Source organism: Physella acuta, unplaced genomic scaffold (assembly GCF_028476545.2).
Source record: "Physella acuta isolate Inbredline_101_S28 unplaced genomic scaffold, ASM2847654v3 ptg001019l, whole genome shotgun sequence".
Lineage (NCBI taxonomy): Eukaryota > Metazoa > Mollusca > Gastropoda > Physidae > Physella > Physella acuta.
In genome coordinates, this window is record NW_026732536.1 from 8,074 (window position 1) to 80,162 (window position 72,089).

Here is a 72,089-nt window from a genome sequence, read left to right on the forward strand (position 1 = left end):
AATAATATTAATAATAATCATAATAAGCGTAAAAATATTAGGCCTAATAATAATTGGCATAATAATAATAATAATAATAATAATAATAATAATAATAATAATAATAATAATAATAATAATAATAATAATAATAATAATAATAATAATAATAAGAATAAGAATAAGAATAAGAATACTAAAACTAATAATAATAATAATAATAATAATAATAATAATAATAATAATAATAATAATAATAATAATAATAATAATAATAATAATAATAATAATAATAATAATAATAATAATAATAATAATAATAATAATAATAATAATAATAATAATAATAATAATAATAATAATAATAATAATAATAATAATAATAATAATAATAATAATGATAATAATAATAATAATAATAATAATAATAATAATAATAATAATGATTCTACTACTACTACTACTGCTAATACCACAACAACAACAACTACTACTACTACTACTAATAACAATAATAATGATTAGCCTAATAATAATACGCTTAATAACAATAATAGGTTGAATATTAATGATAACAATGTTGATAAAAATAATCAAAATAATTCTAATAGTTATAATGATATTAGATGAATAAATAGCAATAATTGGCTACCTAATAATTAAATTGACATAATCAGCTAAGCATTTAATAAAGGAAACAAAATAACGACAGAATTCTACTTCTATCACTGCTAAAAAACCACATTTTCTATTAATAATAACAACAATTATTTTCATTTAAAATAAATATGCACAATAATAATTCCAGTGATAATAATAATGCTGCGCCCATTCCAAGTAATACAAACTACGTTAACTTTGTAGTAGCTGTAAGCCAGGGGTCTCCAAACTTTTCAGTCCGAGGGCCGCATTAACTATCAAATTTCAGTTCGGGGGCCAGTTTCTTCCAGGCATGTCTTTGATTTTTCTGTGCAAAGTTCCTCAGCCATCACCAACAAACGTTTTTTTCGTGGACAAAAAGATCTCCGCGGGCCGAATAAGAGGACCGCGCGGGCCGCATTCGGCCCGCGGGCCGTAGTTTGGAGACCCCTGCTGTAAGCTAAAGTTCGTCTTTATTTACGGTTTTCATTTATTTTTAATCCTAACATACACCAAAATAAAATTAGATTAACCCTAATCGCTAAAAAAATTGCAATATTTGCGATTTTAAACTGCATTGTCCAGTCGAAATTAAATTGTGCGATTCATTTTTTAGAAAGATTAAAAATTCAATAAAATTATGCTTAAAATAAGACATAACTCTCTTTTTTTATCCTTATCGCTACAAGTAATAGTTATGCAAACGGCGATAGACACAAACCTAACAATAAATAAATAATGTATCCTTTTCTTAGAACAATTTGATATTTCTGTTTTTGAACTTTAAATCGTCACATGTAATAGGGTGGGTGGGGGGGGGGGGAGTTTTTAATATTATTTTATATTGTAATATAAATCGACGGTACTATATATATATATATATATATATATATATAACACTTTTCATTATTTGACATAAGCTCTTATCATTTCAACCAAAATATTTCATCTAGAAATGTGGTTATGTGTAAGATATATTAGGTTTTCTAAATAAGTCATGTTGTAATATGAAATCCTATATCCATACATGACAATATCCATATATTATATCCATAAAATAACATTTTAAAATATTATCGGAAGCAAGCGGCAAATCTTTGTGTACAAAAGGAAATTAGCCATAATGTTCATGTAATGATCCGTATGTGAACCTCGCAAAATTTCGGCGAAAGGATTTTTTTTTTCATCCGTTATCCCTAGTTAAATTCTATCAATACGGACCGAAAACCGGCTCTGATGGCGATAGGGGAGAGGACGGCCGATACAAAGCCGGACTCCGGGTGTGGAAGAAAAATAGTAAATCCTTTCAGATGCTGCCGGACTGGTTCCAACTGTTTCTTTGATTCTCGGCCGGAAGCCGTCTTGTTACTCCAAAGAAGCGCCGACGTGCGCGCGCATACGCGGCCCGCGAGAAAACCAATCAGCGCCTTGCTTCCTCCCGTGGGCTGGGGACAAGGCGTGATTTACTAGAAATGCTGTCTCCATGGCGACGGGACGCTAGGTAAATAATGGCCGGCTTTCAATTGTCTAGCTGGGGGGAAAGGAAGAGGGAGGGGGGGTGTTTCCACGTAGGAAAAGAGGAAAGAGGTATAGAGGGGGTATGGGGAATGTGGATTTGCAAAGCCTTTAGACCGACTATAGCGTTGGAAGAATACAGAGGTCGAATTGTAGGGGGGAGGGGGGAATCGGCGGAAGGGGGAGGGGGTAGGGAATACTACGTGATTGTCGTAAGGTTGTAGTTTGTCACATCCATAGTAGATCTATACCAAGCTTTTGGGCAGTTTTGAAAAAAAAAAAGTTGAGGTTTTTTTTGTAGTTGTTAATCCGTTGACACCCTCTTCTCCACACTAAAGTTTTCACCTTAAGTCGTGTATAGACTGTATAGACAAAAGCAAGTCCTTCGTGAGAAAATACCTTCCCTACCCATCAGCTAAACAATTGCAGCAATCTACAATCTTATGTTTTATTTTTAACCTGAATTTCCTCTTCTGATTCATTTGATTAATATTTAATTTTCCACAAAAGTAACATTTTCTTATACTAGGTTATAGTAGGTTATTGTAGTACTTTATGGGTGTGGCTTATTGTAGTATTTTATGAGAGTAGTTTATTGTAGTATTTTTATCTAATTGGGATATTATAATGAATTTTTTTTTACAAAAAAAAAAAAAGATAAAGTAGGCCTATATTTCATGATAGTGGATTTTTTTTTACTTGCTTTGAGATAAAACTTTAGTCGTGGTACAAGAAGTCTATTTGAATATTGAAGAAAAGGTACTAACAACTGCAAGCCTTTACGGACAATACTTACACGGTCATATAATTTTATCTACCCTCCGAAGAGATGCCTGGAAGAAGCTCTGTCAAGGAGGTCATCAATGTCTACACCTCTGTAAGTTAACTTACAGACAGTGTTTCTTCAAGAAGTTCTTCTCCGTGGTGGTGGGGGGGGGGGGGGGGGGCGCCAAAAATTTGAGAGGGGGGGGGGGGCGGGTTTAAAATTTTGGGGGGAGGGGCGGATAGTGGTAAAAGTATATATTTTCTATATATGTTATATTTTTGTTCGTGGGGGACGGGGGGATTGAGTGGTAGACGTTTTTTCTGGAGATGGAGCATGCCCCCCCCCCCGCCCCCCCCCCCCCCCCCGCCCCCCCCCCCCCCTCCCGAATAGGTACCTGGAAGAAACACTGCTTACGGACGGTCTTCTTTTTTTCTTATTTTCAGCCAAGTCATCTTCCGCCATTATTCACATTTCTCGAAGATGAAACAATACATAATTTTATTTTTTACGCCTCTGACATTGTAATTTACAGCGTCAGTTTGCCTTGCATTTTTCGCTTTAGTATTGCAGTTTTCATCATCGGCTTGTGAGGACTGATACAGATTTAAAATAGTAATACTTCTTTCTTAAGTGTAGCCTTCTTTCATTCGTTTAAGATGGTTTTACTTATACATAGATTAGACCGCATGCAAAACGTATAAAATTAGAAATTTTATTAAACAATAAATCTGTATTAGTTTACTTATTGACGCTGACCTATCAAAAATTAATAGTTTATGATAATAATTAATGGATTTTAAGATATAGAAAAAGAAAGGTTCAAATGTTTGAATATTAATAGTGCAATTTTTAAAATGGGTTGTAAAATAAAAACAAAAATGAATATTTATGTTTGTATATTAATTGTATTATTTTATTACATGGGATTTTAAATAAAAGAAGAGAAAGAACAGTAATGCCTGTTTTGACATTTTGGGTTTATTTCCCTAAAATGAAATAGAGTTATTGGTCTTGAAACTAGTTCAAAAACATAAACAGGAGTTGATGTGCAAAAGATACTAAGGTGAAAGCCTAATATCAGTGGCGTAGCGACCCTTCCCGGCGCCCGGGGATAAACTTTTCGATTTGCACCCCCCCCCTCGAGATTTCGATTTGCACCCCCCCTCTCAAACTTTCAATTTCTTTTTCCAACCCATTTTGGCGCCCCCTAAGGTCGGCGCCCGGGGACATATGTCTCCCCCCCGCCCCACCCCCCCCCCTCGCTACGCTACTGCCTAATATACAGAGTGAATGATACTTTAATTGTTAGGGTATAGACATGTGGTTAAACATTGAACTTTGTTAAGGATATAGATAAATTATGTGAATGGTACGTTGATAAAGTATGTAATTGATACGTTGATAAAGTATGTGAATGATACGTTGATAAAGTATGTGAACGATACGTTGATAAAATATGTAATTGATACGTTGATAAAGTATGTGAACGATACGTTGATAAAATATGTAATTGATACGTTGATAATGTATGTGAATGATACGTTGATAAAGTATGTGAATTATACTTTCAGAGCATACAAATAATACATGTGAATTTAATATTGTTGTAGCTTAAAACAAATTCAAGTCACGGAACTTTTTTTTTTTTAAATTAGTAAAATGTGTTATCAGACGGACATTTTTTTCCATGATACAACTTTTATAACTTACCACAGTGGGGTGGATTTGTGGGGGAGTCAACCCCCCCCCCCCACCTCCAACCCCAACTTCGGTGTCACTCCCATTCGCCTCCCTCCCCCCCCCCCCCCCGCTGGTGATGGATGTATGTGCAAACACGAGCCCGGGGGGCGCGGCCCCGCGGTGCATGTTCGATCAGCCTGGCACACGCAGACGATTAGTATCGATTTCACACAGAGACCGTTGGTCGGCTACGTCATCAGTGCTGACCTCTGGCCTGTCTTTGGGGCTTGGTGGGCGGCAACACCTCGGTAATATCATCAAAGTGACCTCTTGGTAATATCATCAAAGTGACCTCTTGGTAATATCATCAAAGTGACCTCTTGGTAAAAGCATCAAAGTGACCTCTAGGTAGTATCATCAAAGTGACCTCTAGGTAGTATCATCAAAGTGACCTCTTGGTAATATCATCAAAGTGACCTCTTGGTAATATTATCAGTGACCTCATGGTAATATCATCAAAGTGACCTCTTGGTAATATCATCAAAGTGACCTCTTGGTAATATCATGAAAGTGACCTCTTGGTAATATCATCAAAGTGACCTCTTGGTAATATCATCAAAGTGACCTCTTGGTAATATCATCAAAGTGACCTCTTGGTAATATCATCAAAGTGACCTCTTGGTAATATCATCAAAGTGAACTCTTGGTAATAGCATGAAAGTGACCTCTTGGTAATATCATCAAAGTGAACTCTTGGTAATAGCATGAAAGTGACCTCTTGGTAATATCATCGATGTGACCTCTAGGTAGTATCAAAGTGACCTCTTGGTAATAGAATGAAAGTGACCTCTTGGTAATATCATGAAAGTGACCTCTTGATAATAGCATCAATGTGACCACTAGGTAGTATCATCAAAGTGACCTCTTGGTAATATCATCAAAATGACCTCTTGATATTATCATCAAAGTGACCTCGAGGTAATATCATCAAAATGACCTCTTGATATTATCATCAGTGACCTCTTGATAATATCAAAATGACCTCTATTAGGGCTAGTTAGTTGGCAACATCTGTAACAATCTATTACCATAAGAAGTTCATTTAATCATTTGTGATTTCTTAGACCCAAGTCTGCCTGAAGTCTTTGCTAAGCCCCTAAGTCTAAAGTCTTCCTTAAGTCTATCCGAGTTCGTCCCAGTAAGTCTAAAGTCTGTCTAAAGTCTGTCTAAAGTCTGTCTAAAGTCTGTCTAAAGTCTGTCTAAAGTCTGTCTAAAGTCTGTCTAAAGTCTGTCTAAAGTCTGACCAAAGTCTGTCTAAAGATTGTCTAAAGTCTGTCTAAAGTATATTTAAAGTCTGTGTAAAGTCTGTGTAACGTCTGACCAAAGTCTGTCCAAAGTTTGTCTAAATTCTGTCTAAAGGCTGACCAAAGTCTGTCTCAAGTCTGACCAAAGTCTGACCGAAGTCTGTCTAAAGTCTGTCTTAAGTCTTACCAAAGTCTGCCTAAAGTCTGACCAAAGTGTGAGTCAGGACGGCAGTTGTCCGCGAGTCAAAAGCCCCATTTCATGTGTCACCTTTGTGTCACCTTTGTGTCACCTATGTGTCACCATCAGCCCGGCTTCCTATTTCACCTCTTCAAACAGAATTCGATTAACTGAATTTTTTTTTTAAAGCCGTTAAGTATAAAATATTTTTTTTTTAAATTAACCCTCTACACACCGGTGGTTGGGAAGAGGTGGGGGGGGGGGGGGGGGGTGGAGGGGGGTGTCATTGATGGGGGGCACGTCCCAGCGACACCCAACCTTGTTTGCTCACCGCCGTTCTGACCGCCGTGTCGAATCTCTACCATCGGGTCCATATGGGACCTGTGTGTGGGGGTGGGGGGGGGGGGGGTCGGAGTGTATGAAAGCTTGTGACATGTGGGACATGGCGCGTATGGGGTTTACACATACACACTACTAGTATGGGGTACACATACACACTAGTAGTATGGGACATTACATACAACTAGCATGTATGGGGTCGCAAATACAACTAACGTGTACTTTGCGTCTTTGTGTTATGTTTCTCAAATGCCAGTGAACCTCATCATACAACAACTTTAACATATACGTTGATATAATTTATCCTCAAGTGTTCTAATATTATCACACCATTTTTAACAATTTTTTATTTTTGTTTCGTAAGTGTTGAAATCAAAGGGTCGCTTACACGCGCTTACCTTTAATTCAACTTTTTAAATAAGTCAGTAATTTATAATGTACCCTACGTATTACCTACAGTGCAATTTGTCTTAAGCTTTTTTAACTTCGACCTCAAACATGAAGTGTAGAAACATGTCGTGATAGTCGTCATGGAAACATAAAGCTGATTCTGTACTAAATTGTGACACCAGGTTACCCACCCGCCCTAGACTAGTCGTTGATTCAGTGCTATGCTATATGTTTGTCTTACCACCAGTTTCTTTCAGGCATCTGTTTGAAGAAAGTCTACTCGAACGAAATAAGATTTATTGAGAAAATATAAAAAAAATGTCATAATCACTCTGTGATACACACGACTACTCTCTAGTAAGGAAAACAACAACACGGTTTTAACAGCATGTATGTTCCCATTTTTAAAAAATTCTACAACATTCTTTTTTTTTACAGCAAGACTCAAAGCAAGGGGATAATCATAAGTGTGATGAGACGATTTCTCACGTGAACTGCCTCAACCAATCACAGGGACCAACGATAAGAGCATGCCTGTTTTTAACAACTTTGTTTATGTTGAGAGAAGTATTTCTCTGGTAAGTAGAAGTACATTTTGTTTACAAATTCGTTCTTAACTTTATATTTACTTTTTGGGTCTGCTACATTAGGTCCCATGTTAGTTGTCCCCACCCCAAGCTGTCAACACACTTGGTTCCCATAACCATAAAGTGATATTTCAACGCCAGGGGTAGACAAAGGTACAGAATGTAGTCCAAGTAAAGACAGAACAGACAGACCCGACGGGTTCTGAACCTACCATTCCACACGCCTCGCCTTCCATGCATGGAAGGCGAAGCGATTTGGTGCTTTACTTGGACTACATTCTGTACCTTTGTCTACCCCTGGCGTTGAAATATCACTTTATGTTTATATTACTATTTCAGTTACAACGCCTGCTTCCACCCCTCACCAGGTTCCCATAACCGTGCCTTGGTTTTAAATTACTAAATCTGTTAATTCACAGTTTTCCCCTCAATTTGCAACATTATAGTACTCTTTGGTTTACAGAGGAAATTACTTCGATATACTTAGTCCTCTTTACTCCTTGTGGAGCATTGGGCCAACTTTCCTCGATTAGAAAAGTTGAAATACTCCCTGATTCACATAGAGGTCATTCCCTTGATTCACGAAGACGAATTTCACTTTATTTGTATGGCTTAAACCATCACCCCGATACTGGTTAAAAAACTGCTAAACCCTATGGATTCACGGGTTTTGTTGCCCCCCTCCCCCCCCCCCCCCCCACCACCGCCAAGTCCCTTAATTCTCAAGATATGAACTCTTGATGCCCACGGGTTAACTCCGCCTATGGTGCCCTGACGAGGCTCCGCTAAAGACCTCCACGTCCACACCATCATGTCAGACACGAAACGGCAGCTTTCACCTACGTGTCGACCGACGTACGGGGGCTCTGAGGATCCTCTCCTGGGAACCAGGGGGAACTTGTCCAGGGAACATCTCAGGGGAACGAGGGAACCTCAGACGTGCTGTACGATTGGGCCCTCACATTAAACCCACCTTCCGAACACTCCCGTTATCCTCACAGAGATGGTATGATAAAATAAAAAAAAACGGTGTGAAAAAAAATTTCAACCACCAGTGGTCGCTAAAATTGTGGTTGTTTACAGTTCTAGCCCGGGCACCGGTGGTGTCACATGCAACGTGTGGTGGCGCTTTGTTTTTTCAGCGTGTTTGTGCGCGATCCTAAAACAACACACGATGTTGACCAACCGCTGGGGGAGGGGGGTGGAATGGGCTTTTGGCGAAGCTTTTCACATACGGTAAATAAAATATTCCCGTCGACGGGTCGCATTTCACGTTTAGCATAGCGGTCAATGATGGAAGAAGATGGATGCATAGAGCAGTGGATAGAAAACCTAGCTCGACTTTGACTTAGTTCTTTCTTGTCAACCACTTTTCCAGTCCCCGGATGTTGAATTTTGCCGTCTTCCTAGACATCCTTGCTGTCTTCAGTTCTTCAAGACTCCGCCTTCGTGTCTGTTTTTGGCGGCCTTTTTGGCTTTACCTGGGGGTTCTACTCAAGCGCCTGGCGTGTCATATTTAAACCAGAAGTCAACTATAAATATCTGAGACAACGGCCTAGGATATGTCTACGATAGAAGCCTAGAGTAGGTGTCAAAGATGCAAGCCCATGCTAGGAGAGAGATCAAGAGACCCATTATAGCGAGACTATATTTGATTTACTTAATCCTCTTTAATCCTTGTGTCGCATAGGGCCTCTACCATAGCATTCCAACTTGTCCGGTCTCCGGCTGTTAAATATGCAGCCTCCCAAGACATCCCTGCGGTCTTTAAGAAGACTCCGCCTCCAGTTCGGTCTTCATTCGCCTTCCCTGTGCAGGGCGTGTCATATTTGAGTGAGTCTCTCACAGTGTGTGTTCCATCCACAGTGCCGGCGTCAGGTTCTATTCCATTGAGGCCATTGACTCCGATTTCAGCCTGCTTTTCTTTTTGGATTTGCTTCCATAGCCTTTGTTCAACCAAGAACAAACTACAAGGCAGCAGTTGTTTGATTTTGGAGTTGTCTCTCCTAGAAGAATTGCTGTTCCCAGCAAACGAGCCTCATCTGCCAGAGGGTTTGAACTCGAGACTTTTCGGTGTAGCAACCATGAGCTTTACCGACTCGACCACGCCGACCCCTTAGTGACGTAATTAATTTATTACCATTTGCATACACGTTATAAGTATACATCAAAATCTAATTCTACTTGCCTCTCTCGTCACAAAAGTTTGTACTAATTCCTTCAATTCCAGTTTGCAAGCGTATTCACATTTTATTGAAATTGTTGCTAAGTCCACGAGTCTACTTTGTACTTTACCACATAGCCCCTCCCCGGTAGAAAATTGTAAGTGCTCCCCACCCCCCCCCCCCCCCCACCCCTCCCGGGGGAAAAAAGTCTTAAAAAAAAAACACTGGAAAAAAATTCTTGTAGTTTTGGGGTCTCTGCAGCCCTCCCAAGGCGAGTTTCAAAACGGAACTTACCTGTTTTATGTTTGACTGTCTTAAGTTATAATTGTAAAGTGTCTATATTGTGTGATTACGTAACGATTTTTTAAAATTGAAAAATAAAAGTTTATAATTGTTATAGATTACAGCCTACAATTGTTATATATGAAAAATTTGAAAAGACAATTGATTGGATGTTTAAGTTACGACTAAGGCTGTATGTCTACTAACATTAAGTATTGCAATCTACAACGGCTACTGATGTATTTGTTTTACAACTTGATAATGCTAAAAAAACTACCAAACTATTGTGTTTAGAACAAAGCTCTAGATCTATATGATTTTTACAATAGCAAATAATAACTTAAGTTATATTTATATGTAAGCGGTCAACCTAATGTGCAGGAATTTGAAATGAATGTAAAGTTAAGCAATGAATTATCTCCCATTTGAAAACACAAATGCCAAAACTTTATTCAAGGGAAATAACTTTCACAAGAATATCTAAATTAACCAAGTGTAACTGAGATATGCTTGAAAAACACAATAAAACGCTTTAAATTTGATTACGTAATAATTTTAATAACTTTTTTATATTAGCTATGCAACCTTGTAAAAATAATATATTTACCTATTGAATACTTAACTGCAGGTTTTGTTTAAAAGTCTAAACACGGTAGCATTATTATAATATACTTCTATTCAATTTTCATGACATACATTCAGATTCTTTTCCAAATTGGTAAAGTAGTGTAAATTTTGGATTCCCTAAATAAAGGGAAAAAATAATAAATAAATAAATAAATAAAGGGGCGCCTTTCAAAAGTTCAAACACGGGTCAAATTGCTAGGATTATTGATTAAATGTAAAAAATATATAATTTGAGAAAAAAACAAAGTTAACTATTAGTTATAAATTCCATCCTATTTAATATTATATAATTATACTTCAAGAGTGGTAGTATAGATTCCTACAAAATTAAAGATTTTTCAACTAGAGCACGCCCACCTTTCTTGGCAGTGTGTTCCATACAGAATTGAAATTATCTAACTTATGACAAACTCGACTTCTTTTTTTTTCGACTGTCGGTTCAATAGCAAAATATGTTGGTAATTTGTGTACATACTGTTCGTCTCTGTGTTGACATTTGTTGTCGGTAACTGGTCATGATGTATACATGTCAAATGTCAATTTGAAATAAGGGAATTTTTGTGTAAATGTCATTTAAATCATGGTAATACGCGTAAATGTTATATTTTTAAAAAGCAAATAAATATAATTGTCACTTTGTAATTATAGGGAATATCATTTATTTTTTAAAAATCTCGTGTAAATGTTATTTGATGCAGATATTGAGGTGTAAAGGCTATTTCATTTATTAGAATCGTTACATCTTCATGTGGGCTTGTACTTTTAATATTACCTTTAGTTATCGGCATCTTTAGTAGACTTGATTGCATTGCTAGGTACGTTCCATACATATTGCTGGATAAGTTACATACGTATTGCTGGATAAGTTACATATATATAGCTGGATAAGTTCCATACATATTGCTGGATAAGTTACATACATATTGCTGGGTAAGTTCCATACATATTGCTGGCTAAGTTACATACATATTGCTGGATAAGTTACATACATATTGCTGGATAAGTTACTTACATATTGCTGGATTAGTTACTTACATATTGCTGGATAAGTTACATACATATTGCTGGATAAGTTACTTACATATTTCTGAATACGTTCCATACATATTGCTGGATAAGTTACTTACATATTTCTGAATACGTTCCATACATATTTCTGGATAAATTACACACATATTTCTGGATAAATTACATACATATTGCTGGATAAGTTACTTACATATTTCTGGATAAATTACATACATATTGCTGGATAAGTTACTTACATATTGCTGAATAAGTTCCACAGACATCATCGATCAAGTTTCATCCACATTGTTCCGTAGTCATTGAGGGTAGCCCTAAATAAAAATTATAGCATAAATTCCTAAACCATGAGCGGATAAGTTCCGTTTGCACTGAAGGATTTATTCTATATATTGAAGGATATATTCTGTATATTGAAGGATATATTCTATTTATTGAAGGATATATTCTATATATTGAAGGATATATTCTATTTATTGAAGGATATATTCTATATATTGAAGGATATATGCTATTTATTGAAGGATATATTCTATATATTGAAGGATATATTCTATATATTGAAGGATATATGCTATTTATTGAAGGATATATTCTATACAATCCTCGAAGTAGTTGCGAACACATTGTTGAATAAGGTTCAAATATATTTTAAAATATGTTTAATTTAAATTTCATCTGTAATTTCATAAGAGATTTCTTCATAAATTAATGATGTATTGAAATGTATCCCATCCCCTTCTATGTTTTCTAACTTACTAGTGATGCGAAATATTCAGCCTGCCGTGTGTTATAATATAGCGATAAAATGTGTATAATAAAAATTTTGCAATATAAACTTAGTGAATTATGATACAAAAATAGGAATATTTAAATTTTAACTCAATACCAAGCTACGGAATTCACAATTATATATATATATATATATATATATATATATATATATATATATATATATATATATATATATATATATATATATATATATATAACTAGGATTAAAGTAAAGTCAGTATGTGCACCAACAGACCAGTGTGAGAAAACAAGCCTGTCCATCTGACACCTATACATATCCCAGAAACGTGATGTCTCTCAGATATTTCCTGCAGCCTGTGTACACAGCCCGTAGCTTCGGATTTCTCTCAATCAGGTTCTGTCCTTCGGGCGCTACTCAAGAATTTTGTTTTTTAAATTTTATTAAAAGCAAGGTCTTGGTCAAAATATGTTTTTTAGAGAGGTTGATTAAAATGTCAGTTTTTTAGAGGGGTTGAATTTCCTTGCTTGTAGACGTAATCTGAAAGTTAAAAAAATATTTATGATCTGTCGTGGTGGTTAGTCATAAAATAACAAAACTGTTTTTGAATAACTTTTATTTTGAAAGTATGGGTAGGATAGACACTGTAGTGACTAAGCGATGAATAGCTTTATGCAGTAGCGTAGCGGGGGGGGGGGGGACGACATATGTCGCCGACCTTAGTGGGGGCGCCAAATTGAAAGTTTGAGGGGAGGGTGCAAATGAAAAGTTCGAGGGGGGGTGCAAATCGAAAGTTTGAGGGGGGGGGGGGGGGGGGTGCAAATGAAAAGTTTGAGGGGGGGGGGGGTGCAAATCGAAAATTTGCTCTCGAGGGGGCGCCAAATTGGAAGTATGTCCCCGGGCGCCGGGAAGGGTCGCTACGCCTCTGGCTTTATGACTAAGCCATTTATATCGCAGTGACTAACTGATTAGTACATGAGTACAGATCAGTACAAATGAATAAATCATAGCTTGTTTAAAGTATAATGGCACTACCAGTTTAAGACTACATGTAAACAGCGCTGAGCTTAAATATTGCAACATCTTAGAGGCTACTCATTAAACATTTAACAAGCCGCAACGATTATAGGATGGCTTGGATACAAGGGACGTGTAACTAAACAGGTAAGCTTTGAGCTGTATTGTTCAAAGGAAACGCAAACAAGTCTGTAGCACAACAACATGGCAACTTGAGGCAGATTCTCTCAAGATAGGTCAAACGTGGAATCAGATGGAGAGAGATCTTTGGAGAGTTGTGGTTGGCGGCCCATACTCCAGCAGGACAGAGAACTCTGGAGAGCTGTAGTTGGTGGCCCATACTCCAGCAGGACAGAGAACTCTAGAGAGCTGTAGTTGGTGGCCCATACTCCAGCAGGACAGAGAACTTTAAAGCTGTAGTTGGTGGCCCATACTCCAGCAGGACAGAGAACTCTGGAGAGCTGTAGTTGGTGGCCCATACTCCAGCAGGACAGAGAACTCTAGAGAGCTGTAGTTGGTGGCCCATACTCCAGCAGGACAGAGAACTTTAAAGCTGTAGTTGGCGGCCTTTTTCTCGAGTAAAGACTTATTTTTGTGTACTCTAATGAAGTTCAATAGCTACGTAACCATACCGTTATGCTACAACTGGCTGTACCAGGTCTATTTTATTTTGTTAAACTTCACGATATAATCAAACAGTTTGCGCCCAGTCAATATTAGCCCATGTCAAATTGTGTCGAAAATAGGATGTTTACTACAGAACTATTTCAGACGGGTGGTACAGTGTGGTCGAGTAGGAAATGTTGAAATGTTGGGCTCCTAGGCTCAAGTTTCTGACAGGAACCTGAATCAACTCAGAATTGTAAAGTGCAGGCATTTTTTTTAACAAACCAAGATGGTTTAAGTGTTAAAGATTAAATTTTACCCAATAGTTCGTCTACTAATAAAATCTACAAAGCGAAGCGCTAATTCGTTAAAAAAATGTTCAGACATTTTTTTGAAATTTATGGTCACAATTTAGCTCTTAATCAAACGACTTTTTAACTCTAATTAATGATTTATTTAACTGGAATGATCGTTATATATATATATATATATATATATATATATATATATATATATATATATATATATATTGCTATTTTTGGCTTAGTGTCACCCCCACCCCCCTCGCGACTCCTCTGACTTTAGGGAAAGGAAAAATGGATGTGTGCAGAAACAGGTCAACTCTGCCTCACCTGCTCTATTGACCGTAGGGTAACTGATTTCTTTGCATTAATTACAATGTTCGGGACACCTTTTTGTCTTACAATCTCTTGCCTTACTGCAAAAAGCGAGTAAAGATTCCTCTTTTGACCTATCGATCCATTGGGCAGGTAAAGTAGAACCCTAATGTTTCTTTACCTCGGCATATCAAGGGATAATGTGGTCAGCACTTTGCCCAGCCGCTTTTACTTTTCCCAACGTAAGTTCGGTACCCATCAGACGTTCCACTGACTTGAACTCGGATTCGAACTCGAGACTTTCGGGTTACCAGTCGAGCGCTCTACCGCAGTCCCATCCTGCCTTATTATAGCGACAGGATTTTTTTTTGTATCAAAAGCCATAACAGTTTATAGCCTGTTTGTTTAATCCTGTGTTGTGTCAATCTTGAAGATAACTTCTGACGACCCCTGACTTGTCAGCTTGACTTAAAATAAAATAAATACAATAACGAGAGCAATACCTTACAGTAAAACTCTATTTGGACTGCAATCATTAGGTGCTAAAGCCGAATGGAAACAATGGAGGGGTCTATGGCTAGCTCTTGCACTCATGCAAACACTCCAACACTCCCGTGGCCAAATATTTGGTTGACTCGAGGCCTCGTTTGTTTTTATCTTAAGTAGATAAACGTTTATGGTTAGTTTAGTGGACGGGGTGGTGGGGGTAGGGAGAGGGGGGGGGGGGGGGTCAGGATCAACAGTGTATGTTATCGAGAATACACACTGAACATAGAATCAGTGGTGTGAACTACAGTGGATATGTAAAATACACAAGGAACCGTCTCAGAAGAAGAATGAGATGTATTTGTATCGGCACAAGTGTTTAACGTATTCTATTAGAAAATGTATTCGATGGATTTTCATCAGTATATACATAGATGGATTTGTATCAATGTAAGTTTTAGATAGATTTGTATCAGTACACGTGTCCAACGTATTTGTATAGGTATTCAATGGATTTGTATCAGTATATGTATTCGATGGATTTGTATCAGTATATATATATATATCTATATATCTATTGAATACTAATAATAATAAAAATCTATCTAAAACTTACAATGATACAAATCCATCTAATATATATATATATATATATATATATATATATATATATATATATATTGTTACGCCCCGAGCTACCTAGACCTTTCGATCTAGGAGGGGAGGTAGACAAGAACACACGTCAAAACTAATGAACACCTTTAATACTTGCTCAAGTTTAATTCTTACATCAAAGATACAACATGTAAAAGTAACCGCCACCAAAATACAACACGAAAATCCTACCACCTAGCCTTATCTAAACTATATACAACTACACGTCCTAACTGCTGTGCTGCTATGCCCTGACTGCCTGGTCTCACCAATCGCCCTCCTAATATTCTCCAGTCGTCCCTGACTAGTGTGGGAACCTAGTTAATCGAGCCTGACCCCCCCAGGTCAGGTCAAGTCAGGACATGACCGTCCCCACGGTTTCGTCCGTCCAGAAAAGCTTTCCCAGCCATAAATCACGGGCTGTTGGTCGTTACCAGCCGAGTCCCCAAGACACCAGGTATGCGCCGCCCACAGCGTAAGACCCAATCCGCGTGGGGGCCGAAACGACCCAAAGATTCCCACGGCCAGCACTGGTCAGCCTCTGACCACCGCCAGGTTGATGGATGAGCGTGGGGTCGCTACCCCAACATACGGGTCAGCCCAGGACAAACCCCAGGTGGCCGTAACACCTCCTCCCTTCGAGAGATTAATTCACCGCATGGAGAATTAATTGAATATCACCTAGACCACCACCCCCCGTCTCACAATACCTCAAAAGTAGGGTTACAAAATGTCAAGATCACACACCAGACTAAATTAATTAAAACATCACCATAATTAACAGGGGCGAAAAAAGTGGTGATTTTAGTCACACCAACAGGTTTTGCGAAACAATGACATCAAACATCGACTCAGGTTTTACAACAAGAAACATGGCATCCAACACATTTAAAAATACATTTTAGAAAAAGACAAAAATAGAAGAAACTACTGTTATCCTTAACATAATCCTACTGAAAAGTTATCCCCGAGATAACATATCCGCCACAATGTTATCTTTCCCTTTAATGTGTTTGATTTCTAAATTAAAATTTTGTAGGTACAGACACCAGCGGAGCAGTCGCTGGTTCTTCAACCCGAGTTTGCTTACGAAAGTTAGTGGGTTATGGTCTGTATACACTACTAAAGGGGAGGAACTCACGTATACATCAAAATGTTGCAGTGACAGCACTAACCCTAGGGCTTCTTTTTCAATAGTTGAATAATTTCTTTGATGAGCATTTAATTTTTTTGAAAAATACCCGACTGGATGTTCTAGGCCTTCCTTGTCTTCTTGCATGAGGACAGACCCAACGCCACAATCGCTAGCGTCAACTGCCAGTTTAAAAGGCTTTCCAAAGTTTGGCGCCATTAGGACAGGTGAGTTTGACAATATGTATTTAATCTCCTGGAATGATTGTTCACACTCCACCTTCCATTCGAACTTTATGTTCTTTCTGAGTAGATTGGTGAGTGGCTCGGCAATGGTGGAGAGATTTTTACAAAATTTTCTGTAATACCCCGCCATTCCCAGAAACCTCCTCAACTGTTTTCTGTCGGTGGGCGGGGGCAACCCAACAATAGCCTCCACCTTTGTCCCGACAGGTCTAACCTTCCCGTTCCCCACCTCATGCCCTAGATATGTGAGGGTGGCATGACAAAATTCACTCTTCTGTAAATTTACAGTTAGGTTAGCCGAGGCTAACTTGGTAAACAATTGGTACAACTGGTTAATGTGTTCCTGAAAAGTTTGACTATAGATAACAACATCATCTATATACGCGTCACAATTATCTATCTCAGCAATTACTGAGTTGATCATGCGTTGGAAAGTGCTAGGGGCATTCTTCAAACCAAAGGGCATACGCTTGTACTGATAAAGGCCATCTGGGGTGACAAAGGCAGAAATTTCTTTCGCCCTTTGGGTCAGGGGTACCTGCCAGTATCCAGACAGAAGGTCCATTTTTGTTATGAACCTTGCCTGTCCAACTTTGTCAATTACATCATCTATACGGGGGAGGGGAAAGGAATCAGCCCTTGTTAAGGAATTAACCTTTCTAAAATCGGTACAAAACCGATAGGTCTTATCCCCTTTAGGGACGAGAAGACATGGGGCACTCCAGCTACTTTGACTGGGTTCAATTATGTCATTCTCCAGCATGTATTTGACCTCATTTCTAATGAGTGCCAACTTTTCAGGGTTAACCCGATAAGGGTGTTGTTTAACCGGAGTAGCATTACCAACATCAATATCATGGCTAATTAAATTAGTTTCTCCAGGGACATCTGGAAACACATGAGAGAAATCAAAAATAAGATTGCCCATGATGGTTCGCTGATCTTCGGTCAAGTGAGACAGTTTATCATTGAGATTCGATAAAATCTCTGAGTTATGCAACTTTATGTGTCCTGACTCGTCTTGATCGATTTCATCGACCCCACCATGGTCCTCTTTTACAACAACATTCACCACCTCTGTTGGGGCGGCTGGAGGAGTCCTACTATAAAATCTTTTAATAGAGTTAATATGACACAACCTTTTTGTTTTCTTGCGACCAGGAGTGTTAATCATATAATTCACTTCACCCACTTTAGAATCTACCGTATATGGACCGAAAAACTTGGCCCTGAGTGGTTGGCCAGGGACAGGAAGAAACGCTAGGACCTGGTCGCCAGGTTGGAAGCTGCGAGCCTTAGTCTTTCGATCGAACTTATTCTTCATCGTTCTTTGAGCATGGGTTAAGTTAACCCTTGCCAACTCCCAGATAGCACTCAGTTTCTCTTTGAATTTTGAAATGTCCAAGTTCTGTGGCACCGCTTCACTGGAACTAGTCCACTTTTCTTTCAGTAACTTTAAAGGGCCGCGAACAGTGCGACCGAACACAAGTTCGTACGGTGAATATCCGAGGGAATCTTGGACTGCTTCTCGAGCTGCGAACAGGAGCAAGGGTACGCCCTCATCCCAATCAGCGTGGTCCACACAGTAGGTGCGCATCATAGTCTTTAGCGTTTGATGAAAACGCTCGAGTGCGCCCTGAGACTGAGGGTGGTACGCGGTACTCTTAACGTGGTTAATGCCAAATGAACGCATAGCTTTCTGGAATTCCCTGCTGGTGAAGTTGGTGCCTTGGTCTGATTGTATCACCTGTGGGAAACCGAAGGTAGTGAAAAACTTGGTAAGAGCTTTTATAATGTTCTTGGCTTTAATATTCCTCAAAGGAATAGCTTCTGGGAACCTAGTAGAGGCACACATCATGGTGACTAGGTACTCGTTTCCGGCTTTTGTCTTAGGTAAAGGCCCTACACAGTCGATGAGAACTGTGGTGAAAGGCTCGCCAAAAGCTGGGATAGGACACAGTGGAGCTTCAGGGATAACCTGATTAGGTTTACCGACGCGTTGGCAAACTTCACATGTCTTACAATACTCCGTTACCTCTCTCTTCATTCCCGGCCAGAAGAAATGTTCTCTAAGTCTTGACAATGTCTTTCTTACACCTAGATGACCCGACAGGGGTGAGTCGTGGGCAATGTACATCAGGTCAAGCCGATATATTCTGGGTACCACGACTTGGTTGCGGTCATGCCCGGCAACCTCACCAGAGGCGTTGTCTGGGCGATATCGTCGGTAGAGGATGTGATCATGCTGGTAGAAACAGTTCCCCTGTCTCTCGGCCTCAGCTTGAGGTAAGGCCTCGTTTTGCAGTTCAGTTATTTCCGAATCGTTCTGTTGCGCCTGCACGAAATCGTCAAATGAGACTCTCAAGGGAGAGAGAGTGTCACGAATTTGATCACGAGGGAGAGAGAGATCAGTGACTCTATCGAAGAAGGTTGAACTTAAATTCACTGCCTCATCCTCGCTCGTCACTTCCAGCGGTGACTCTCTTTTCTTAGCTCCCGCACGAGTTAACACACATGAAGGGTACTGTTTGTTGGTGTTATCGCTGGTGGACTGGGTGAGCGGATGTTCACCATAAAAACAATCTGGAAACACCTTGTGTCCCGCAAGATCATTCCCCAGGAGTAATCCAATCCCTGGCAGGGGTAAGTGCGGCCTCACTCCAACAACGACATCACCTGTAACTAGACCTGAGTCTAGCCGTATGGTGTGGAGAGGGGCGCTCACTTGGTTTGACTCGATGCCCTGTAGGATAGCATTGTCACCAGTAAACGAATTACCAGCAAGGATTCCCTCCCGTAGCAAGGTCAAGGAGGCACCGGTGTCGCGAAGAATTTTTATGGGTCGTGGAGGCGATGCATCTCCGGGTATTGACACATACCCGTCGAAGATGAAAGGCTGGAACCTCTGCACTGTTTCGACTGATATTGCCTCACGGCTTGTGATACCATCACCGGCCACACCAACATGAGCATTCACAGCTTTGTGGATGGGCTTAGGGGCAGGCTCGACGCTTGTCATTTCTTGAGTGTCCTCTGGGTTTGGGATGCACCCCTCAGAATTGTGCAGATCTACCGGCTGGCTAATTTGTTCAATACAGCCATAACCTCGGGTGGTATCTAGATCCCGATCCAGGTGATCCCTCGATTGTTGTAGACAAGATGTTGGGTACACCCTATTATCCTTCACGCGTTTACTGCATTGTCTAGCCAAATGCCCTTTTGCTTGGCAGTAGTAGCAGATAACATCAACTTCATGTGATTCAGATTTGACTGGCTGCTGCACTGAAGATTGGCCTGGGAAGTTGCCTGCTCTAGATTTGACTGGCTGCTGGACTGAAGATTGGCCTGGGAAATTGCCTGCTCTACCCAGGGCTGGTCTATGAGAACCTTTCTGTATTGGTGTCTCATAGTAATCCCTGTGGTTCAGCGTGTAGTTATCAGCCATCTCGGCCGCCTGACGAGTCGACTTGACCCCGTTGTCTTGCAGCTGAACTCGTATTCTACCTGGAAGGCAGTTTTTGAACTCTTCGAGTAGGAATAAGGAGCAAACGTCTTCAAAGGTAGTTACATTTTCAGCAGTCAACCACCTGTATAGAAGCTTTTCTTTGTTGTAGAGGAACTCAACGTGAGTTTCCCCTGGAGCTTTCTTTAGGCTCCTAAACTGGCTTCTGTAAGCTTCTGGTGTCAGTTCGTAAGCTCTCAGTATAGCTTCTTTAACAAGCTGGTAGTTGGACTGAATGTCAGGGCTAAGGGATGTAAAAACATCCGCAGCTTTTCCAGTTAACACAGGACTAAGTAGTGTAGTATATTTGTCTAAGGGCCAATCATAACTCCTACCTGCGAACTCGAATGATTTGAAAAACCTAACTAAATCCTCTTCACTAAACTTCGGAACACTAGACTGTAAGGAAGTGAGTTTTATAGGAGGAGATGTAGAGGCGAAAGATTGCAGCTCTAATTCCCTAAGCCTAATTTCCTTTTCGGAAGCTCTCTTTTCCCTCTCCATTTTCTCTTTACTCTCTATCTCAAGTTTCTTTAATTTAACAGCTTCAGAGGTAGGATCACTCTGTTCAATGGTGTCCAGACACTCCTCTTCTAACAACCCAAGGTTCACTAGCTCTACCACAATCTCGTCACGCACTGCCCGATTTTTAGATGAAGCTTTAAAAGACATATTTAACTTGCGCACGATGGCCACTAATTCTACGCGTTTACAATTATCTAACACCTCCAATGTTGGACGCTCTAAAAAATTCATTATATCCATTGTTAAGGTTAAACGGTGGCGGTTAACTAAAAAAACAAAACTAAATGGCTTACTCTCACAGCTACAAGTACAATTAAAACACTAAAAGTAGGGCTATCACCTTTGACACTTCAAATAGGTAGACACCAGCTATACTGGGCCAACCAAACTAAGATATCCAGCTACACTGGATTACAAACGATTTACTCACGTATACTGGGAATTGACCCTCCAGCTATACTGAGCAAACCAAACAAAAATTACGAATTTATTCACGTACCTGGGAATGACCCTCCAGCTGTACTGAACAAACCCGTACACTCCAGTTCAACTGGACCACACAAAAAACATTCAAGTATACTGGGCATTAATCCCTCCAGCTATACTGAATAAAAATAAAGATTCCAGCTCTACTGGACCAACATAAAAATCAAGAAAAATAAACTCAGTGTCAATACAAAGGTGATAAGCTCGCTACTTACTCAATGTTTGGAAAACTCTCCTGATTCCGTGAGCAACTTTATTGTCACTACTTCTAAAACTTAAAACTAAAACACAAGCTCGTGAGCCCCCAACTGAAAATGGCATCAAAAGAAACTATTCAACTCGTTGTCTGTCCAATCCCAGACGCTAGCCGCCAATTGTTACGCCCCGAGCTACCTAGACCTTTCGATCTAGGAGGGGAGGTAGACAAGAACACACGTCAAAACTAATGAACACCTTTAATACTTGCTCAAGTTTAATTCTTACATCAAAGATACAACATGTAAAAGTAACCGCCACCAAAATACAACACGAAAATCCTACCACCTAGCCTTATCTAAACTATATACAACTACACGTCCTAACTGCTGTGCTGCTATGCCCTGACTGCCTGGTCTCACCAATCGCCCTCCTAATATTCTCCAGTCGTCCCTGACTAGTGTGGGAACCTAGTTAATCGAGCCTGACCCCCCCAGGTCAGGTCAAGTCAGGACATGACCGTCCCCACGGTTTCGTCCGTCCAGAAAAGCTTTCCCAGCCATAAATCACGGGCTGTTGGTCGTTACCAGCCGAGTCCCCAAGACACCAGGTATGCGCCGCCCACAGCGTAAGACCCAATCCGCGTGGGGGCCGAAACGACCCAAAGATTCCCACGGCCAGCACTGGTCAGCCTCTGACCACCGCCAGGTTGATGGATGAGCGTGGGGTCGCTACCCCAACATACGGGTCAGCCCAGGACAAACCCCAGGTGGCCGTAACAATATATATATATATATATATATATATATATATATATATATATATATATATATATATACATATATATATACATATATATATATATATATATATATATATATATATATATATATATATATATATATATATATATATATATATATAATATATATGTATGTATATATATATACATATATATATATATATGTATGTATATATATATATATATATATATATATATATATATATATATATATATATATATATATATATATATATATATATATATATATATATATATATATTAGATGGATTTGTATCATTGTAAGTTTTAGATAGATTTTTATTATTATTAGTATACAATAGATTTGTATCAGTATATATATTAGATGGATTGATATCATTTAAGTTTTAGATAGATTTGTATCAGTTTAACTAGCTAGACACTCGATTTGTAACAGTGTTGGTATTAGATGGATTTGTAAAAGTCAACTTTAGTAATAAATTTGAAATTTTGATTTGTATCATATTGAAGTATGTAGGTGGCATTTCAGTGACAGGTAATTATTAAGCTTTGTAAAACACTAATTACAATAGATATTAAGTATTAAAGTCTCCGATCCCGTAATTCAGTGTGTAGGACGTCCCTGAGTTCATCCAGCTCTGATGGGTACCTGACTCTGAAATTGTGAGATCTGCACAGCCGCCTTAGTTTCTCTTACGTTAGTCAGGTACCCATCAGAGCTGGGTGAACTCAGGGGCGTCCAAAGACTCGAGCCCGGGATCCGAACTCGAGACTCTCGGGTTGGCAGTCGAACGCTCTACCATTCAACCACGCCATCCTATGATTTAACCAAAAATTATCTTATAGTTCCAAGATCGATAAAATTGACTTATAAAAATAGATATACCTGGTGACGCGGTTCTCACCTGCGCACCCCCCCCCCCCTCAGTGCATGAACACAAGTCGGCAATCTTCACGTGCACTGGGTGAGTACTGTCCTCATGCACGGGGTGAGGGCTGTGAGAAGCGACCGTCTGGAGACTCACGTGATACTAGGTACACAAACACCTGATCCCGACAGGGCGCGGGGGTCGGGTGTTTGTTGGATGAAAGATGACCCGCGTGACGCACATGACCCACTCGACCCATCTCATGGTTACCTACAAGATGATCCACATGTCATGACGCACATCACCCCCCCCCCCCCCCCCCCCACCTACCCTTAGGTTAGGTAAGGTTAGGTTTGCCTGTCGTCCCTCCTGGGACATAGGCCGCTGATACGAGCTTTCCAGACGTCTCTGTCCAGGGCTAGTCTCTCCAACTGTCCCCAGGTGTATCCAATCTTCTTGGTATCTTCTTCCAGGTCTCATCTCCAGGTCTTTCTTGGTCTGCCTCTCCTCCTCCTGCCTTGTGGATTCCAGGTGAGGGCCTGTCTTGTCCACCTACCCTTAACCCATCCCAATTTATTCCCTATTATACAAGCTAGATGACCCCCTAATCTAAATTATTCCCTATAAGATAACCCACATAAACTTCTTATTAACCTGTCTCATTGTTCCCTTAAGGATCCACATGACACGATGCATACCACCCCCTCCTTCTCTTAACCCATTTCCCTATTATATAACCCAGACGACCCACCTGGCCCATCTAAACTTTTTCCGACCAGATAACCCATATGGCCCATTCCTAACTCACCCTAAACGTGTTGGCCCAAACCCCAATTATTTACTACAAGACAACTCGCGTGACCAACCCACCCACCCACCCCATACCTCCTCAACTGTTCCCTACAAGATGACTCAACTGACTCCTCAACCCCGCAACTAACCCCAGGTGTTGCTTATAATATGACCCACATGACCCCCCCCCCCCACAAGATTACACAGACTCATAAACCAACTGCCGTTAACTACACGATGACCCCCCCTACCCCGAACACCTCCGTTGTTTCCTACCAAATAACCTCCCCTCCAACCCACTCCATATTGTCCCCCCCCCCTTTTAAATACTTTAACACACTTACTCTATCAACACACTTACCCCACACTTACCCTATCTACATACTTACCCCACAACAACATAAGCCGCAGTCGTGTCGGCCGGAACAAACTTCCGGTTGCCGGAAATACCAGACATGCCGGACCAACATATCACGGTTTACCATACGGACCGGACAAGTTGTTTACAAATTACCAGACGAACCGGACCAATGGATTCCGAGGAAAAAACGGTGTTTTACTCAACAATGTTTCTTCAAACAATCTTACTTAGGATTTGCACTAGGTCAGTCTTTGACAGATACCTGAGTGGATTCTATGGCCGGCTTCCACTGGATGCCAGATTCCAGTCGTGAAGAGTTCAGGTGCCTTGGAATCAGGAAGTACCGGTCAATTCTGTCATTACCTCTGGCCATTGTGACTCACCTGTACTTCAGATGGCTATCATGTGATTTGATTTACAAAATGTTAAGTTTTCTTATGTGATGTGAACTAAGACGCTTTAATTAATAGTATGTTGATGTCATTGATATAGATAAACTCTACTTCATCTGCTTCATGTGCCTTTGTCACGAACGAGAAAAGATGACGTCGATAATTACTAAATAATTAGTTCTTGCATTGCTTTTAAAGATATTTAGTATGTATCTTTCACATACAAAGAAGTGTACACTACTGGAAAGAACACTGTGTTAAAGGGGTCATCCTTTAGATCATTGTTTTGTATTTGAATAATATTCATTGGGTTTGTGTAGAGGGCGGGGGTGGGTGGAGGACACAGAATGCGATTGTTTGGGGTTAAGGTCGAGCAAACATTCGAGTTCTCTCCCCTCGTGTAAGTCGAGAACTCCCAAAACGGGGTGTGTGAGGGGGGTGGGGGGGTGAGTTTGTGTGGAGTGGGATGGGTGTGTGGGTGTATAAGGGTGTGTGGGGTTGTGGGTGTATGACGTTGCGATAGGTAGTGTGATTGTGTGTATAGGAGTGTGAGGGTGTGTGAGGTGTGGGGTGTATGTGGGTGTACGAGGGGGTCCCTTAGTGACCGATGTGTGTTGTCTCGTGTATGCCCCCCCCCCCTTCCCTCCCCCCTCCGGTGTGTGCTCTGGTCCGAGTGTGTGTGTTTGTGTGTGTCTGTGTGCGCGTGTTCCCCAGATCAATGTAATATCATCTGCCTTTATTTGCCGACCCCCCCCCCCCTTTACTACGGTCCCTTCCACCCAACCCCGTCCCCCCGGGCCACCTACCCCTTGTCCAAACCTCACACAGAATAATAATATGAACCGCGGTTTTATGAAGTTACTCCCCCTCCCAAATTGTGAGGAAGGTCCTCATTTGAGGAAAATGTCATGATGGAGTACTGTGGCGTGATGCGGGATGGTGAGTACATTTGGAGACGACTGATGTCTGATGATGGACCGTTTTCTTGATGGACGACGTGTGTATGATGACAGACAGACTGTGCTACGTGGATATGGTTTGTCTGATGACTGTCTGACATAGTTCTTGATGGACTGCGTGTGTGATATGTAAACGTAAGTTAGTAATGTTAAACGTGCGGATTATACTGTTGTATAGTACAGTGTGTGTTGGGTCGAATACTGTTGTATTATACACTGTGAATTTGGCCGACCTGTTTATTATGCATAGTATATTAGTTCGACTATTGTTGTATTACACAGTATGCGTTTGGCCCACCCTATGTGTATTACACACTGTGTATTTGGTCGACTACTCTACTGTTGTATTACTGTGTATTTGGTCGACTACTCTACTGTTATATTACACACTGTGTATTTGGTCGACTACTCTACTGTTGTATTACTGTGTATTTCATGGACTACTCTACTGTTGTATTACTGTGTATTTGGTCGACTACTCTACTATTGTATTACTGTGTATTTGGTCGACTACTCTACTGTTGTATTACTGTGTATTTGGTGGACTACTCTACTGTTGTATTACTGTGTATTTGGTCGACTACTCTACTGTTGTATTACTGTGTATTTGGTCGACTACTCTACTGTTATATTACACACTGTGTATTTGGTCGACTACTCTACTGTTGTATTACTGTGTATTTGGTCGACTACTCTACTGATATATTACACACTGTGTATTTGGTCGACTACTCTACTGTTGTATTACTGTGTATTTGGTCGACTACTCTACTGATATATTACACACTGTGTATTTGGTCGACTACTCTACTGTTATATTACACACTGTGTATTTGGTCGACTACTCTACTGTTGTATTACTGTGTATTTGGTCGACTACTCTACTGTTGTATTACTGTGTATTTGGTCGACAAGGCTACAAGGATCTAAAGTCAGTCTCTTCATTGTTGACAACGTAACTATGACATCACTCGGAATGCAAATGTCCGTCGTAAAATGGTCAAACTAGTTGACGACGTCCCTTTCGTCACGAACATAGACTAATAATATATGTGACGTTTGATAGAGGCTGTCTGTCTAGTCCTACAGTTCATTTGCACTTTGATTGAGTTTGTTACAGTGGATAGAAATTTTGTATTTACAGCATGACCTAATGCCTCTGATCAATTTTAGTTTGGAGTCGGTATATATTCTAGAATTAAATAATTTAAAAAACCTTTTAGCCCACACTTACCGTATCAAAAAACTTACTTACTTAGCTAGCGAATACATTGGTATTTCATTCATTTTATTAGGCTATCTTTAACTAAAATTGATAAAAAATGCAAAGTTTTTTTTTTAATTAAGCTATTTGGTAATTTATTATTAATATTTTGTAAGTAGTTCAATTTTTATGTGTTTATTTGCTCGAGTACTTAAAATATTAATTTTAAAATTAGTTTTAAAGTTAACTTGAGTATATGTTTTTTCTTTAATACAGAAATTAATCAACAAAAAACACTCTTTGTCAAAAAGATAAATTTTAGTTTTTTATTTTATAAATCAACTTGCCAGGCAAATACATACATTTTTTGTAAATGCGAAAAAGCATTATGTTATGGTGTATGATCTTACATTCAGTTTAGTGTGGTTAGATTATTTCACTACATTCTTTACCTAACAAAAACTCCTTTTAAAAAACTGGAAAATGAAGTTCTTTACTAGGAGGAAAAATCTGGTCTTAATATCAAATTTTTAAAATCTAGCGGAGTACATAACTAAGATACTATATAGTTTTAAGTTAAGTTTTTTTTTAGTTATTTTTTTTTGTTGTTGTTGTTATTTCTTTTTATAGCACACCGTAGTTGACGTATGAAAATTGTATCTGTTGACTAAAATGCTTCCTTCTTTTCAAACCATTTTGTGGTAGATCCGCATCACTTATTTTACAATTAGAAACTTAAAATATTTTGAAATTTAAATAATGCTTCACAAAGTGATGAATTCGAAAAAAAAATCATTACAATTACATTATATACTTTAAAATTTAAGATAATAAAAAGATAAAATAAAGAAAAATGTATACTTATAAGTTTATATTTTTATTTTAAAGTTATAAAAAAAAACAGTGATAAAATGACAAAATTGGAAAAAAGTATTCTGAAAATGTTATTTTTCAAGTTACATGTAACGATAATAAAATGACTAAATTAAGAAAACGTATTCTATTGCTTTATTTTAATTATTTCAAAGTAATATTTAAAGGTAATAAAATGACAAAATGAAAAGCGAAAATTCTTTAGAAATCGAATTTTTATTTTTTTAAAACATACAATAGAAATTTTTATACACAACTTTTTATGTAATCATTATTTCTACATTTTGATAACTGAAAAAATAATAATTTACTCAAACATAATTTGCAATTATTTCTGTGTGTATGAGTGTGTGTCTGTGTATTTGTGTGTGTCTCTGTGTATGTATGTATGTGTGTGTGTGTATTGACGACATGAATTCACAGGTTGAAAAAACTGCAGAACTCTCCGCCAGTGTTTCTTCAAGACTTTTTTCTCCCGGGGGGGGGGGGGGCACTTGAAATTTTCGGGGGGGTGGGCGGTAGACTTTCTTCGGGGGGGGGGGGGACACTGTTAAAAGTATATATTTTCTATATAAATTTCATTTCTTTCGGGGGGGGGGGGGGTAGACTTTCTTCGGGGGGGGGGGGGGGCCGAAGAGATGCCTGGAAGAAACTCTGCTGTCCGCTGATTTTTTATGAAATACAACTACAGAGGATAGCTGTTTCTTAAAGTTTCTATCCTGTCGTGGGACGGCATGGTCGAGTGGTAGAACGCTCGACTGTGGAGACGAAAGTCATGAGTTCGAGTCACAGACTCCAGTGTCCCTACGTCCACCCAACCGGTTAAAAAAAAAAAAAAAGATGAACTCTACTTCATCTTGCCCTCAGGAACTTTAGTTTCGAAAGGGGAACTTTGCTCTCCGAACATACCACGAAAATTATTCTTCTTTGTAGTATGTCTTCTTGGTCGATTTCTTTTTGTTGGTTTTTAACAGTGTAGTTAACAACCCACTTTTTTAAACCTCAATTTTTATCGGAGGGGGGGGGGTGGGGTGAGGAAATTCGTTATAGTTATTTAAATAGTAGTGCGTAATTTATTTTCTACTTTTTAGTGTATTATTATATAAAAGCTTGTAATTAAAACGTTTTTTATTAAATTTTTAAAACTCAGTTTTCGCGGCGGCGGGGTGGGGGGGGGGGGGGGGGTGAAGAAATTCGTGGGTACTGGCGAACAGGGTGTTACTTAGTGACTGTTCCAGCTTTCTTGACGTGGCGGCGCTAATGTCAATATTGTTCTTAATTCAAACCTTCTAAAACTGTAAACAAACGCTAGCATATAGATTCTAATATATCTAGGTTTAGATTAATCATTTTCTTGTTCTATATCGTAGAACACGTTTAAATTTTAATTTTTTAAAAGTAAAAAAAAAAAGGAAACCGATAAGTAAAATTTAGATTTGAGTTCGAGTTTTAAATTTTTGAAAATTTAAATCTCTGAACACTCCAATAAACTTCCTCCACAAAAGTTTGAACCTTTTCAATACATCTGTCAGCGCATTCATTTTGCTTTTTTAAAACATCGCGCAATGGCATCATAAAAAAGATCATTCTATTTCTAAATTTTAGCTGAAGATTTATTTATATTTTTAAAGTTTATCGCCTAAATTGTGTGTGGTACCGGTAGCAGTTGAAAACAGAACTACGCTACTGCTAAATCTAAACCCAACCTTAAACACGCATAATATGTCATTAGGGTCTCCACACTTGGCCAACCTATTCTTTCAATCTAGCGCCTAAGTACTTTATATTAATGGGGGTTATAACAATTTTGTATGCAGTTAATTTAACTATATTAATAAAAGTATAGCTTATGGATAGATATACCCTGACTATCTTTACATAAAAATATATATCTCTTGATAGAAATATCTAAATTATTAGCTTGAATTTACAGATAGTTGCATGCAAGTATGACATTTGCAGATGGATTTGAGACTAGAAATTTTCAATAATTTGCAGAATTTTCTGACAATTTTGTGTTCTAAATTTATGACAGCTCTGTGTCCAGGACTTTTTTTTGTCAAATTTGAGTCCAAAATGTTCTGGCAGATTCTGAACCAAACTTTTCAGTCAGATTTGGGTCCAAACTTTTCAGTCAGATTTGGGTCCAAACTTTTCAGTCAGATTTGGGTCCAAACTTTTCAGTCAGATTTGGGTCCAAAATTTTCAGTCAGATTTGGGTCAAAACTTTTCAATCAGATTTGGGTCGAAAGTCTCGAGTTCGAATCCGGGTTTAAGTCGCTAGAACGTCCCTGACTCCACCCAAGTCTAACTTACGTTGGGGAAAGTAAAAGCGGCAGAGCATAGTCCTGACCACACTATCCCTTCATATGTCGAGGTCACAGAAACAGGTGAACTCTACTTCACTTGCCCCATGCACCGTCATGTTCGTAAAGGGAGCTTTATTTTTAATTGACAATGTCCAAACTAACATAGTCGCAATGTACGTATAACTCCAATCGATGAAAATGTTCGTACTAGTTCTAATAAACTTAAACATTAACACTACCCCAACGACCGTATTCACCTAACCCATCGCCCGTCATCCTAACTCCCCCCCCCCCCTCCATCCCCCCCACCCCCTCTTCTTTTTACCGCATTCCATCAATCGAAACTTCAGTCGAATAAATGTTAGTGACGTCACATCCCTTAATCCAGCAAGTTCCCGCTAAATAAAAGAAAAAAAAAATCACTTTGAGTTCCTCTTCCTTGCTTAACTTTTCCTTTCATACTCCGAGACTAAGGCGTAACTACAATCTCAAAACCAGAAAGAAGAAAGAAAAAAGGCGCCTTACACCAAGATGCCGTTTCACTTTGAATAGTTATCCCGGGGACTTTGGAGTATTATCCTTCTTGCTTGTCTAAAAATATAGATAAGTCTATAGACACAAGGGGAAGCTACTGACGCATCCGTAGTTAAATGCCCCTTGATGTATAACTCTTCAGAGATCTTACACGCAAACAAAAGAAAAGGAAGTTGAAATGAAATTTGAAGCATCGAAGGACGAAAACCTCAGTGACGTTAGAACGAAAATATTCAAAAGCGCATCTCAAATACTCGACGTGTTTGTTTTTAAATCTAATTTTAGATCCTTAAAATAGAATTCGTAGGTATGGATAGGTTTCAATTTTTTTTTTAAAATTCCGGATCTAAACGAGGTTTGCGTCTTGTTATTGAGGCACCCGACTTTATTGTCGTCCTACTTAGGAGATGGTCTTACAATTCTAGGGATGATATCAACATGGTTCTTAATTCAGATCTTCTAAAATTGTAAACAAAGTGACTCATTTAGAATCTAGTACATCTAGGTTGAAAATATAGTTGTTTTTTATTCTATCGTAAAATTATTTTAAATTTTTAATAAAATGTTATTTATAAAAGTGGAAAGTACACTTTCAGATATGACGGTCAATATGGCAGATGAAGTAGTGGTCATATTTAGCTGTGGCATTGTCGTATGAGCAGATAGTGTAGTCAGCACTATGCCCAGCCATAGTTTGGTCAGCACTATGCCCAGCCATAGTTTGGTCAGCACTATGCCCAGCCATAGTTTGGTCAGCACTATGCCCAGCCATAGTTTGGTCAGCACTATGCCCAGTTATAGTTTGGTCAGCACTATGCCCAGCCATAGTTTGGTCAGCACTATGCCCAGCTCTTGTGTGGTCAGCACTATGCCCAGCTCTTGTGTGGTCAGCACTATGCCCAGCTGTAGTTTGATCAGCATTATGCCCAGCCGCCATTACTTTCTCTGACTAAAATAGCTGGTACCCATGCGATTTGAGTGGGAGCTGACTCTTCACAAAGACTAGAGCCAAGAATCTAACTCTAAAACTTGCAATCCCACTCCACGACGGCCTATTTGTCTATTATAAAGCTGTCGTCCGTATGCTCATTAATTAAATAAATGAGTAAAATAGCTAAGACTGACGCGAACAAGAAAATCTTAGAAGGTTAAAGGTCACATTGTGTTCGAGTCCCATAAGGTGGGCGAGTGGTTAAGTTATTCTTATAACTGTCGATTATGTTTTTTTTTTTTAAATTACGTATAGAATTAATTTATTCTTAATACGATTTATTTAAAAAAAAATTAAATACACATTATTTTTAAATGTGAAGTTTCTCTTGTTGGAAACATGCGCCCTTGACTGTGTTATCTTAGTTGGATAACAAAATAACAAATAAAGAGCGTGAGGTATACTTTATGAAAATATTTTCAAATTTTTTTTAGAAAAATCTAAAACATTAGAAGCCGAGTTAATTTATTTTGAAACGCTTCAGGATTGTTGATTTTAAGGATGGGATTACCAATTTAATTATTGTATCTAACCTAAATATCATTATATATATATATATATATATATATATATATATATATATATATATATATATATATATATATATATATATATATATATAATTATAGCGTTCCATTAATATTGATATAATTTCGGCATTTCATTGTATTTGAAAGTGTTCAAAATTATTTTGAAATGTAATATATGTGCATTCATTTTATAAAATTGTCAATTCAAGATAAAAATCTATAAACTACTATTCCACAGTACTTCTCAGTCGCATTTCAAGACATTTGTGACACCATTGGAGTAGATAACAGGGATGTCTTGGGAGATGACAAAATTAATAGCCGGGGATCGGAAGAAATGAAAGGAAATGGTGGAGGCCCTATGTTCCATAAGGAGCAAAGAGGACTAAGTCAAGTCAAGGAGTAGATAACTCCTATCAACAGCCTCAAACGACCAACACAGATTTTAGTGGCGGCTCCAATTAGACGCAAAACATGGCCTCCCACACGACCCCACACATCTTGAAGACGATCGAACCAGACCTCCCACACACCTCCCGCACACGATATCATCCACCCAATGAGCACAAAGAAGCTGCCGGAACTAGATGCCCCCTGCAAATACCCAGGTAAAAATTTTCTCATTAACCCCGCCACGAAGAACACCTGCGTTCTACTCCACCAAATTTGTTTGACGGCAAACAAATGAACGTTTTCACCAAATATCTGTCAAACAAGAGAAATGTCCTCCGTATACGGGGGGTTTGCCGTGGGTCGGATTTGTACATCCGAACGGTAGGTTACATCGTAGTGCTTGAATACGGTAGGTAATCGGATGGCATTTGTGGGGCGAGGGGGGGGGGGGGTAATGATCCCGGGGGTATGTAAGTGCTAGAGACCACACCCGGGACGCTGATTGCTGGGGTAATTATGATGGGTGAGAGCATACTAGTTGAGGGCATATAGGTTGAGGGCATGGTAGTGAAGGATATAACGATTAAGGGGATGATAGTTAAGGGCATAACGGTTGAGGGCCTGATGATTCAGGGCATGAGGGTTACGGGCAAAATGATGAAAGACATTATGATTAAGGACATACGATTTAGGACATATAGGCGGAGGGCATATAGGTCACGGGCATGATGGTTAAGGGCATAATGGTTGAGGACTTAAAGGTGGTGGGCATTACGATTGATGGCATAAAAGTTGAGGGCGTGATGGTTAAGGGCAAATAGGTTAAGAACAGGGTGATTCAGGGCATAATGGTTTTGAGCATGGGTTAATAATAATTTTTTTACTTAGTAAAGAGACATTTATAAAAATTCGTTTTGTTGAAAATTATTTAATTAGACGCTATAAAGATTATGTATCTAGATGTGATACTTAAAATGATTCAATCAACCTTTAAGCAATAATTTTAAGTAGAAAAGGTGTAAAACTACATTATAAACATTAAAATCTTTGAGTCTATATTAAAGCAATTTAGATATAAATTTAAACTATTTTATTCGTAAATTTTCTAAATTACGAATAAGGTAGTCGCCGACATATTTTTACACCAAACTAAATTAATATCAATATTTTCTTACAGAATTGTGCAAAATAAATTGTTTTACATTGAAGCTAATTTCTTTTATTATTTCTCTCCAACTAACAAATGCATCAATATTCTAATGAATATATATATATATATATATATATATATATATATATATATATATATATATATATATATATATATATATATATATATATATATATAAACATATATATATATATATATATAAACATATATATATAAACACACACACACACACACACACATATATATATATATATATATATATATATATATATATATATATATATATATATATATATATATATATATATATATCCTGATATCATTTGTCCGTGAGATATTTTGTCTGAGATATTTTGTCTGAGATATTTTGTCTGAGATCATTTGTCCTGAGATCATTTGTCATGGAACCATATATATATATATATATATATATGTATATATATATATATATATATATATATATATATATATATATACAGGGGCGTAGCGAGGTGGGGCGGGGGGTGCGGACCGCACCGGGTGACACCATTTAGGGGGGTGACACCAAGGCAAAAAATAGCAAAATATATAGAGAAAAACTCGAGGGGGGGGTGCAAATCGAAAGTTTGAGGGGGGGGGGGGGGTGCAAATCGAAAACTCGAGGGAGGGGGGTGCAAATCGAAAGTTTGAGGGGGGGTGCAAATCGAAAATTTGAAAGTTTGTCCCTGGGAAGGGTCTCTATGCCTCTGGGGGGGTGACACCATTAAGTGCCGCACCGGGTGACACCCGACCTCGCTACGCCACTGTATATATATATATATATATATATATATATATATATATATATATATATATATATATATATATATATATATATATATATATATATACATATATATATAATGTGGTTGTCTATTAGAGAATACTTTTTATATTTTCAGTATGAACATCAAGAGATGAGGTTCAGGACGACAAAAAACATCCCATAACCCTATTAACCACAATCTACATGACACCCTAACATATCTTGCCAGAGACGCGCATCAAACTGCTGTATTCAAAGCGCCTGGCCGTGTACATTACTACATGTGTGTATGCACTTTTTTTCTCAAACAACACATAGGTATTTTTTTTAACTGTTTTACTTTGATATTGTAAAATATAGTGACTTTGTGGTCGGGTAGTAGAGCGGTCGACTGCTAACCTGAAAGTCTAGAGTTCGGATCTCGATCTGGACGGGAGTCTGCAATACGTGTTTTAGTCGTCCCCTCCCCCCGCCACCCAACTTTGATGTAAAGGGTGGTTGTGGATAGTACTGATCACACCATCATTTCATACGCCGAGATCAAGATACACGATCTCTACATCGTCCCCATGTTGTGCAAAAATGGAAATTTATTTTTTAACGTTAAATATATCACAAATACGTGTAATGCAATTTTTTTAAAAATCTGCTTGTCAACGCGAATTCACGAAAAAACATTGCAACGAATGGAAATTAGGATGTGCGTTTTAAAAAGCAATTTAGTGTTGAAGTTTTAAAACAAACACACACACACACATACACACACACAAACACGCACTAACGCATACGCTAAATTTTCAATGACGAGAGTTGCAACGTCTAGGGACCAAGCACATGACTATCGATGTCCAACGCCTGTCCAGTGTCGATTACATTATACAACGTTAATAATAAGTGTTTAATAGGATAGTCACAGCCCTTCAGCGAATCACTGCTTCTAAATTTAGGAAATAAGTTTTTGTCAATACAAAATTTAACTCAACTTAGAAAGATTCTTATTTTGGTCTATGCAAACTAAAATACAATTTAACCTAAAATCTTTGTTTCAATTTTTATCTTTTATTATCCTCATATTAACTGTTTTGATTACTGTTTATGGCCATTCATCGTACATTTATTTCTAAGTTAAGCAAGTAGAAAATAATTTTTTTTAAATACGAAACACACTAAGGACTCTTCTATTTTTAGACTTCTTCGGGGGTCAACTAAATCTATTTCATTTACCTAAAGAATGACAGCTAAACCCAATCCTTGTCTTGATAAAAAGTCAAGATTCTTCTTTAAGGCCTAGTGATCTATTTAGCAGATGAAGTAGAGTTCACATGTTTCTTGACCTCGGCAAATGAAGGGATAATGTGGTCAGCACTATGCCCAGCTGCCTTTACTTTCACTAACGTGAGTTGGGTACCCATCAGCACTAAATGCTCAGGAACTTTCCACTGACTTGAACCCAGATTCGAACTCGAGACTTTCGGGTTAACAGTCAAGCGCTCCACCTCTAGACCAAGCCGTCCCATCCCTGTTTAGATAAGTCTTTGTAAAATAAAATAAAAACATGCATTTATTTTGTCTAGATATTTCTCAGAAGCTACGTACGGAGAACTCATACCCTCAATTCTCACCACAACCACACGTTAGGATGATGTAAACGTCCCTACCTCCCCCAGCAGGCACAGAACACAGCAGGATCCTAAAGTCTATCTCGACAAAATCTAGACAGCCATCACAAGACATTTAAAAAAAAATAAACATCATTTTAAAACTAACTATTGATGTTGGTTTGATTTCTAACGTTTGTATTGTTGTTAAACTTTTTAAATTTTTAAATTTATTTTTATTTAAAATTTGTTGACATTCGTCTGTTAGTTTTCATTTTCCAATTTGTTGTTGGTAAATTAGTCTTTATTTTTAGCTTTGGTATTGGCCAATTTGTTTTTATTTATTTATTTTGGTAAAATCATCTTACTTAAAATTCGCCGTTGACATTTGTAAAAATAAAAAAAAAAGATGTTTACAAAGATTTAAAGTGCCTTTCGCACGTTTCTCTCAGGAGAACCGCGGGAAAAGCGCGACAAGAGCGCGGGAAATCGGATTATCTTAAAACGTTTTCACGGGGAAAAAAATTTCTTCTTTCCTTTATTTTTTTTTTAACCACGGAGAATCAACACAACCCTGCTAGCACTCGCTGAACTCCAGTGCGATTAGTCTTGAAGAAAGCGGACGTACGAGAGAATCTTTCTCCCCGTCACTTGAACTATTCTGTTACCAAAATGGAAGGATTCGAATAGGAAAGACACACACAAAAAAAAACTGGAAACAAGTGGGGGAATGATACGTCATGTATACACTAATCCGCCGTTCTTTTGATAATTTTTTTGAACTTTCAATTCCGTGAGAAAGGGGGAGGGGTTCCTAGGTTGTAACGACGTTATAGCGATACCTTCTGGGTCGTAGAGCATGAAACCCCTTACGGGGCGGCACGTGTGTGTGTGTGGTAATGTCACCCCCCCCCCCCCACGTCACTACAACACCGTGACACTTGGTGCACTCGTAGGGTGCAACGAGTGCAGCACATCTATGACACTTTATTTACAGAATCCTCCCCCTCCCCCCTCCATCCGTTCCTTTTCTTTATTTTTTTTTTATCCTTTTATCGTGAAAAGACGAGTTGATTATAGTGTACGGATGGAGACCCCGCCCACTAATTGCAAAACTTGTAAAAAAAAAATTTACCACGTTAAAATTGCTAACGATATTCATTGAAGGTATCTGGGTAATGGCAATGGGGCGGAGAGCATTCTTAATAGTAAAAAGAGTCTATCGGAAATGGCAGTGAACTTGAACTTAAGAGAAAGATACGCGATGCGATGCTCAATAGCTTTGATGACTTGAAATAGATCTATGTAAAAAAATGTTACTCTAATTTTAAGATGAAACGAAAATAAAAACCAATCGATGGACAAGTGGACTACTTACTTTTTGTAATACGAATAGGAGGGTCGCTACATTCGTGGTTTTATAAGGCAGATGAAGTAGAGTTTGACCACTCCGTGGGTATATGTGTCGTGGTCTGTACTATGACCCATGGGCCCTTATGTTTAGGCTGGTAGCTCCCTATGTATGAGTAGTTTAAGGCTAGTTGCCATTTTTTTGCCAATCATGCAAAAATTTAAGACGTTCCTAAAAGAGGGGGCGCGGGTGAAGGTTTTATTAGGATATTCAATTTTTTTTTTGCTTGGATCGGATCTGAAGGGCGGTCGCAATAAATGAATATGGACGAGCGGGCGGTTATATGATAGAAATAACAGTGGTGTCATTGTAAATCTGATACTGGTCATGGCATATTGGACAGGTCAGGAAAAATGTTACGCAATAATCTTTAAAACAAATCATAGTTTATATTTTTTTTTAATTGAAAACAAACCAAAAAAATCATACCAGCTTAAAAACGGAAAAAAATAATTATTTTTGTTTGTAAATTGATTAAAAAAATAGTAGAACAACATACACCAATGACGAATTCGTTAAAACGGCACGCACATCAGCATCGAACAACCAACGTAACCCGACCCCAGCATCAGAAAGTCATTAGGCCGGTTTGCAAATCACGACACAGCTTGGGTTAAATGAACACTACCGGCAAAGAAGGGTTAATCGAACACTACAGGCAAAGTAGGGTTAATCGAACATTACAGGCAAAGTAGGGTTAATTGAAAACGAATGTCCAGACTCAGGTCCCTTGCTCCATTGTACCCAGTTCCGTTGTTGAACGAGGGATAAATATAAACAATCTTTTACAGTGAACTCACATTCCCTGTCTGTGCAATGTATTTTAATAGTGTGGTTCAGTCTTGTTGTTTGTCTTCCATACAGTTTAAACCCGCGGACGTGCCTGAAGTCGACTTTGAAAAATAAATGTAAACAAAGTGGTACCAATATTAAGGGGAAAACAACGTTTATGAAAGTTTGAAGTAGTTTTTTAGCGATGGAATTAATGTGGGGATTTAATTATTTTATCATTAATTTATTTTAAAAATCACTTTAATTTTTGTTTAATTAAATGCGTGGTGGGATGGTAGAGCGCACGACTGCTAACCCGAAAGTCTCGAGTTGGAATCCCGGGTTCGATTCTTAAAGAGGTCCCTGAGTCTACTCAGCTCTGATGGGTACCTGACTCACGGTAGGGGAATTAAAGGCGGCTGAGCATATTGCCGAAGTCTCAGAAATAGGCGAACCCTCATCTGCCTTATGCACTGGCTGGTTATTGAAATGAATTTTTAACTTTCAAAATCGAAACCTATCCACAGCTGTTGACAGTAAGTCTTTATGACAATATTTCCCGTCATTTTACAAGCATTTTAATTTTTTATATTTTTTTTTCTTTATTTTTTTTAATTATCTTTTTTATGTATATACACTCAGTAAAATTAGTTAATTAGAATAGTCTTACACTTGTATCTATATTTATTTACTGCATTGTTATCCCCACATAATTCCTCAAATTTTACCACCACAAAGCCCTGAAACGAAAAATGTAACAAAAAAAAACAAGAGAAACGGAACAAAACACAAATTCAAAATCCAAACACGGCCATTTTACCCCTCGCGAGTGTGTGCAAGTAGACAGGACTAGCCGTAGTAAAACCTGAACATTGTATCTAGGCACCGCAGCCTCCTGACGCGGTACGAGCAAATCCCATTCTACCACTAGCCGTCTGCTTTTATTCACACCTCCATGGAGTCCATTTAGACCCCCATGTTTCTCGCCATTGTTGCGGCGCTTTTCGGTAACTATCGTACACGGCGCTGAACAAATGACGTAGCGTGTGTCAATACTCCAATTCCGCAAGCAAATACTCTCCCTTTGTTCGTGCTGGTTACCGAACGTATATTCCATCTATGATAAAAATCTCTCCCCCCTTTTTATTTTATCCACTTTGTGTATCAAAAAGTTGACACAGGCGGTGGGTGGTCTCAATTAAATCGAGAAGAAAAAAATATCAAGATTAAACCAAGGGGCCGATACCCATCGCAGTTCATTATAAGAGTTACCGCCCGTGCTGAAAAGAGGTTATCTGTACATAAGGTGTGAGAAGCATAAAAAAAGTTTCAGCGCTGGTTAAGTCGTTTGTGCTTTCGCTAAATAGAAGGATTGTCAACAAAATTAATAATCCATTTTACTACCTCACTACGACGTCTATAGGCGACCCTGTTTTACGCCCTTTTTAAAAATAAAAACACCTTGTTTTTTGATTCATTGATTATTTTCACGCAATACATTGTTCCGTCAATTTTAAAATAAAAACTTTTTTACAATATAAACCACCGACAAAAGTGCCTTATTTGTCAAGACATGAAAACCCCCAACTCTTTGGTTGTTGGCAGTGATGAAGACTTGGAAGTTATACAGAGAACCTCAGAGCAAAAACAGGCTTCAAGTAATTTTAGACACATTTGGCTTCTAACAATCGCCATTTACATAATACAGAAAGAAAAAACAATATATATATATATATATATATATATATATATATATATATATATATATATATATATATATATATATATATATATATATATATATATATATATATATATATATATATATATATATATATATATGTATATATGTATATATATATATATATATATATATATATATATATATATATATATATATATATATATATATGTCAGTAAGTAGCGAGGTCGGGTGTCACCCGGTGCGGCACTTAATGTTGTCACCCCCCCAGAGGCGTAGCGACCCTTACCGGGGACAAACTTTCAAATTTTCGATTTGCACCCCCCACCCCCCCACCCCCTCAAGTTTTTCTCTATATATTTTGCTATTTTTTGCCTTGCTGTCACCCCCCTAAATGGTGTCACCCGGTGCGGTCCGCATCACCCCCACCTCGCTACGCCTCTGATGTATGTATATAATTATGATGCCTTTGCTAATGTAGGGCGAATATGGTTTTACTGAGGTGAGTTTGAGAAGTGTCGGCTGCCGATGATTGAGTGAATATAGTGCCTCCGATCACCGGAACCACTGCCGTCTATGTTAGGTACACGACGCCTTGTTTTAATTGCAGCAGTTAAGGCATGATCAGGTGGGGCGTGTGCCTCCCTCCCCCACATGATCAGGTGGGGTGTGTGCCTCCCCCCCCCCCACATGATCAGGTGGGGCGTGCCCTCCACCCTACATGATCAGGTGGGGTGTGTGCCCCCCCCCCCCCCCTTATGATCAGGTGGGTCGTGTGCCCCCCCCCCCCCCCCGCACACTTTGAGGTCCCGGCCCTGAAAACAGGTGCATGTCAACACGCCATCAGGGTGTGTGGGTGTGGGAGGGGGGGGGGTGGAGGGGCCCGCACGATGGAAGCGATTACACCATGGGAATTAAACTTAAACGTACTTTACATTTTTTCTTTCTTCGTGTTAATAGTTGCAGTGAAACTTAATGGGTGGGTTTTACCCTACTGGCGTTGGTAGCTTTGTGTGTGTTTGTGAGTTGTGTGTGTGTATGGGGAGGGGGGATCTAGAGAGTCGAGTGGGTACTTAGGGTGAATCATGAAGTAATACAGAGATCATGTTCAGGAAACTCCTGACATAAATGTCATAATTTTTTAAAACGCTTTTAAAAACAAAAACATAATTATGTAACTGATATAGATCTAATTAAATATTTGGTCGTACATTAATTCAATTTGATATCTTTGATTACGTTTTAGGGCAATCAACGACTACAGTTTAGATGAGTTTAAAGCTAAACAATGGCAAACAAAAGCTCGAATGCGATAAAATAAATAGAAAAAAAAGTTAGAAAGATGAATAGAGATAATTTTACATTCATGAGTTTATTCGTTGTGCGAATCTGTTTGTAATAACAATATTTCAAAGATTAATTCTTAAATTTAAATGTTATTTTTATCTAAATATTTATTTCTATTTTTTTTCTCCATGGAATTAGGGTAATATATTAAACCGTGTTTGAAATTCTTTAAAAAAATAAGTTGAACGTTTAAAGGGCAACAACCCAATATTTATTTTCCTACCAGAGCTTTTTTCTTGCTGTGCCGTTCACACCAAAACCTCTCTCATTGCTGTACATGCCGTTTGAACGTAAATTTCAACCTAATAACCAAGTAAATAATTAAATAAAGATTATGTCGTCATGTATTTTAAAGAAAGGTTTAATAAACCTTTAAAACACATAGAAGATTGGACAAAAAGCAGATTTCTTTATAATTCAATTGTTTGTTATTTTTTACTACCAGGTTGGAGGATATTGGCATTATTGGCTCTGTAAGCAATCTTTATAAATTTATTGTTCAACATTTTCAGGGTTTAATAAAAATAAAATTGTAATTAGACGTTTGTATTAGATCTGTGTATAAGTAAACCACCTTAAATGAATAAAAGTAGGCTACAAGTAAGAAGAAAGAAGTAATTCTATTGCAAATCTGTATCAGTCCTCACAAGCCGATGATGAAAACTGTAATACTAAATAGTAAAGCGAGCAAGCAAGCAAACAACTGACGCTGTAAATTACATGTCTGAGGCGGGGAAAATAAAAACATAAAAAAAAGTTTGATGTTCAGTGTTTTTGTGTAATGGAATGAAAGATATGTTGTTAAAATAAGTGAGACACAGCAGTTCAGCTGGTAACGTGGTTTTTACCAGGTCTCACTGTCTCACTTATTCTGACAACTGGGTAGTTAGGTCTCACTACCAGAAAGTCAGGTCTCACTATTGAGGGGCATGGTCTCACACCTGGGTGGTTAGGACTCACTACACGACAGTTAGGTCTCACTATTGAGTAGTTAGGGCTCACTGCTAGATAGTTAGGTCTCACTGCTAGATAGTTGGGCCTCACGACTTGGTAGTTATGTTTCACTTCTGTGTAATTAAGTCTTACTACTGGGTAGTTAGGTCTCACTACTAGGTAGTTAGGTCTCACTACTAGGTAGTTAGGTCTCACTATTAGGTAGTTAGGTCTCGCTACTAGGTAGTTAGGTCTCACTACTAGGTAGTAGGGTCTCACTACTAGGTAGTTAGGTCTCACTATTGGGTAGTTAGGTCTCGCTACTAGGTAGTTAGGTCTCGCTTCTAGGTAGTTAGGTCTCACTACTAGTTAGTTAGGTCTCGCTACTAGGTAGTTAGGTCTCACTACTAGTTAGTTAGGTCTCGCTATTATGTACTTAGGTCTCGCTACTTGTTAGTTAGGTCTCACTACTAGGTAGTTAAGTCTCACTATTAGGTAGTTAGGTCTCGCTACTTGGTAGTTAGGTCTCACTACTGGGTAGTTAGGTCTCGCGACTTGGTAGTTAGGTCTCACTGCTAGGTAGTTAGGTCTCACTACTGGGTAGTTAGGTCTCGCTACTAGTTAGTTAGGTCTCACAACGGGGTAGTGTCTCACCACGTCTCACCACTGCTGATCACCACAGTGAACAACTGACATTAACCTACGACTGAACACACTCCAAGTTTAGGCCATCGGTTTTCTATATACAGTAAGAACAAGAAAGACTAAGCTAAGATCCAACTATCAAGATAGTTTTCAAAAAAAAATAATATTAAAATATGACGTTACCAAATTGAAATGTTATTTCAAAATTTAAATATTTTTTTCTAATTGTATTTTCTGTCTTTAATTACATTTTGTGTTGAACTGTTTGTATTAATATTTAAATTTGAAATTTTTTTTTTTGTAAAATGATATTTTGAAAACAAAGCAATTTTGTTTTTATATTAGTTGCTTTTTTAACACTGTTAATTATAGATAAAATCATTTGTTTTTAACAATCACGTTTTTTTTTTCAACTTTAATGATGCTCTTTTATTATTTCAGTGGGTTTTTTTTTGTTTTTTTTTTTATAATTTCTAATTCAGTTTGATTTTATCACTTTAATTAAAATCCATACAACATTTTTGTTGAATAGAATTTTTTAAAATATTTCTGATACAGGCTCATATTTAAAAGTTTAATTAATATCCTTAATCATCACATATTTTTAATGAACAGATTTTTTTTAATATCTGATACGGGCTCATATTTAAAAGTTTAATTAATATCCTTAATCATCACATATTTTTAATGAACAGATTTTTTTTAATGTCTGATACGGGCTCATATTTTAAAAGTTTAATTAAAATCCTTAATCATCACATATTTTTAATGAACAGAATTTTTTTAATGTCTGATACGGGCTCATATTTTAAAAGTTTAATTAATATCCTTAATCATCACATATTTTTTATTGAATAAAACTTTTGACATTTCTGATAAAGGCTCATATTAATTAATATCCATAATCATAACATATTTTCGTGTGAAAAGAATTTAAGAAAAAAAAAATCAAAAATGTGTTTCTAGTATCAGGTGCTTAGACCGGTCCTTAATGGTCGCATGAATCAGATTTCACACGCTTGGAATGTTAGCATAAAGCCGGAGACCCAACATCTCATTTAGCCGGCATTGTTTCTGGAGAGGTGCCTCATGTTGGGCGATCCCTTTCCCCACACTTCCGCCCGTCCCCTTCAGAACGTCAAGCAAGTGCCCTCCTACTGACATCAGGAAAAGGCAGCCAAAACACGGGCAGGACCGGGGGGTCCGGGAAGGGGGTCGGGGCAGGGGGTCCGAGTGATACCGTGATCAAACAAGGCGTAGTGTTAATTAGAGAAGGGTTTAAATGTGCTATGATTAACTTGATAGTCGGCTCGCGAGCCCAAATCGCGTCCGCTGAAGAGGGATTGTTTCGTCGAAAAATTCATTGTAGCCCATAAAAGCAATTTTCTTTTTTTGTGTTGTTTTGTTTGTTTTATCGGCGAGATAATGAAAGATGGAGCTATGGGGGGGGGGGGGGGGGGGATAATCTTTTCAGGAGTTTGTTAAAAAGTTGGAGTATGGGAATATGCACGATGATGCTTTTGAGAAAACAAAATATGAAGATTCGAATAAAAGATGTACATCTAAATAATAATATAAAAATAATGTATTAACTATTATTGATAAAAAATTCAAATTAATTAAATTGAATGAAAAATGAAAGAATTATAATATGAGATGTGAGTTCCTATGGTAGATAAATGACAGAGATATTAAAGGAAAGGTTTTGATATAATTAGATTCCATATTGTTCTTAAACGTATTGTGTTTTCACATGGCAAAAGGATATTTTTAAATTCACATAGTCTGGGGGATGGCTAAATGTGATTTTACACAATAAATACATGTAATGTGTTTTTAAGTAGTACGCATCCCTACTTGATTTATATATTTATATATATATATATATATATATATATATATATATATATATATATATATATACAGAGAGAGAAAGAGAGAGAGAAAGAGAGAGACATGGAAACATTAATATATTTTCACATAGTAAAGTATGTAGAATTCTACATCACATAAAATGTATACATGAAAGAGGTGTATAGGCAGGCTATCATAAACAGCCATCAGTTCAGATATTAAGCTGAGTATTTCGCATCCTGCACAGTAAAAGAAAACAGGAAGAAAATAGAAAAATATTTGGTGAGTTCACATAGTAAGTATAGGTGTGTGGACAATTTTTGCAGTAAACATTTATAGAAAATTTTTACAAGGCATCCATCTAAGAGATTCTTAAATCTTCTTTTAAATTTAAAAATATTACAAAACTAACTAAAATCAAAATACAGCATTTAGATCTAGATATAGATCTAGTTCTTTTTACACTTACATTTAAAAAAAAAAGACAAACTCTAGCTTATTAAAACAAGATGAACTGGAAACCAAACAACCAAGACACCCCTATTTCCCGACTCACACAGGACCTGCCACCCCTATTTCCCGACTCACACAAGACCTACCACCCCTATGGCGTGGACCGGCCCATCCGGCTGTAAGAATGAACGCGAGGCCAGCCTTGTTATTGATCTCATATTTAAAGGCGTGGCTTCGGTTTCTTCGGAGATTTGTCTAAAGATGATGTTCTGTGTGTGGCCAGTTTTTTTGTGTGGGGCCATTTAGATGATGAAGGTCAGACTAAATCACAAGACATTTATCAGATATGGACAAAAGTATCTCAAGACAAACTATCTCAGACTATATATCCCAGACAAAATATCTTAAGGACAAAATTTCTCAGGAAAAAACCTCAAGACAAAGTATCTCAGAAAAGATATTTCAGAATAAATTTTTCAGACAAAATATCTCACAACAAAATATTTACGACTGTTTAAAAAACAAACAAACAAAATGCATAGGTTGTCTTTCTACAGAAAACATTTTTTTTCAAGTAATCTTGATTGATTATTAATTTTACAATTAATAGCGTAATATATGTTAAATAATCAACAATTAGCTTAAACTTTAAACTCATTTTCTCAGAGATCATCTATCCTAAGATCATGTGTTGTACCGATTGTTTTATTTAACAACAAAACACTAAATAGTTGTGAAATGGAAAGTTATACTAAACTTTAAAAAAAAAAATTTAATCTAAAATCTTAATTTTTGTTTTTTAATTAAGTTTCAGTAAATAACTTTTTTATTTAAATTTATCAGCATAAAATATATAATTTACAAAATGATAACGTTCATATAAAAAGGCTACAAAAATACAAAAGACTTGAAAAATGCATCTACTGTTATTTCCATCATACCAAAAACAGTTATAACAATATATACTAAATATATTCAATATAACACCAAAAACATGTAGGCGTATAAGGGAAGTGGGATGATATATAAAAGTATGTATCTTTATATATATTATGTAAGTATGTATTTCCCAGTTGATATTTCTTACTCTCATCTTTACTTAATGTCAATTAATGATGTAATTATCATTGTAATCATTGACCGGTTATTGATAATTGACATGAGCTTTCTTGAAGTTTGCCTCCTCTTATGGTTGGTGGCCCTGTTTGGGCCATCCTACCTCCTACCTAGTCAGACAGGTGGTTAACTGTCTTTGTTTGGGCCACCCTAGGCCCCTTGTGGACCAGCCTAAGCCCTGTATGGGTCACCCTAGACCCTTTTTGGTCCACACTAGGCCCCTCGTGGACCAGCCTAGGCCACCTTGTGGGCCACCCTAAGCCATCCGTGGGCCACCTTAGGCCCTGTGCGGACCACCCTAGGCCTTTGTGGGCCACCCCAGGCCCATCCGTGGGCCACCCTAGGCCCTGTGTGGGCCACCCTAGGCCCTGTGTGGGCCTCCCTAGGCCCTGTGTGGGCCACCCTAGGCCCTGTGTGGACCACCCTAGGCTCTTTGTGGGCCACCCTAGGCCCTGTGTGGGCCACCCTAGGCCCTGTGTGGACCACCCTAGGCTCTTTGTGGGCCACCCTAGGCCCTGTGTGGGCCACCCTAAGCATTGCGTACACTGTGTGGGCCACCCTAGGCCCTGTGTGGGCCACCCTAGGCCCTGTGTGGGCCACCCTAGGCCCTGTGTGGGCCACCCTAAGCATTGCGTGCACTGTGTGGGCCACCCTAGGCACTGCGTGCACTGTGTGGGCCACCCTTGGCCCTTGTGGGCCACCCTAGGCCCATCCTTGGGCCACCTTAGGCCCTATGTGGGCCCCCTACCTCTTACCCACTCATCACTGAGAGACAGTTCACGGAACTAAGCACTCCAAACGTTCATTCAAGACTCCAGCGTATACAAACTTTTTAAAGTAGGTGCATGACAGAGTTAATGGACCTGAGGCTAAAGGAGCAACAATGGGTTATCTACCCTTTCAATAATTCATCTTCACAAGGGTACTAGGACATATTTTTATCTTTAAATTCAATGCCATGTCAAAAATGTCTGGAGTGTGTGTGTGTGTGGGGGGGGGGGGGGGGTGTATAGTACTATAGTGTAAGCAAGGAGGGGGAGTAGACTTTCTAGAAGACACACGGAGTCCGAATGTTGATTTCGGGAAGACCAAAAAAAAAATCCCGTCTAGGCTAGAAGTTCTTTGAGCTGAGTCCGAGTCAAGAGCCTAGCATTGTGACTTAAGTCAAGAGCCTAGCATTTCTGACTTAAAAAACGTAGTTTAAGCCTTATCGCAAACACCCGCGTCAAATGGACCAGGTTTTGAAGTAGGGTGGGTGTATAATGGGGGATGGGGAGGGATGGGTGTTGGGTGGGTGTCTGGTGGGTAGGGTGGGGGTTAGTCTGGCGCCATTAGACTTGATCGTTTCAGTTTTCCTGCGGGTGAAACGGAATAAGTTTGTGTAAATAGGTGTCTAGTTTAGTTCGATGTTGGTGGTGTTGTGTCTGGTTGATGAAGTGGATAGGGTGTGCAGTTCATTATGTTGGTAGGCTGACAAAAAGGTACCTAAATTAATTCATTAATGGCTAGGTTCAAATAAAAAGGCATAAATGATCGTTGAGGAAGTGAATAATAAATACATTATGGAACATGGGGGAATAATACATAATGTTGAAGGAGTATAGCTTATTAATAGCTAGATTAAACTAAGACATAAACAATCTTTGTGAAAGTGAATAATAAATACATGTTAACACCCATGTTCCATAATATAGATATAGAAGCAGTAGAGTTCATCTAGTGAAGAAAGCGATTGAATGGGTGTTGTGGCCTGTATTCCCCCCCCCCCCCACCCCCCACCCCCCACCCCTGTCGACAACCCATAATTCTGTAGGGTAGAGACCTTCGGGTTGTAACTCGACCCCGCCCTTCCTGTTACATTACAACTTGAATAAGTCTCGCAGTTGTTGTCTTCCTATCTGGGTACGTCTGTTCACTATATCAGAGTTTCTTTCAGGCATTTCCTCTGTAGCACGTCTACCCGCTTCGTCCCCCAATGAAAATATGATTTATGTAGAAAATATATACTTTTACCGGTGTCCGCTCCACGCAAAATTTAGTCCGCCTTCCCGGAAATTTCAAATGTTAGCACCCCCCCCCCCCCCCCCGCCCCCCCCCCTTCGGAGAAAAAAAATTCTCTAAGAAACACTGAACCCTGCCCCTTCCCTCCCCGTTCACAACCCCACGGACATGGATTGACTTTTCACTCCCCTTGCCAGTCTTCCCTCAACTTTCATCTTCATACACGTCACTATCATCGTTATACAGGTGACGTAATCTACCTGTCACAACGGGTTGGGGTGGGAGGGGAGGGAGGGTGTGACTGGCCTTATTTTCCTAAAATCAACGGTTCCAATAGTGTTGATCTTTCAGGCACATTGTAGGCTGTGACGGGGTCCAAAGTTACTAAAACATGAAGGCCCTTTACAATTAGGTGAATACATTTGTAAACACATCCTCTACATATACCAGTTTAAGCTGTCGAGGCTGGTTTGTCTAACTACAAAACTATGTGTGGAGTTGTGGAGCTATTCAACAGTAGAGCAGATTCGAAGCGGCGAACTAGGTATGAACAGAGCGTGGATATCACTCAACCACCACGCCTCCATGCCCAACCGCTGCACTGCTGTTAAATGAACCAAAAAGCCAAAACCTTAACCTTAATGTGTACACAGATTTGCTACGAATTTCCATACAACGTTTATGCAGCTAAATTTAAACAATTCCTTTGAAGTCTTTTTAAGATGATTTCCATCCCACACCCTACCCACTTTCCAGCCCACAACCTACCCCTCCTCGACCCCCCCCCCCAGCCACACCCCCCCCCCCACGACACCCCCCCCCCCCTTTTCACACACACACACATCTACTTTCATAAGCTTAATTTTTCAAATACTGTCTATTTTTATTTTCGGTTTTAACTTTTTTTTTTTAAAGTTTCGTGTCAGATGTTAGCGTCAGGCCTGTCTGATCTTATAGGGCTGACTGGAGGTGGGGGGGGGGGTGTGGGAGGGGGATAATGTTGACACGGGTCCTCTCTAGTCGGGAGAGTGGGTCAACAGAGAGGGACTGTTAGATCTTTGTCACCTACATTAGAGGATGGGGCACAGTGCTGGGGAGGGCATCAAAGAGAGTGGGAGAGGTGGATGGGAGGGAGGGAGGGAGGAAAAGAGGAATGAGAGAGAAAGAGGAGGGAGAGAGAGGGAGAGAGAGATGGAAGGAAGGAGGGAAAGTGAGGGAGAGAAAGGGAGAGAGGATAGGGGAGTGAGAGATAGGGGAGTGAGGGAGAGGGTAAGGAGATAGAGAGAGTGAAAGAGCTGAGTTAGAAACAGATCTGTCTTTAGAAGTGAGAGGGGTGGATAATCGACGAGAGATAATCAGAGTTTCATCCAGGCATCTCTTCGCTCGAAAAAAATCTACCGCCCCCCCCCCCCCCCCCCGAACGAGATGGATTTCATATAGTAAACATACACTTTTACTAGTGTCTGCCCCCCCCCCCGAAAAATGTTGACACCGCCCCCCCCCCCCGAATATTTCAAAAGCCCCCCCCCCCCCCCCCGGAGAAAAATGTCTTGAAGAAACACTAGAGATAATGGGTGGGAGAGAGAGGGAAAAGACGAGATAGAGAGAGAGGAAGGAAGACAGGAAGAAAGAGGAATGGTGGGGGAGAAAGTAGGAGAGAGAGAAGAAAGAGACTGAAGAACAGAGAGATAAAAAACAATGTACATATATAAAGAATGGATAGTGAGACAGAAATGTTGAATTGCAGAAAAAAAATGCGTTCTTTGAATAACAACATAGTGAGATAATAAGGTAGTTGAAATTATACATTTTTTTTACTGGAAATAATGAGGTACACATGGGATATGAAAATAAGGAGATAGGAAAATAATAGTGAGATCGTGAGTTAAAGAGGGGAGTAAAATACTGGTGAGATAATACGATGGGGAGATAGTGAGATAAAACAGAGATTGGGAAAGGGAGAAGATTTAGAGAGTGGTAAAACCTAAAGTTAGAAATAGAGATTATATTGCTTGAAAGAAATACAGTTTGTAGATATACAAATGGAAAGCGATCATAGAATACTGATAAGAAGTTGGACATGTAAATTGAAAGGTGGCGTTAATGTAGAAATTAATGGTGCGTAATTTAGATAATATTATGCTAAAAGTGATAACATTTTAAATCCGTTCAAGGTATACATAAAAAAAAATTTAAACAAATTTGAATTAAACGTAGTATGAAGCCTAATTTCTTGTTTAATTTTTTTTTCTTTGTTAAATATTTAAAAACAAAAAAAAGAACAAAAAGTGTCTTGATTGTCTCCCTGTATGAAAAAAAAAAACTGCAAGGCCACATCGGCTGGGGATGGCTAGTCTCCCTTGGCGGGTCAACAGACCGATGTGTACCGAGGAGGTAGCGCCACAGCTACGGACAGTCCGGGCGTGTTTGCCCAGATCAACAGACCGGCCCTGCTTTTGGCCCGTCAACAACGACCCCCCCCCCCTCCCGGTGCCTCCCCCTCCCCCCCTGTCATGGCCATCATGGCCCCGTGTACGATGGCCACGGATGTCTAGAAATTCCTCGCCTCACAGGATGTTTATTTTCTCCAGGTCGGCTAAAAAAAAAATTTGTAGTGAATCGTGTGGGACTTGAACTGTCCTAGTCTGGTTGGGGACGCCTGTATGAGGGAGTGGACCACCCCCCAGTCTAACCCCCCCCCCCCTCCACCCCCCCTCCCCCGTGTTAGTTTATCGCACCTCTAAGACAGAGGATGACATGGCGACTTCAAGTTTAGAGAAAAAAAGGGTTGGAAAATTTTTCTGGACCGGAAATGGAAAACAGCTTCCGGTTTTAGAAGGAATGACAAGAGTGAAATGTCAACATGGGTGACATCTACAGATGTCATATATTATGAAATAGTGATAGTTGCAAAAAATGACATCTGCAGGTGCGACGTATCTGTTTAGGTGAGGTATCGGTAAGTGTGTTAAAAACACTGCAAGGGGTGACATAACTGTAAAAGTGATATCACTATACCATCACTGTAAAAGTGATATCACTATACCATCACTGTAAAGGTGATATCACTGCACCATCACTGTAAAGGTGATATCACTGTACCATCACTGTAAAGGTGATATCACTGTACCATCACTGTAAAGTTAATATCACTGCACCATCACTGTAAAGGTGACATCACTATACCACCACTGTATTGGTGACATCACTATACCATCACTGTATTGGTGACATCACTATACCACCACTGTATTGGTGACATCACTATACCATCATTGTATTGGTGACATCACTATACCATCACTGTAAAGGTGATATCACTGTACCATCATTGTATTGGTGACATCACTATACCATCATTGTAAAGGTGATATCACTATACCATCATTGTAAAGGTGACATCACTGCAATGGTGACATCACTGTAATGGTGACATCGCTAAAAGGGTGACATCGCTAAAAGGTGACAAGTCTTCCAGCGTGCCTGTCTTAATCCCCCTCATTAGAGCCGAGACTTTTCATCCAAAAAAAAACGTAATACGGTATTAAAATTCTTCATGTTTACAAAGGATTTGGATCATAAAAAATAATAATGAAGAACACAAGAATAATAAAAAAAAACATGATTTGTTGTTAGAATATTACGCGGGGGGGGGGGGGGGGGGTGAGAACGGGGAAAGGAGGGGGGAGTACACGACACACGCACATAATAACAGAGCACGGCTATGGAAAACTCTGGATAAGACTTTGATATGACGGGGAGGGAGTGGGGATAAAAAAAATAATAGACGATGTTAAAGTAAACTATTCCCGCGGTGTTAAGTAGACTGTGGACTAATTACTGAACATTTCTTAAACACGTGAAAAATATCACACAATGTTTACCCCCCACCCTGTCTGGGCTGGGAGTGGTGGTGGTGGTGGTGGGGGGGGGAGGGGGTAATCCCCTCTATCTGTGGTGCCTGCTAAGCTTCTGGAATTAGAGAGACGTGATGTTACAAAAGGAACAGCTTCTTTCATCTACCCCTAGATTTATAGACACTCCCGCACATTAGTACGAGTATCGTATCGAATTGTTTTTTTTGTTCGGGTGGTATCGCGGTTAAGGTTAGAGTTAGGAGTAGGTTTAGAGACGCGGATAATGTCCGATACAAGGGATAGGGTTAGAGTTGAAATCCCGGCTTGGATTAAGGTAAGGATTGAGAAACATAAAAACTCAGGAAGACCATGCTAGTATCGAATCGAATTGTGTTTTCTTTCCGGCGGTATCGCGGGTAAAGTTAGAGTTAGCAGTGGGGTTAGAGACGTTGATAATGTCGGATAAAGAGTCTTTGTTAGGATTAGATTTGGTTATTTTAGCTTGGACTATTGAAGCTAGAAAAATGCGATCAAAAATAATACAACGTCGACATGTGACGCCACTGAACCAGGGTTAGGACTTTCGCAGTGCCGGCGCCAGTTTATTTAGCGCCCTAGGCAAAACTTATTAAAACGCCCCCTTTCACACAAATTAATTACTAAAACATATGTATAAGAAAATAATTAATTAAAAGTGACATATTAATTTATTATCAATTGCATACACGTTATAAGTAGACATCAAAATCAAATTTTACTTGCCTCCTTCGTTGCAAAAGTTTGTACTAATGTATTCAATTCCAGTTTGCAAACTTAATCACATTCTATTGAAATAGTCCACGAATCCACTTTGTACTTTACGACATAGCCCCCCCCCCTTTAGAAAATTTTAAGTGCCCCCCCCCCCCCGACCACCTCCTTCCGGGAGAAAAAGTCTAGAAAAAAAACACTGAAAAAAAAGTTCTTGTAGTATTGGGCTCTCTGCAGCCCTCCCAAGGTGAGTTCCAAAACGGAACTTACCTGTTTTAAGCTTGGCTGTCTCAAGTTATAATTGTAAAATGTATATATTGTGTGATTATGTAACTTTTTTTTTTTTGAAAAATAAAAGGTTATAAATGTTATAGATTCCATTCCAACCTAAAATTGTAATAAGAAATTTGAAATGAATGTAAAGTTAAGAAACGAATTATCTCCCATTTGAAAAATAAAAAAAATAAAAAAATTTATTCAAGGGAAATAACTTACACAAGAATAGCTAAATAAACAAAGTGTAGCAAAGATATGTTTGAAAAAACAATAAAACGTTTTAAATTTCAGTACATAATAATTCTAACAAACCTTTTATATTATCTTTGTAACCTTGTAAAAACAATATATTTTACAAATTGAGCACTTAACTGTGGGTTTTCTTTGAAAATCTTAAAATCGTAGATATATTTTAACATAGTTCTATTCAATTACAAAGACTACCATAATTGTACAGTACTTTCACAACTAAATCCAAAGATATATTAATTTTGGATCTCCTAAAGAATGGGGCATCTTTCAATAATTCAAACATGAGTAACTATTTTAGACATTGCTAGAATTAAAAATTGATAAATAAAATTAAAATTTGGAAAAAACAAATTCTATGGTTAGTTATAAATTCCATTCCTATTTAATATTATATATTAACACTTTAAGAGTGGTAATATAGATTCCTAAAAAAACTAAAGATTGTTCAAATAGAGAACGCCTACCTTTCTTTGTAGTGTGTTCCGTACTGAATTGAAATTATCTAACTGACGATAAACTCGACTACTCGATATACTCTACTACATTCACTACACATCAAACTTCGATACCTAAACATAACTAGACTCGATGCTCCAGAACTACGAAACCAACCTGTTTAACTTCACCAAGCTCTACAAACGGTACTCCCAATCAACAACGATTTCACTGGACCTACTACTACACTTTAACAGTCAATATAATTGGATAACTTAATACCACAAGAATCGATACTCCCTAACTCCAGAACTACGATACTTCATCACCTGCATTCTCTTTTCTCTACTACCAATCAGATTCCACTAAACCCTCAACTACACGACAGCTAAATAAAAAATACGACACTTTAACACTTCGATACTTTATACCTACGAAACCATATCAGCAACAGCCTTACGCCGTTACTCCCAAATCTAAACTATTCATCAAAACATACTAAACAAGTACAATACTTTGAACACCCCGTCATTACAAAACTCTATACACCAGGACAGATTTCTAATCGAAAGTCGGAGAAAACGAGACTTACAAGCCCTGTTAAAATCAGATAATTACGAACTTATTTAATTGTTTTCTACATCAATTATGTGACACCAAATTAAAAAGGCTAAGTGACTGGTAAAAAGCGCCCCGACTTTTCCAAATTAGGGAGGTGGTGTTGCATTTTCACCATCGCGACTAAATATAGGCCTATATAGACCTGATTTTGGGGTGGGGGTGCAAAATTGATAGTTCGTCCTGGGCGCCGAAATAGATCGCTACTCCTTTATAAAAGTTATTAATTATTAGGTACTTTTTGATAATAGCGATTAAACCTTTTTGCGCCCCTCTAGGGATGGCGCCCTACGCGACTGCCTAGTTCGCCTTATAGGTAGCGCCGGCCCTGGTGAAGGTTAAACTCCAAGCAAATCAAAACATTGAATACACCTTGCAAATTACTTATTAGGATCAATCAAATCTATTCATTGTTTGTTATTATAATTATTTCTACCGCACTATTATTATTGTCGTTTTTTTTTTTTTGTTGTTTTTTTTTGTTTGTTTTTTTTTGTTGTTTTTTTTTTTAAATTTTACTCCAATAGAAACTGAAATGAAACAAATTGAAGAAGGACGAGGGGGGGGGGGGGGAATTGGTTGGGTGGGGACCGATTACCCTAGTAAAACATGGGCCGGGCAAGATGACGTCGCGCCCAGCCGGTGGACAGATACAATTTGCTCGGACAATAATAACATTTGTCTCCGGCCGGCGAGCAAATTGAACCGGCACAAACCGGTCTCGGTGTGGCCGGCCGGCCGGTCGCATGTATGTTCTCGCACGGGGGGTAAATGAGACACAAGATTAAGGAAAGACAAACGCTGGTGGTGGCGCCCCTACAAACAACGGCGCCCCCCACACTCCACACAGTGTCGCCCCAACAAATAGATAGGGTGAATGGCAACAAGGAGTCACATATTTAACGCGATCTGTTGGCGAAGTCAATGGCGATTCGTGTTTTTTTTGTGTTTTCGTTCGGTTTATTAAGTCGTGTTAATTAATTATTTTTTTCTCTTTGGCGCTTTGGAGTGTAATGCAAAGCGATGGCGGTAGTAGTTATGTGCGTGTGGTGAGGGGAAATGTGTGAACGGTGTGTGTGGGGTGAAGTAGAGTAAATAGTGTGCATACTGTAGTGAGACCGTGTGTGTTGATGTTATACGGAGTGAAGTAGTGAGGCAAGGTAAGCGACTGGTCGAGCGATAGCGGGTGTGTTGTGGCTTAGATAACGAGGAAACGGGTAACAGAAAGATGCGCAAACGGAAAAATGCGCAAAAAAAAAACATGCTCACAAAAATGTGCGCAAGGCAATTTATTTTCTTGAAGTGGAACAGTTAAAGACGTTAGTAAAATGTTTTCCCAAGAACTATGACAAAATTAAAGAGTAGTAGAGCTTGTGTGGACTCAGAGACTTTCTACGGACTTCAACCTGGATTCGAACTCGAGTCGCATGCCCTCCTATTCGACCACGCTGTCTTATATATATATATATATATATATATATATATATATATATATATATATATAAAATCACATACTGACGTCATCGATTACTACACTTGTGTGAGGTCTCATATAATAACTCAACAGACAATGAGTACTGATCTTCGGGGACCCACCTCGGTCGCCGAGACCAAGTCCCTTGAGCCGTCTACCAGTCCCTTGAGCTGTCCACCAGTCCCTTGAGCCGTCCACCAGTCCCTTGAGCCGTCCATCAGTCCCTTGAGCCGTCCATTATGGCGTCACCACTAGCGCGTGCCGAGGGGGGTATGTCGGCTGGTGCTTCTTAGAAAAAAAAATTTCCGAGGTTACAATATTTTCTTTTCTCTCTCTCTCTCTCTCTCTCTCTCAGCGTTGGTCCGATTGAAGAAAATCACTTTACGTTTGAATGGATAGTAATCACGATCACAATCCGACCCCGGCATTCCTCAATGCAAATACTTGTACCATCGTACGAACAATTGAGCTCTTTAAGTGTGGCGGATCATTTCCTTAAGAAGCTGAACGCGTTTAGGTTTAAAAAAAATTTGAAAGAGAAAAAAAAAGTCTGAAAAGATGAGAGTAAAGGCACAAGGGGACAAGACTCCGCTGGGGGAGGGGGGGGGGGAGTGAAGGGAAAAGGGAGGGGGTCATGGGTAATGAAAAGAAATAATTTTTATCCTTTCGATCCTTAGAAGTATGACATTACGACGGCAGAGCAGATGTGACACACATCTCAACAACCGCTTTGTCCTTCCCCCCCCCCTTCAACCCCCCCCCCCCCCCTCACCCTTCTTACTCCCGTTTTTTTTTCTACTTCGTGTAAAACTGCCCGAGTAGGAATGACGTAACGAGCCAACAATTATTGATGACGTTGTACACCGGTTCTGTCGACGTCCGCCCCCTCCCTTCACCCCCAACGTTCTTTTATCTCCGTGAGTCGCTTTTTTTACATTGAAATGGGAGGACGATTGAGACAGAAATGTAAACAGACAACTTTCCACGACTGGCACCCCCCCACCCCCACACCCCCCACACCCCCACGGAGTTGATTGAAAATTCTCCCCCGGCCCATTAGCATTGTAAAGCGAGCAAACAGTGGAACCTGGCCCTGTTCCGACTCGGATCGCGGCCATTATTCAATTTATACCCGTTTGTCATTTGCAAAGGGAAAGAACTCGTTTAAAATTAAGCCCTACAAAAGAATGTAGCGGATCCCGCCCTCTGAAGTTTAACTTTCAACGAGCGACTTTTGGAAAAAAAAAAAAAAAAAAAAAAAAAACAAGCTTTATAATAGGTGGCGCTGTTCGGCTCTTAATTAAAACCTAAGGTAGATTTTAGCATCCACTACCCATCGCTCTTCAACAACGGCGTATAAAGTAACACGGCAAACAGAGGGAGAAAAAATATAACGAAAGGTCCCTAAAGACACTTTAAACGTACGGTATCATTGTCGAGAGCGTTAAAACATCTAAATATAAAACTAACTACAAAATGCAAATCCTGAAGAGAAAAAAAAACGACAAAGTCAACAAATTCTTGTTTGAAAGCTAGCGTACTTCTCCGCCATCAAAGTTAAAATATTTTTATTTACTAATTCGTTCATGTCGCAATGATTAATCCTTTAATTTTTTTTAAAGTAATTAAGCCACCAAATTATCCCGGCATGGTGTAATGTAAAACTTGGTTTGGACTGAAATCTTTGTACCTTGATGAAGTAGAAAATGACTTTTACAAGCTTTTAGCCTGTTTACAAATCTGATTACTTTTAAAACAATCAGGTTTTTAAAAAGAAATTCTTTGAACTTAGTTTGTTCGATTCCGATGATAAAATTAAGGTAGACCAGTATTTCACTCTGTAGGTTTCGTTCGGGATTTAACATAAAAAAATTTAACGGGATTAAAAAGTAGGAAACAAACAACACAGTAAAATAGTTGAAAAAATGTTGGGTAGAAAATATTATGAACCACCTTAGATGCTATACAACCCACACATACTACGTTATCTTCTTTTTCTCATCCGTTCTAAATTATTGTTGGACGGGATTTCCTCTAACACAATTAAGTATCACGTGTCGACATGTTATGCGCCATATACGTCGGTGCCTCGATATTCAGCCTGCTTTTCTTTTTTAAATTTACTTCCATAGCCTTTGTCCATCCTAGTACAAACTACAAGACAGCGCTTGTTTGATTTTAGAGTTGTTTTTTTTTCCCTATATCACCTTATCGGTGCTGGTATTCGAACTCGGGACCTCTCAGTTTAGAACACGAGCTTCACCAACCCGACCATGTCTACCGCTCTAATAAGGCTTGTCGAGTGTCTTCTTTAAGTCTGGAAACCATTCTGTCTGTCTGTACGTCAGCAAGCTGTCTCAGCCTAGATCCACATTTGGGACTAAGGAGGTTTTTGTTAAATTTGCGATGGGAATTAATTTGCGTGTTCAAACTACGCCATAATTCGACAACATATTAATCACATTAACATGAGATATATTATCTAATTAATTAAGGCGTAATGATACACCGTGAAAGTAGATAATTCTACCAAACACACGTATTTAACCACCTCGGTAATAGCACTGTATTCATATTTTATACATTCACACTATCCGATAAATGTAATGTAGATTAAGCTGGAATATTAAGCAATATTGGATTAAGATAAGCTAATAGACTTAACGGATTAACCTCAAAAAGAAAAGAGTATTGTGCTACACTCGGCATCGCCGCCCATCTTTGCACAGGTAAAATCAATATCGTGTTTTGTTGCTGGTCAACCGTTCACACCTAGAGATGTGGTACCGGCAACATTGAACAGAATTCCATGGGCGTGAGTCTGTATGACCTCACTGAATAAATACGCACACACACACACACAGACATACACACACACACACACACACACATATATATATATATATATATATATATATATATATATATATATATATATATATATATATATATATATGTATACTATATGCATGCGAAATCTTCATAAAAAGATTTTAAATAAACCGGGGGTGATCTCCCCTAAACTTTCTCGAATATTCTTATATAACTTGGAATATAGACATGATTTTTGATTACTTAAACTTTTAAAAATAGAATAGAATCTCATTAAAAAAGTACCCTATAAAGTACCCTATAAATTTACATGCGTTTGAGAAATCGGAAATAGCGTAAATTAGTACTTCCGGTCAACGGAAAATACTCAAAATTTTATAGAAGGTAGAGAATTTGATCTTTTACTTACATGTGAAATTTCATTTATCTATCTGAAATAGTACTCAAGTTATAGGCTTTTTAAAAATTCAAAGTAGAAAAAGTACCACTTCCGGTTATCGGAAATCGCTCAAAAGTTGATACGGATCTACGATTTTGATAAAATACTTATATATGATATTTCATCAACCTAGCTGTAATGGTACTAAAGTTATCGTGTTTACACACACACAGATACACACAGACACACAGACATACGGACAAGATTGCAAAATTATGTTTTTCCGTATCAGTGAGGTGTAAAACGTCGAGATTTGTAAAAATCTCGATTTTTTTTTTGCACGATTACAAGACTTTCTCTATACTTCGTATATACGATAAAGTAAAAAAAAAATAAGCTAATCGTGACTAACTAGTTTATAAGGATTTCTTTAAAGTTTAAGATAGTTGAAAGATTAAGAGTACTACAGGATGTGGGTGTGTGTGTGTGTTTTGGGACTGGGGGTTGGCAAGACATTATATAACGGGAGACATGTGGTTATAACTGTGGCCGAGCTGGTAGCATGCGGTGTAAAAAAAAAGTTTTGCCCCAAACGTCGGTAATTCGCGATTTAAAAACACCAACACGGGAATTGCGTCACTCCAAGATGCTCAACCCCATCTGGACGCGCGGCCAAGGCCAGACGACTAACAAGCCAGCACACGCGCGGAGGCACGTGCGGTGAGCAGATTGTTGACTGGTGGGTACCGGGGAGGGTGGGGGAGGGGGGGGGGGTAGGGACATGGCCATCAAGTCACGAGCATATAAACTTGATCAAAACGAGTTCAGTTCATCAAGTTTTTTTCTCTCTATTATCGACATTGTTGTCTTTGAAATCGAAAAGAAAAAAAAATAGACCTAACAACGGGTCGACGCATGGTAAGGAGGGGGGGAGGGGTTGTGCGAGTCGTGTGGATGTGTGTGGGGTGGGGAAGTATCTGCATACATATGACATCTTTTGACCATACTTTGTGTGAGTGTGCGTGTGTGTGGGCGGTGGGGGGGGGGGGGGGGAGTTTGTGGCGCTGCCTGAGCAAATATTAGGCGACCACACACGTGAAATATTGACACAGAGTTCTACCCTGGGGACGGTCGCTAGGGGGGTCGTCTGAGTCACGTGACCACGTGGATGTTTGACACGTCGGTGTGTGTGTGTGTGTGTGTGTGTGTGTGTGTGTGTGTGTGTGTGTGAATGAGAAAGGGCGAGAGAGAACCAAAAGTACGCTTTAATTGGTGGGAAAGAAATGTAAATATAACCTTTACAGACTTTTAATGTAACCACAGCGTGTAAAGGGGGATTACTTGGTCCAGCTTTCTCATTATCCTCCTCCCCGCCCCCAATGTATGCCAGGTACATCTTAAAGCTGAGTAGGCTCATTTAGACTTCTATACTAAGAATCTTAGATTTACATATCGAAAATCGAATTCAATCATTAGGGTGTGTAATTAATCTCGAAAGCCAATCCCTAATTAAAGATAGGACTAATGGTTTTTTGACATTTTATTCGCAATAAAAATACTTTTCATTAGTACAATGAAACCGTGACCACACTCATTAAATTAATTCACAATTTAATAATGTGCTACGTGTGACAAATTTAAAACATGACATTAAACAGAGCATTTAAACAATGACATTTAGAAAGCAAACATCGCCTTAGAAATCGGGGTAGCATTGAACGCAAGAGATCCCTCAAATTCCCCTCCGTGGAGAAACTCTGATGCCGTATGCCACAAACCCTTAGCTCGCCACCCTTGTCTACTGAAGGATTTGATGGAGGATGCGTCATTGTTACTCCCAGTCTGTCGAATTAGTCGGGTAGTAAATGTTTTCGCGAAAAGTTAATGTCATTTCCTCATGCGTCATTTGAGTATAAACAATAGACCTTTAGCTAACAATAACGATAGACCTTTTGCCAACAATAACAAGACCTTTAGCTAACAATAACGATAGACCTTTTGCCAACAATAACAAGACCTTTAGCTAACAATAACGATAGACCTTTTGCCAACAATAACAAGACCTTTAGCTAACAATAACGATAGACCTTTAGCTAATAATAACGATAGACCTTTTGCTAACAATAACGATAGACCTTAGGCTAACTATTTTCAGACCTTTTGCACTTAGTTATGCTATCAATGGATAGCTAGAAATCATTAAATTAGGCGAAGGTCTCAAAGTAATGATTTTAAAATTTTCGCAAATGAATTGAATTTTTACTATATTAGCTCATAACCTAATTTTAGCGTTGATTCGTGATTTGAAATTCTGAAGCTAGAACTAGTGTGCCTTTAAATAAAGGCTAGAACTTCATCACTAAAACAATTAATAAAACCGTAACAAATTAATGAACATATATTTGTTTCTTATTAAACTGTCTTCAGAATTTGATTAAAATTAATAATTTCAGAATGCAGATATTAATTACGAGCATAGACCCATTAAAATAATACTTTTTTTAATTATTATAATTTATGACATTCAAACAATTAGACAAATATTTGAACAATGGGGATTACAATAATAAATATTAAACTTTTGCACCTTCAACTTTCAATAATGAACTTTGACCTTTCGGCTTATGAAAACAAATTTTGACCCCGTTTCACCTAACAACAAAACAAGTCATTTTTTCGGTTTGTGTGCGAAGACCACAAGACCTGCTGTAGGCTTGAACCTGACCGATCTCTTCCATTGTTTTTATGGAAATATCCCCCAAAGTCTTCTCCCCTTTCCAAGGGAGGCAAGTCATGCCCTCCAGTCACTGAATTATTCCCCTTGGAAGCCATGGTCATTTTTTCTACAGGGGGGAGGGCGAAAAATAAATGAAGATCCTGATCGTTGACAAGCCGAGGAACTTCGGACATTGTTCCCGAGGAAGTTCCGAGACAATGTTCCACCCACGATAGATTGTCCCCGGTGACTTCTAGGGGGTTCTCCGTGAAGCAGGATCGCTGCCGTTTAGCAAATATTATTTACTGCGACCGTCTAAGTTGTTGTGATTAATAAAAATTGATTGGCGGGGCCAGAAGGGGGATTCCCCTCCCCGGGGAGAAGACCGAAGAGGGGGTCAGGCCGAGGAAGTCCGGCTCTGAGGCGGATACCATGTTTGTCGAGGCAGACGGGAAGGGGGGTAAAAAAACAAACACGCCGTTATTCAATTAGCGCTGATGAAGTTTGTGCAATTTTTAACCGTGTCAACACTGGGCGCGTATTCACGGCGAAAACCGGGCGAGGTAAATTCGGGTGGCCGGTATGATTAACTGCAGCCCACGTGACTGGCTCTGGGTTAAGTTTCATTTCCGGTCTGACAATGTTCCGCTGGTTCGTTTTGGTCAGTACTGCTGGCCACGCCCTCTTTCTTGTAATGTCATTGTCTGCTCGTGGTTGACTGCTGGTATGTAGCAATGAATGTATGACTCAAGATTTAAAATAATGTGACCACTGGTATGTAGCAATGAATGTATGACTCAAGATTTAAAATACTTAACCGCTGTATGTAGCAATGAATGTATGACTCAAGATTTAAAATACTTGACCACTGGTATGTAGCAATGAATGTATGACTCAAGATTTAAAATACTTGACCGCTGGTATGTAGCAATGAATGTATGACTCTAGATTTAAAATACTTGACCGCTGGTATGTAGCAATGAATGTATGACTCTAGATTTAAAATACTTGACCGCTGGTATGTAGCAATGGATGTATGACACAAGATTTAAAATACTAGTTGATAACTGGTATGTAAAATGAATATTTGACACAAGATTTAAAATACTGGTTGACCATTGGAATGTAGCAGTAAATGTATGACTCAAAATTTAAAATAATTTGACCACTGATATGTAGCAATAAATGTATGACTTAAGATTAAAAACAATGTCAAAATTAGCTTTAATGTAATGTTTTATCATGTGTATTTCGAGTTCTAATAAAGAAAATTGGATTAAAAAAGAGACGGTACAATTTTATATATATATATATATATATATATATATATATATATATATATATATATATATATATATATATATATATATATATATATATATATATATATATATATATATATATATATATATATGTAGTTAGGTAGGTAAGGTCCATCTTCAAGAGTAGCTCTACTTCGCATTACTAATAAATGCACATGCTAACTTACCTAACGCCGTTGAGTAATTAACCTAAGGCCCGCTCTCTGTCAGCTTCAAAAACCAATAGTTTCTGGTAAACTATCGGGCTGTTGATTTTTTTTTTTAATATGTGAAATTTCGTTTGAGAGGCGTTGATGTAACCTGATAATACTTACACCGACGTTACATACGATTGATTTGAGCCAAGATTACAATAAACATTGGAAGATATATTATAGACATTATAGATAACATTATAGTCACCATTTTAAACAATATATTTCACAACATTATAGACATCATTAGATACAATATTATAGAGCATATTATAGACAAAATTAGGGAGAATTTTATAGTCAACATTATCGAGAATATTATAGACTGCATTATAGAGAACATTATAGAGAGTAATATAGACACCATCAAAGACACCATTATATACACAATTATAAACAAAATTATAGACGCCCTTATATACATCATTAAAAACAACACAACACACAACATTATAAACACAAAATTGCATACATCATTAGACTCAACATTAAAAAAAAAATCCCGGTCAAAAACACCATTACATCAAACATCAAACCTAACAGTGCAGTCACTCTAGCAACCGTGACTGCAGTCACCATCACCATCACCATTACCACCAGCAATTACTGCCACCACAGCAGCCGGCTACTCACCTGAGTTAAGCGAGATAATCAAGTATCTGGTACGGCCGACCGCACACGGGTGAGCAGTTAATTGGATCCGTCCGCTGTGGGACGTCAGATGGTACCCCCGGGAGAGTCGTCGTAACGAGTAGGATGGAGGCTCGTCAGGCGGTGTCTGGGATATGGGAGTCTCGTAACTGGAATATGGGAATCTCGATGTGTGGGATATGGGTGGGATATTGGTGGGATATGGGTGGAATCTCAATGTGTGGGAAATGTGAATCTTGACATGTGGAATATGGGTGGGATATGGTAATCTCGTTTCTGGGAAATTGGAAGTCTTGTATATGGGAATCTGGAAGTCTGGGATATGGGAATTTAGAAGTCTGGGATATGGGTATCTTGAGTTGGTGGCTTCTGATCAATCCATTTAGAGGAGGTCAGAGTGAGAAATTGTGTTTAAATGTGTGAATGTGTATGCTGTGTTTTTCGATACGTGTATTTGAATTTTTAACCATTACCATTTTTCATTTTTTAATACTAAGAACAAACTCGGCCATTTTTACTTTCTCGTATAGCTATAGTAGCTATAGAGGAGTTATAGTAATTGTGCGTAAAAATCGAAATCAAGATTCTCACAAATCTCAACGTTTTACACATACTTAAGTCGGAAGAAAATCTAGTTTTGTGATTTTTGTCTGTATTAGTGTGTGTTTTTGTCGGTGTGTCTGTCTGTCTGTGAACACGATAAATTGAATACAAGTTTCAGTTATGTTGACGAAATTTCATATCTAAGTATTATATCGAATTATTATTTTTCTATCAACTTCTGAACATTTTCCGGTAACCGGAAGTGTACTCTACTGTACATTGTTAAATAAGAAAGACAATATTTCTTTTTTTTAATTTCCGGATAAGTTTTAATGAATAATGTCTGATTAGACACACAATGTACGATGTTTTCTTTTTTAACCAATTTTAATTAGATTGGTTACAAAACTTTAATTAAAAGTGTAACAATGTTGTTGCCCCCCCCCCCTCCCCCCCACCCGCTTCATTAAGGGTCCGACACATCTTTTTTTAACAGTGTCAGTCCGTCTAAAACAGAGCTGAACATTGGGGGACACAACGGTTTTTAAAGCGGGGCTCCTGTTGTTAACCGTCCCCACCGGTTTACGCCCGTCCACGCCAACCAGATTTCAAAACCTGCTTCACAATATGACACAAGACTAGAGCCAAGTCATGCAATTAAAAACCTCGCCTGTCGTCTGCTCCAAATCATTTGAAAAAAAAATAAAACAACAGACAACAAAAAAAAAAAAATCTAAAACAAAACGACACTAAACGCGGCGGGCAATAAAAAATCTCTCAAAAACCCAGCTCACAACTGATCTATCGTAATGTATTTTTTTAATAAAACTGGATCACTACGGCTTAAAGCCTATTGATCTAAACAATCAGTGTCTTTCTGCGGGAATTCCCCGAAGATTTCACTGTTCTACAGGTACGCTTGATGGGCCCGATTGTTCCAGAACTCCCCATCCCTAATTGTCCCGCCGCCCGAGCCCTATTCTTCCAGACCGCCGCCCTATTCCCCCCGCGCGCGGCAGAGACTACTCACGGCTGCAGGTAGCGATCGAAATCCGACCCGCCCCGGTGAAAAGCGAACCTGAGATTGCGATCGTACTGCTCCATTGGAAACCTGACCGACAGTGAGTAGAAAGAAAAAAAAACGCTGGTATTTCAATGTCTATTGTTTCGGCATCGTACTATAGCTCTGGGTCTAGGGAAGAAACGCTTCAATTTTCCTATTATACTCTTTAAAACATCCCCCCTCTAACTCATTTAACGTTCGGCGTACGCCTAACTAATCGACATTTCGTCCACGGTTATTTACAATGTCATTTTACTTTACAAAGTAAAATTCACTATATGACTATATTTAATAAAGAAGCCATTTGCTAACCCTTATTTATCTAGCTGTTATAGAAAAAAGCTTTTTCTCTTTTTTTTTTTTTTTACTTCTAGTGAAATAACCTTTTTTCTAAAGCATGACATAAGGTAATTTTCACAACTTCCTTGAAAGATCTTTACCAACACATTGAGGCCAGTTAGCTGTGTATAAAACAAGAACAAGTTTCCTTGACAAGTTTAGAGTGAGGGCATTAATTTCTCCGGGGGTGAGAGTGGGTGCTTGAGGGTGAAAGTGGGTAGCTTATGCGGGTACCTCAGTAAACGCGAGCAGTGCGCGCTGATCCGGAAAGCTAGCATGAAAAGGTGGTAATTTTTTTTAAAAATAAATTTATTGTATGGACTAATGGCGTAGATCAAATTTCTTGATCAAGACAGCCTCTTTATATTTTGCAGTTACTAATTACGAATGTAAAATATCGGGGAAAGAGGTCGAGTTTAATTAATTTCGCTAATTAGAATATGTCTATACAAAAATTAAGTGTCTAATCTGTTTCACCTTAGTTTAAAATATATTATGTTGTTGTAAGTGTTGTAAACCGATATATACTAAACCCTACACCTAACCTTATCCTAACACTAACCCGTAGGGTGAAAGTTAATTATAGTAGTACAATTGTATACTAAAATATTGGTACGCTGACGACATAAAGAGCTATTTCCCATACCGGTGCCAATTTGTTTAATCCAAAACACAAATATTGAAATATTTTATTGGGCCGGGCGTCACATAAATATCTGAGTCGAGGAAATGAGCACACAATGTTGTGGTTGGATGCTGAGGTTATGGTTATTGATAGTCCTAACATTAGGTTAGGGTTATTGATAGCCTTAACATTAGGTTAGGGTTATTGATAGACCTAACTTTAGGTTAGGGTTATTGATACACCTAATATTACATGCTGGGGTTAGGGTTACTGATATACCTTACGAAAAGTCTGATAAAAAACAAATAAATTTGGGGGGAGGGTGACAACATGACGCAAACATTCAAACTCTAGAGAAAACAATACTACACCCATCTTTAATAACAATTGACTATAGCTTAACATAATTAGTGAACACTTTAATGCAAATACGGAGGGGGGGGGGGGGGGGGGGGGGGGATTGACACCAACTGCAAAATTTACGAAAACAAGGGGGGGGGGGTGACACTTTAAAGTGCCGCACCGGGTTGTACCCGACCTAGCTACGCCACTGCATTTAAGTCATTCTTATTATGAGTCACTGTGGATGAAAGCATGAAAGCTATTCTTTTTATTCTCGATTCTTAGTTGGAATGCCGGATGCGATTTCCTCTAAAACAATTAAGTCAACATGTTATGTGTCATTTGGCCCGTTGACTCCGATTTCAGCCTGCTTTTCCATCTTAATTTGCTTCCATAGCCATCGTCCATCCAAGAACAAACTACAAGGCAGCAGTTGTTTGATTTTGGAGTTGTCTCTCCTAGAAAAGTGGCTGTCCCCAGCTATAGAGCATCATCTGCCTAGGGGTTGGAACTCGAGACTTTTCGGTTTAGCAGAAATGAGCTTTACCGACCCGACCACACTGACCCTAAAAGCTGTTGAATCATGAGTCATATACCGGGTCATTTTAACACACAAAAAATCATTCTGACAATAATTCATTTTGACATGAACTCGGGAGGGCGCTAGGTAAATATGACTCTTCCTCGTGTATTCATTGTCTTTTTGACATCTTGCCGTTGTCACTTTTTGTCAATCACGCCATCATGTCAAGAAGTCAACTTGTCATTTCTTGATTGTGCTACTTCATTCAATTACAATAAAAACTATTGACAAAATTAATAATGCATTATTTGATTTAGTAGAAAGAGAAACAGCAATCCAAAACTTTTATTTATACGACTTAAAACATTCATAACGTCAGAGAACGCCCCCTTAACTGTGATTCTCGTTTCCATAATTTACATTCCAACCACACAAAAACAGACAGACATACAAGTATAGTCCCCAGACACCATTAAACAAACATAGCGTGCGTTGACGAAGTACTTTTGTCTGTACCTATCCACTAAACAAACCAGTGGCCGATGTAAGATAGCACATCTGTACAACACAGTCGTTCTTAGCACTGTGTAAATACCGCTGTCGGTGCCGTGTTTACTAGAGGTTATGTTTTATAGAGTGCTAAATAAATACAAACTGGAAGAGATTTTCTTACAGATACGAAAGTTGTAGAAATGTTTTTTTTTGTGATGATGGTGTTGTGGGGGGGGGGGGGGGGGGGGTGGATTGGCTGTTTCCAAGAGGCCTGGAAAATTTTTAAAAGCGGCCCCCAACAACAGACTGATTTTTTTTTATTGTGCCATTTTTTATCCACCAAAGTCTAAATTTTACACTTTGTTATGAAGGAATGGTAAAATATCAATAATTTTAAAACAAATCAAGAGGGGTCGACGTGGTCGAGTCGATAAAGCTCATGGTTTCTACCCCGAAAAAGTCTCGAGTTCGAACCCTCGGGCAGATGAGGGGATCCATTCCAACACTAAAAATTAAGAACGAAGAAGAAGAAAACAAATCAAAATTGAAATAGGACTAGTACAGTACCGTACCTGGGAGAGCACTGGCTGAATAATTTTAAATGGGAGGTTACTCTCAATGACGTAACATAAACTCTTCTTAAATTTATAATCCATAGTAAATACAAGTCTTATCTGGTTACTTAATAGATCCATTTTCGTACCTGACGGTCAATAGGGCAAGTGAAGTGATTTCGGCATATGAATGGATAGTGTGGTCATCAGCCATTACTTCTACTAATGTGAGTTAGGTACTCGAAAGAGCTGGGTGGAATCAGGGACTTTTTTTTACTTTCGTTACTTAAGACTGTAATCAATCCTAAGTATCTTGATCTCAAATTAATTTACATTAGTTCTTATGTTTTAACGAACCCTTCATTGATTCATTAATTATTCACTATTCTCAATACTAATATCTTTCTCCAAAAAAAAGTAAAAAATGTGGTCATCACGAATCGTCGACCCATACCCAGATGCCCATGTAAACAACCACACCACCGTACATTCGCCGCCCACCATCCCTCTAAACGACAACAACACACATAGCACGTGACTTTGTTTATCAACAAACGTCGTGAACTGTAGCTCACACAACTCTTCCCGCCACAGCAAACACTCAACACGCACACACGCAATCCTGGCTCATTGCTTTATAAAGAAAGAAAAATTATGTCAATCTTGACCACATCCTATTTACCCCCCCCCCCCCCCCCCCCTATTCTTTCGCCACACATTTAAATCACTTGTTAATATACACACTCCACCCCCCCCCCCCCCCCTCCCCTCCCTTTATTTAGCTCGTGCCTGCTGAAATAAACGGTTATTTTCTTGTCTGCCTCCTCATCAAGCATTGTAAATTTGAGCAATAGTTTACGCGTGTTTGTTGACCCCCCGTCTCCCCCACCCCCGGGTTTGATTTGCTGTCTAAACGTTGCACACAGCAGCCGATATCAACGGCTGGAGATTTGTCCGTGTGATGAACGACATCGCTCCATTCAGCGGTTCTGAAATTCTAGTCTAGTGACCCTTTGATTCAATGTTCTACACACAATAAAAACCTACTCAACAATTTTTATTTTTATTTTCTCGAATTTAAGCTCTAAACTCTATCTTACATAGCTTTATAGCCTAAGCTCAAGTAAAATAACACCCTTCATGATTTTGGACCCATAAGCACAACTTCAAGAACCACTGATATTTTTCCCATTGAAGTTTAGCTACGGGCTGTTTCCTTGTTGATTTCGGCAATTAATTTCCAATGTGTGTATTTATTTGCGGACAAGACTTCCGTCCGGCAAATATTCTTTGCCGGTGTCGTTGGCAAGTTCAATATTGGCCGAAATTCTTCAGCGCACAGTGTGATCTGGTTTTTTTTTTTTTTTTTTTTTTTTTAAATTCTGCTCCGTGGTTTGTCAAAAAACAAAACTGGAAATTTCAAACTACATCAATAAAATAAATGAAATAAACAAAGTTCTGATTGATTCCTTATTTTCTTTAACTGTGTGGGGTTTAAATAAAAACAAAAAACATACACAGTTTAGTCATTATTGTGCCGATTTGCCGTAAAATCATACATACGCGTCACAAGGCGGGGTGACGCTATGTAGGGGGGTGACACCTAATCGAAAAAGCGTAAAATTTATTGTCTAAACCAGTGGTTCTTAACCTTTTTGGAGGTATCGAACCCCACCAGTTTCATATACATATTGACCGAACCCTTCTTTATAGTTCTATCGTCCGCACTGACAAAATCTAATCGTGAATCATATGAGTCGGGTGTGTGTTGACCTTCACTGAACCCCTAAGACTGATTCACCGAACCACTTGGGTTCGATGGAACCCACGATAAGAATCAGGGGCGGAACTACAGTGCCGCCAGACCCCGCAATGCGGGGGGGGCCCACGCCGTTTAGGGGCCCACCGCCGACCATAATCAATTTCTTTTTTAGTTAAAACATTTAATTATCTTTCATTTTTGACTTGATGGTTGTTTTGTTAAAAGAATACTGTAGCTGCGGTTAGATTATCTTTATTCTATAGACACCATACCACGATCTTGTATAATTATTCTTTTTTCCTTTTTTAAAAAATTGTGAAAGATAGGCAAACGTTTAAACCACTTTCATGAGTTATTTCCCTTTTTTAAAAGGCAAATAGGGATGCTCATAAGCTCCTTTTAATAGATTTGTACTAAACAATTAAAAAGCAATAACTTCTCTTAATTATTTAAAAAAAAATACATTCTATAGAATGACATATTATAAGAAGGAAATGTATTTAAAACTAATAATATAAATACCAAAAAACATAAAAATAAACATAACGCGAGAAACCATTACACATACAAAAGTTTGTATGCTTCATATACTTTTGACGGGTTTGCCTGGTCGATTGGATATAGCAAACATATATATAAACAAAGATTTTAAAAACAGACTAATAGCACACACAAATGACGTGATCGAGGTAAAAAAGGACGGCATGTTGATGTCATAAAAAGTGTCATTTGAGTGTGTGGGGTGCGGGGTGGTGAACTTGTTTTAATATATAAAATAAAAAATCATTTTAATTTTTTTTCAAAACTCGAAAAGCCCGAAATGAATGTTCTTTATTCGTATTTACGTATTTTCTTTATATATATATATATATATATATATATATATATATATATATATATATATATATATATATATATATATATATATATATATATATATATATATATATGGGGCCCAAGAATTTTTTTTGCGGGGTGGCCCATTTTTTCTAGTTCCGCCACTGATAAGAATCACTGGTCTAAACAATGTTTTATCCAGTTAAAATAATGACAAAGCAAAGGACACCTACTCGACACCTAAAATTGTTAGATGGGTGTGGGGTGACACCCCCCAACTACCGCACAGGATGACACCCCACTTAGTGACGCCACTGAGTTTCAATACGTTTAAAGTTTTAAAGTTTACGTAAGTTTTAGGTAAATCAGTTTAGGGGCCTGAACAAGAATCTTAAAATTCAGCTAAATTCCTATCACTGAACCACTAGATATTTTTAAAAAAAAATTAAAAGACTAAGATTTTTTTTTTTATTTTCTTTTTATTAATTTGACTTTAAAAAAAACGAACACCGTCTACACTAAAATGTGAGAGAGTTAAATTTACTCAGAGCGTTGAAAGAGTTAAATTTACTCAGAGCGTTAGAGTAAAGTTTACACACCTCAATCATACGAGCGTATAGGGTAAAGTTGGTCAATACAGAAATCGATCTCAAAGTCATGGGCACTTAGGCTATAGGTTGTTGTATGGTGTGGGTTGGATGAAGTCAAATCTGGTTGATTGCGGGGTGGGGGGGGGGGAGGGGAGTGAATGTGTATTTTAAAGTTGGTAGTTGTAGGCTA

The 72,089-nt window shown here is 38.6% G+C and overlaps 1 long non-coding RNA gene across 1 annotated transcript; it reads left to right on the top strand.

Moving 5' to 3' along the window:
• The first annotated feature begins 7,301 nt into the window (after positions 1-7,301).
• Positions 7,302-34,910, top strand: LOC131954700 (uncharacterized). Its single transcript, XR_009388788.1, has 3 exons — positions 7,302-7,368; positions 32,533-32,902; positions 34,779-34,910. It is a non-coding gene; the product is annotated as an uncharacterized LOC131954700 (long non-coding RNA).
• Positions 34,911-72,089: the final 37,179 nt, after the last annotated feature.